Raw genomic sequence first — 61,636 nt, 5'->3', positions numbered from 1 at the left:
AGCAAAACTCTGCACTGTACTCCTCCTATAATACTGCTGGTCCCCAGAAGAAAGATATTTGCATCCCCCTGAAACAAAGTGAGAGGTCGCCAGCCACGTCCTCTCACTATCATTTCCAATGCACGAGTGAAAAATGGCGGCGACGCTCGGCTCCTTATATAGAATCCGAATCTCGCGAGAATCCGACAGCGGGATGATGACGTTCGGGCGCGCTTGGGTTAACCGAGCAAGGCGGGAAGATCCAAGTCGCTCGGCCCCGTGAAAAAAAAGGTGAAGTTCAGCGGGTTCGTATCCCGAGGATCCGAACCCGATCATCACTAGTTATTTTGTTTCTGTGCAGGGTGTCATGACTGAGGTTTTTGTGAACCCGGTGTAGTGAAGTCTGTGCGGGCGACTGGAGGATTATGTGAATACTACCACTGACCTGGTTCTGAAATGCTGTGGACTCAGGGTTTCCTCCGGTGACTGGGAAGAGGAACCGCAGCAGAGATGGCCGAATCTAGGTTCTCCTCATGCAGGATTAGGTCGGCAGACAGGAGGCATGCTGAAGGTCTCCTGAAAGACAGAACTGGAAAGGCACTGATGAATCAGTGAAGAATACCAGGTATAATTGTGCTAACGGGGTGCTTGGAGACACTGAGGTGCTTGCGGACACTGAGGTGCTTGCGGACACTGAGGTGCTTGCGGACACTGAGGTGCTTGCGGACACTGAGGTGCTTGGAGACACTGAGGTGCTTGGAGACACTGAGGTGCTTGGAGACACTGAGGTGCTTGGAGACACTGAGGTGCTTGGAGACACTGAGGTGCGTGGAGACACTGAGGTGCGTGGAGACACTGAGGTGCGTGGAGGCACGGAGGTACGTGGAGGCACGGAGGTACTGAAACACGGAGATGCTGGAAGCACGGAGATGCTGAGGCACGAGGTGCTGGAAGCACGGAGGTACTGAGGCACGGAGGTACTGAGGCACGGAGGTGCTGGAAGCACGGAGGTACTGAGGCACGGAAGTGCTGAGGCACGGAGGTGCTGGAAGCACGGAGGTACTGAGGTACTGAGGCACGAGGTGCTGGAAGCACGGAGGTACTGAGGCACGGAGATGCTGGAAGCACGGAGATGCTGAGGCACGAGGTGCTGGAAGCACGGAGGTACTGAGGCACGGAGGTGCTGGAAGCACGGAGGTACTGAGGTACTGAGGCACGAGGTGCTGGAAGCACGGAGGTACTGAGGCACGGAGGTACTGAGGCACGGAGGTGCTGGAAGCACGGAGGTACTGAGGCACGGAGGTACTGAGGCACGGAGGTGCTGAGGCACGGAGGTGCTGAGGCACGGAGGTACTGAGCTCTGGAGATCCCAACTACAACAGTAGTAAAACTGAAACACGACAACTGTGGTATTAGTGGAGAACACGGAATTCTGTACTGTGCCTTTAAGACAAAACACTGCAGCTGTGCCTTTACATTGAGACTCAGGGAAATGGTGAAATCAATGGCAACACAAAGGTAAACCATACGGTAACAAGGGAACAGAGTTTCCACAGGAACTTAGGTACAAAGGTTACCTTTAGGGAGCTCAGCTTTTCAGACTCACACAAGGCTGTATGTGACACAAGGAACTGGCCCAGATTGTAACTCAGCCTCCTGATTTATACTTCCTGGTCCTTGATGATTGGTGGGCAGGATTAGGTGATGTCACTGACATGTGACTACTCTAGCCAAGGCTGTAATGTAGAATGAGGCCTAGCAGGCCAAGAGAACACTGAAGCCTGGACTTCTGCAAAACACAGGATGCTTGCTTTTAGATTACTGAATTCAGCCTCACACAGGAGACCACCACAGGTGGAGCTGATTACCTCTCAGGCAGAGAACTCAGGAATACTCATAGTGCTGACAAGCTGTTTAACTCCGTGAGTGAAAAGACACAGGATCCAGGACAGATGGCAGGGGTAAGTCACCAAATATAAACCTACAGTCAGGATTGTGACAGTATCCCCCTCTTCAAGGGTGGACTCCGGACACCCATCTTGAATCTTAGAGGAACTTGATGAATAACTTGTACACAAAGCTTCTAAAAAGTGGAAACCAGAGGGTCCAGAACAAAACTTAAGCTGGATTCTTTAGAAGTCTTCCTGATCTTCATCTTCAGAACAGGTAGACCATCCATCATAGACAAGACTGGAATTTCCTTCATCCGAAAGGACTGAGGAATAAACTGTAGAAGGTTCCAAAGGTTTAGGACTAAATTCTTTAACTACAGCGTTACTAAAAGTCTGTAAGTCATGGAACACAGGATCATTACTCTCAAAGAGCATGTTGGCCCACTCCAAAGCTCTTCCTCTGAATGCCAGGAACAGATATCGAGTAACGTTGGAAGGAGTTATTGCACCTAAAGGATCAGACTCCATCCGAGAGAGAAATTGTTCAACCAGAGCGGCATATTGCAATAAATCTCCATCAAAGTAAATAGGTGGAAAACCATCAGACGAAAGCTTAGAGGATGAAACTGAAGAAAGCTTTGGCTGGACGAGTAGGACTGGATTGGATCCGAGGATACTTGGATTGGCTGGAGCCAAAGGAGACGGACCAGGCTGGTCCTGGAGTATTGCTGGACCGGCTGGAACCGGGACGGACTGACCAGGCGGAGCCTGGAGTATTGCTGGACCGGCTGGAACCGGGACGGACTGACCAGGCTGGGCCTGGAGTATTGCTGGACCGGCTGGAACCGGGACGGACTGACCAGGCAGGGCCTGGAGTATTGCTGGACCGGCTGGAACCGGGACGGACTGACCAGGCAGGGCCTGGAGTATTGCTGGACCGGCTGGAACCGGGACGGGCTGAGCCCTTTCTTCACAGGGCTGGGCTGAGGCAAGAGCCCCCACTTCACGGGGCTGGGCTGAGGCAAGAGCCCCCTCTTCACGGGGCTGGGCTGAGGCAAGAGCCCCCTCTTCACGGGGCTGGGCTGAGGCAAGAGCCCCCTCTTCACGGGGCTGGGCTGAGGCAAGAGCCCCCTCTTCACGGGGCTGGGCAGCACTCTGTAGAATCTCTGGCTGGGCAGCACTCTGTAGAATCTCTGGCTGGGCAGCACTCTGTAGAATCTCTGGCTGGGCAGCACTCTGTAGAATCTCTGGCTGGGCAGCACTCTGTAGAATCTCTGGCTGGGCAGCACTCTGTAGAATCTCTGGCTGGGCAGCACTCTGTAGACTCACTGGCTGGGCAGCACTCTGTAGACTCACTGGCTGGGCAGCACTCTGTAGACTCACTGGCTGGGCAGCACTCTGTAGACTCACTGGCTGGGCAGCACTCTGTAGACTCACTGGCTGGGCAGCACTCTGAAGACTCTCTGGGGCTGGACGCTCTGAAGACGCCCCTCCTGGGGCTGGACGCTCTGAAGACGCCCCTCCTGGGGCTGTGGACACGGACTCCTCTGTGACTGTAAATGGCTTGAACATTCTTCTCTGGACACCCAACTTGGGATAAGGTCTTTTAACCACCGGACCCCAGTCATAAATTTGAGTCTCTCTCAGAAGAGTAGCCTTCTTGATACCCCCGTCAGCAGCAGAAGAATCGGATACTGTGGATGACTTGTAGACATGAGCACTATGATACTGAGATTTGTCACTATTACCTGGCTTGCGAAGAATGCAGTCTTTAACAAAATGACCAGAATTTCCACAGTAAAGACAGAGATGTAGCTCCTTACGCCGCTGACGTTCAGCTTCAGAGAGCTTGGGCCGTGGATAGCTCTGATGAAAAACTTTCCCTTGCGCAGAGGAAGAGACTCTATTAACTGGATGGGACAAAACAGGATCAACAACGTTGGTAGTATTCCTGAAGAGATCAGGCATCACAGAGAGAATACTAGGCAAAAGTTCTTGTAACTGTAGTAACATCTGGTAGAAAATCTGCAGTTGGTCAGGAGTCTTAGAGCAGAAGGTCATAGAATCACTGGAGGACGAATTCCGCTGCAGACACTGTGCCAATCGATGCTGAGTCGACTCCAGACCTTCCAAGCGTCCTGCAATATTGCTTAGGAGGTCATGCGTCAGACTAACACTTTCGGCCGGGTCCATGTGGCCAGTTCCTACTGTCATGACTGAGGTTTTTGTGAACCCGGTGTAGTGAAGTCTGTGCGGGCGACTGGAGGATTATGTGAATACTACCACTGACCTGGTTCTGAAATGCTGTGGACTCAGGGTTTCCTCCGGTGACTGGGAAGAGGAACCGCAGCAGAGATGGCCGAATCTAGGTTCTCCTCATGCAGGATTAGGTCGGCAGACAGGAGGCATGCTGAAGGTCTCCTGAAAGACAGAACTGGAAAGGCACTGATGAATCAGTGAAGAATACCAGGTATAATTGTGCTAACGGGGTGCTTGGAGACACTGAGGTGCTTGCGGACACTGAGGTGCTTGCGGACACTGAGGTGCTTGCGGACACTGAGGTGCTTGCGGACACTGAGGTGCTTGGAGACACTGAGGTGCTTGGAGACACTGAGGTGCTTGGAGACACTGAGGTGCTTGGAGACACTGAGGTGCTTGGAGACACTGAGGTGCGTGGAGACACTGAGGTGCGTGGAGACACTGAGGTGCGTGGAGGCACGGAGGTACGTGGAGGCACGGAGGTACTGAAACACGGAGATGCTGGAAGCACGGAGATGCTGAGGCACGAGGTGCTGGAAGCACGGAGGTACTGAGGCACGGAGGTACTGAGGCACGGAGGTGCTGGAAGCACGGAGGTACTGAGGCACGGAAGTGCTGAGGCACGGAGGTGCTGGAAGCACGGAGGTACTGAGGTACTGAGGCACGAGGTGCTGGAAGCACGGAGGTACTGAGGCACGGAGATGCTGGAAGCACGGAGATGCTGAGGCACGAGGTGCTGGAAGCACGGAGGTACTGAGGCACGGAGGTGCTGGAAGCACGGAGGTACTGAGGTACTGAGGCACGAGGTGCTGGAAGCACGGAGGTACTGAGGCACGGAGGTACTGAGGCACGGAGGTGCTGGAAGCACGGAGGTACTGAGGCACGGAGGTACTGAGGCACGGAGGTGCTGAGGCACGGAGGTGCTGAGGCACGGAGGTACTGAGCTCTGGAGATCCCAACTACAACAGTAGTAAAACTGAAACACGACAACTGTGGTATTAGTGGAGAACACGGAATTCTGTACTGTGCCTTTAAGACAAAACACTGCAGCTGTGCCTTTACATTGAGACTCAGGGAAATGGTGAAATCAATGGCAACACAAAGGTAAACCATACGGTAACAAGGGAACAGAGTTTCCACAGGAACTTAGGTACAAAGGTTACCTTTAGGGAGCTCAGCTTTTCAGACTCACACAAGGCTGTATGTGACACAAGGAACTGGCCCAGATTGTAACTCAGCCTCCTGATTTATACTTCCTGGTCCTTGATGATTGGTGGGCAGGATTAGGTGATGTCACTGACATGTGACTACTCTAGCCAAGGCTGTAATGTAGAATGAGGCCTAGCAGGCCAAGAGAACACTGAAGCCTGGACTTCTGCAAAACACAGGATGCTTGCTTTTAGATTACTGAATTCAGCCTCACACAGGAGACCACCACAGGTGGAGCTGATTACCTCTCAGGCAGAGAACTCAGGAATACTCATAGTGCTGACAAGCTGTTTAACTCCGTGAGTGAAAAGACACAGGATCCAGGACAGATGGCAGGGGTAAGTCACCAAATATAAACCTACAGTCAGGATTGTGACACAGGGTAAATACTGGCTGCTTTATTTTTACACTGCTGTTTAAATTTCAGTTTGAATACACCCCACCCAAATCTAACTCTCTCTGCACATGTTATATCTGCCCCTCCCTGCAGTGCACATGGTTTTGCCCAACTGCTAACAAAATTGCTGCTACGATCAACTCGGAATGACCACCATAGTGACAGTAATATCTGGGAAACACTGAAAGTGAAACCATGCAGCAGATACAGGCACACAATCACATGCAATCAGGCCCGGCGCTGGCCGCTCAGCAAAGGGATGCGCTGCAGGGAGGCATGAGACTGGAGAGGTGCTCTCCCTGCTCTGCATCTCTAAGCTGAGCTAATGTCCCTGCTGCTGCCGGCTGCTGCGCCTGTCACACTCTATGACAGGTAGCAGCGCTGGCAGCATGAAGCCTCCTCTCCCCCTCCATCCTCTGACTACCATACCTAAAAGGGGGCGGGGTTACACGGGAAGAAGGGGCGAGGCTACATGGGATCAGGCTGCTACAGCTCCGGACACTGCAGCCAGACTTTCTAAGGTAAGTGTATAGAAAGAAAGAAAGAAAGAAAGAAAGAAAGAAAGGTAAGCTTTCTAAGGTAAGTGGAAAGAAAGAAAGAAAGAAAGAAAGAAAGAAAGAAAGAAAGAAAGAAAGAAAGAAAAAAAAAGTGCTGAGCAGTGACTTACTGTGTCAGTGATAGTCTGCAGAACATGTCCTCCAGCAGCGGCTCCAACTCCTCCTCAGAGGAACACTGCCTCGGCCTGTGGTGTTGCATGGTGTGGGTAGCACAGATGCTTGAGAATGCGGGTGTGAAAAGAGAGCGCGGGCCGGCCGTCCGGGAGGGCGCGCGGTGTGACATCTTCATGCGGAGCCGGGAGGTTTTTTACAGTGTGACATCAGTGCCCCTGTGCTGCCCCAGGCTACATACAGCATATACTGCGCTCCTGACCGGGCGGCGGCACAGTGACAGAAATGAGTGGCAGGCTGAGCTCAGCGGCATCCGATAACACACCAGCGGGCCGCGGCAATCATTACTGAGCTGCTGTAGCAGGCGTGGCATGTGGGGAGTGTCTATGAATGTATGTACAGTATGTATGTGTGTATGTATATGTGTATATGGTGTGTATCTGTGTGTACAGTAGTGGCACTGCTACGGTGGGCGTTACGTGTGTAAGCATCACTACTACAGGGGGCGTTACATGTAAGTGTCACTGCTACAGGGAGCATCACGTGTGTAAGCATCACTGCTACAGGGGGCGTTATGTGTGTAAGCGTCACTGCTACAGGGGGCGTCACTTGTGTAAGCGTCACTACTACAGGGGGCGTTACATGTGTAAGCGCCACTTCTACAGCAGGCATCACTACTACAGCGGGCATTACGTGTGTAAGCGTCACTACTACAGTGGGCGTTACATGTGTAAGCATCTCTGGTACAGGGGGCGTTACATGTGTAATCGTCACTAGTACAGGGGGCATCATGTGTGGAAGTGTCATTGGTACAGGGGACGTCACATGTGTAAGCGTCACTACTATAGAGGGCGTTACGTGTGAAGGCATCACTACTACAGCAGGCGTTACTTGTGTAAGTGTCACTGGTACATGGGGTGTTACGTGTGGAAGCGTCATTGGTACAGGGGGTGTCACGTGTGTAAGTGTCATTGGTACAGGGCGTCACGTGTGTAAGCGTGACTACAGGGGGTGTTACGTATGTAAGCGTCACTAATATAGTGGCGTTACGTGTATAAGCGTCACTGGTACAGGGGGCGTTACATGTGTAAGCGTCACTGGTACAGGGGGCATTATGTTTCTAAGCATCACTGGTACAGGTGGCGTTACGTGTCTAAGCGTCACTGGTACAGGGGGAGTTACATGTGTAAGCGTCACTGCTACAGGGGGCGTAACGCATTTAAGCGTAACTACTACAGGGGCGTTACGTGTGTAAGCGTAACTACAGGGAGCGTTACGTGTGTAAGCGTCACTACTACAGGGAGCGTTACATGTGTAAGCGTCACTACTGGTAGCGTTATGTGTGTAAGCGTCACTACTACAGGGATCATTATGTGTATAAGCGTCACTGCTACAGGGGGCATTATGGGACTAATTCAGACCTGATCGCTGCTGTGCAGCGATCGCTGCTGTGTAACGCTGCTGTGTAACGCATTTAAGCGTAACTACTACAGGGGCGTTACGTGTGTAAGCGTAACTACAGGGAGCGTTACGTGTGTAAGCGTCACTACTACAGGGAGCGTTACATGTGTAAGCGTCACTACTGGTAGCGTTATGTGTGTAAGCGTCACTACTACAGGGATCATTATGTGTATAAGCGTCACTGCTACAGGGGGCATTATGGGACTAATTCAGACCTGATCGCTGCTGTGCATTTTCACACAGCAGGCGATCAGGTCTGAACTGCACATGCGCCGCAGTACGCCGGTGCATGCCAGAGATGCGACTGGCATCTCTGCCCAGCGATCGCCTCTGCCTGATTGACAGGCAGAGGCGTTCGCTGGTGGGAGGGGTGGGCCAGCGGCATTGGCCTGCCGTTTTGGGGACGCAATCTGTGCGGGGGTGTGCGGGCAGAGCCAGACAGACATGCGGGCGGACTAGCCCTGTGCTGGGCGTCCCACTGCATGTCTGTGAAAGTGATCGTAGATGTGCTTTATTTAGCACATCTACGGTCTGAATTACCCCCTATGTGCACTGTCCCTTTGTAAAGTATGGGTGGGTGGGCGCAAATTTATAGTTTGCAGGGGGGCGCCGAACACCCTAGCACCGGCGCTGGCAATGCAATAATTATTATCACAATAAAGCTGCACTGGACTTGTAAATATATATCACAGCACGGCCTCAGTCCAGAGGATATAGCAGAATACTCGTACAGTATACTCAGCAATGTACACCTTTTCTCAACTAATGCTGTCTCCAAGACATGTAGGATACTCAAGTGAATGTAAAGACACAGCGCTGTACACAGGTGGCTTTATATGGGAGACCTTGCCCAGCAATCCCGGAGACCTGCTGCTGCTCTCTGTAAGATGGCGCCCAGAGTCTGTTAGGTGCGGCGGTCTTCGGCCGTGCCCTGACTGAGCAGCGGTCACGGCCGCCGCGCCTCTCTCCTTCCCTGTCCCCCGCACGGCGCCTAGCAACGCCAGGACGCCGTGCGTGCGATAGCCGCCGGGTCCCTGGCAACGCAGGACGCCGTGCGTGCAGGGCCGCCGGGTGCATAGCAACGGGGACGCCACAGGTGGACCGCGTTCCCCGTTGCTAAGAATAGTTAATTAGGTTGCTCGTGCAGCAGGGCAGCTGCACGGCAACTAGTAATTAGGGTCTGGGGGCTGGTCCTGCTGGCCCTCCTGTTATTGGCCAGCAGGGCCTTTTTATGTGAGCCAGCACGCTGCAGCCCCGCCGGTGATAGCTTCTTGTATGCTGTTCCTGCCTTGCAGAACTCTGTTCCTGTCAGCTGTGTTTGGTGGATCTTGCTCCCTGCCCTTTGGTACTTTGGAGGTCCGAAGCCGGTCCTGGGAATCCTTCTAGTCCTTTCGAACCTGTTTGTCATCTGGGGTTCTCGCCCGGTTTCGTGAGTAGCGGCTTCTGCCGCGTGTTGCGGCCTATGCCGCTTAGTGTTTACTTTACTGTGAATTGGTGCATTTGCGGAGGTTTCCGCTTTCACTGTCCTCTCCGGAACTCGGCGGTGCCGTGTAGGGGAGTGGACAGTGGTTTCTTTGTAGTTCTTTTCCTTTGGCGGCGTGCCGCACATACGTTTAGTTTTTAGGTAGTTTATAGCCCCTAGCGTGGTTGTTTCAGTTAGAGGTCCCCTTGTTATTACCCTGTCTCAGTTCACGCCTTGTCTCTCTTTAAGACCTGAGGGGGCATCGGAGTTGGGCAGACCTAATCCGCCCTTCAAACGCGGCTGCCATGGGCCCAAGAAACCATAGTCGTTCAGGCGTGAATCGATAACACGGTTAAGACAACGGAGGTAGGGTGCTAGGGGCTATTTCCTTCCCATTTCCCAATCCCAGCATTCCGTCTTGGTGCTCAGGACTCACTACATAAGATCTCCCCTGTCCTGAGCATCAGGATCGTAACAGAGTCTCTGTGAGGGAGTGAGGAAGAGTGAGGCAGCTCCAGAGCAGGAAATCTGCACATTAGTACCATGGGGTATAGACGGGTCCACCAGGAGCCATTGGCACTTTAAGAGTTTGAGAGTGTGGGCTGGCTCCTCCCTCTATGCCCCTCCTACCAGACTCAGTCTAGAAACTGTGCCCGAGGAGACAACATACTTCGAGAGAAGGATTATACACAGAGAGTGGTGAGATTCATACCAGCTCACACATACAAGGCACGTCAAGCCAACGTAGCTTGAACATTCTGCAACTGCTGAAACAATACTTACAGAGTAACAATGCAGTACTCAACTAAACAAAGTTGTACTGAACCAAATAACATTTGCAGGAAAACGAAGCGCTGGGTGGGCGCCCAGCATCCTCTACGGACTACGAGAAAAAGATTTACCGGTAGGTAACCAAAATCCTATTTTCTCTATCGTCCTAGAGGATGCTGGGGTTCACATTAGTACCATGGGGATGTACCAAAGCTCCCAGAACGGGAGGGAGAGCGCGGAGGCTCCTGTAGAACTGATTGACTGAACTTCAGGTCATCAGAGGCCAAAGTATTGAACTTGTAAAACTTTGCAAACGTGTTCGACCCAGACCAAGTTGCAGCTTGGCAAAGTTGCACTGCCGGGACACCCCGGGCAGCCGCCCAGGAAGATACCACCTTACGAGTAGCGTGAGCCTTAACAGATTTTGGAAATGGAAGTCCTGCCGTAGAATAAGCGTGCTGGATAGTGAACCTGATCCAGCGAGAGATCGTCTGCTTAGAAGCAGGACACCCAATTTTCTTGGGATCATATAGGACAAACAGAGAGTCCGACTTTCTGTGACGAGAAGTTCTCTTCACATATATCTTCAGAGCCCTTACGACATTCAAGGACTTTTATGTAATTGAGGAGTCAGTAGCCACTGGCACCACAATAAGTTGGTTGATATGAAATGCCGACACAATCTTCGGAAGAAACTGCTGGCATGTCCGGAGCTCAGCTCTATCTTCGTGGAAGATCAAGTAAGGGCTTTTACAGGATAAAGCCCCCAGCTCGGACACACGTCTAGCAGAAGCTAGGGCCAACAAAGTGACCGCCTTCCATGTAAGAAATTTGAGTGACCGCCTTCCATGTAAGAAATTTTACCTCTCCCTCCTGTAGAGGCTCAAACCAATCCGACTGGGGGAACTGCAACACCAACGTTAAGGTCCCAAGGCGCCGTAGGCGTTACAAAAGCTGGTTGGATATGCAGAACACCCTTCAAAAAGGTCTGAACCTCAGGGAGGGCAGCCAATTGTTTCTGAAAGAAAATGGATAGGGCTGAAATCTGGATCTTCACAGATCCCAACCTCAGACCCATATTCATTCCTGCTTGCAGGAAGAGGAGGAAACATCCCAGTTGAAACTCCACCGTAGGAAACTTCTTGGACTCACACCAAGAGACATATTTCTTCCAAATACAATGGTAATGTTTAGACGGTACCCCTTTTCTAGCCTGTATAAGGGTAGGAATAACCTTCTTCGGAATGCCCTTCCGAGCAAGAATCAGGTGCTCAACTTCCATGCCGTCAAACGTAGCCGCGGTAAGTCTTGATAGGAGAACGGCCCCTGCTGCAGCAGGTCCTCCCGAAGAGGAAGAGGCCTCGGCTCTTCTTGCAGTAGATTCAGAAGGTCCGCGTACCAAGCCCTTCTTGGCCAGTCTGGGGCAATGAGGATCGCTTGAACCCTTGTTCTCCTTATGAGCTTTAGGATTCTTGGGATGAGTGGGAGTGGTGGAAACACGTACACTGACTGGAAGACCCATAGAGACACCAGGGCATCCTCTGCCTGTGGGTCCCTCGACCTGGAACAACAACACCGAAGCTTCTTGTTGAGATGAGAGGCCATCATGTCTATTTGGGGTAAACCCCAAAGATCTGTTATTTCCATGAACACCTCCGGATGAAGTCCCCACTCTCCTGGATGGAGATCGTGTCTGCTGAGGAAGTCTGCTTCCCAGATGTCTACCCCCGGAATGAAGATGGCTGACAGCACTAACGCATGTTTTTCTGTCCAGAGGAGTATTCTTGTCACCTCTGACATTGCCGCTCTGCTCTTCGTTCCGCCTTGTCGGTTTATGTAAGCCACTGTTGTTACGTTGTCCGACTGTACTTGAATGGCCCGATTTCTCAGAAGAGGGGCCGCCTGAAGAATACCGTTGTAGACGGCTCTTAGTTCCAGGATGTTGATGGGCAGGCCGGCCTCCAGGCTTGACCACCGTCCTTGGAAGGTTACTCCTTGAGTGACTGCTCCCCAGCCCCAAAGGCTCGCATCCGTGGTTAGAAGGACCCAGTCCTGAACCCCGAACCTGCGTCCTTTCAGAAGGTGAGGTAATTGGAGCCACCAGAGGAGTGAAATCCTGGCCTTTGGTGACAGACAAATTCTCTGGTGCATGTGGAGGTGAGATCCCGACCACTTGTCAAGGAGATCCAGTTGGAAGGTCCGAGCGTGGAACCTCCCGTACTGGACAGCCTCGTAAGAGGCCACCATCTTTCCCAATAGGCGAATGCATTGATGAACCGACACCCGGGGTGGCTTCAGGACATCCCGGACCATAGCCTGTATCACCAACGCCTTTTCCTGTGGAAGAAACACCTTCTGCACTTCCGTATCCAGGATCATTCCCAGAAATGACAACCTCTGGGTTGGTTCCAAATGTGACTTTGGAAGGTTCAGAATCCAACCGTGACTCTGGAGCAGTCGTGTTGTGAGAACAATGGACTGCAGTAGCTACTCCTTGGACGATGCCTTTATCAGCAGATCATCCAGATATGGAATGATGGTCACACCTTGCTTGCGGAGGAGAATCATCATTTCCGCCATCACCTTGGTAAACACCCTTGGTGCTGTGGAGAGGCCGAATGGCAGGGCCTGGAACTGGAAATAACAGTCCATCAATGCAAAGCGGAGATAAGCCTGATGCGGCAGCCAGATCGGAATGTGGAGGTACTCATCCTTGATATCCAGTGATACCAGGAAACCCCTTCTTCCAGACCTGATATCACCGCCCTGAGAGACTCCATCTTGAACTTGAACTCCTTTAGAAAGGGGTTCAATGATTTTAGGTTCAGAATGGGCCTGACCGAACCATCCGGCTTCGGTACCACGAAAAGGTTCGAATAGTAACCTTTGGTCAGCATGTGAGGCAGCACTGGTACAATGACCTGTGCCTCCACCAGTTTTTGGACATCGTCCTGTAGTACAGTGCTGTCCTCCAACAGAGTTGGTAAGCCTGACTTGAAAAAGCGATGAGGAGGGAGACTTTGAAATTCCAGCCTGGATCCCTGAGACACAATATCTGTCACCCAGGGATCCAGGCCGGACGATACCCAGACATGACTGAAGTGTTTGAGTTTCGCTCCCACTGGCCCCACCACCGGGTTGTGCAGTCCACCGTCATGCGGAGGACTTTGGCGTACCCGAAGTAGGCCTTTGTTCCTGGGAACCTGCAGCGGCAGGTTTCTTGGACTTAACCCGACCTCCCCTAAAGAAGGTATTGGACGGTTTGGCCTTTTTAGGCTTGTTAGGCCGAAAGGACAACGTTGCAGCAGAAGAGAAGGATTTCTTCGGAGCATGTGCTGCAGGAGGGAAGAAACGGAGACTTACCCGCTGTAGCGGGGGATATCCACGCGTCTAGAGCTTCCCCAAAGAGAGCCTGACCTGTATAGGGTGGGGACTCCACACTTCTTCTGGATTCCGCGTCGGCTGACCACTGGCACAGCCACAGTTCCCGACGAACTGAAACAGACATGGAAGATATTCCCGGAGCCATGGAACCCAGGTCTTTCATGGATTCTACCATAAAACCTGCAGAATCATGTATGTTGCGTAAATACAAAGCAACGTCATCCCTATCCATCGTATCCAAATCCTCAAGTAAGGTAGCCGACCACTTTACTATTGCCTTTGCAATCCATGCAGTAGCAATAGTGGGACGTAATATGGCCCCAAAAGCAGTGTACATTGATTTAAGCGTGTTATCAATTTTCCTATCTGCCGGCTCCTTTAAGGTGGTAGATCCTGGAACAGGTAAAACCACCTTCTTTGAGAGTGTGGACACAGATGCGTCAACAATCGCCGCGTTTTCCCATTTTTTCCTATCCTCCTCAGGGAAAGGAAATGCCACCTGTACCCTTTTAGGGACCTGGATTTTTTTCTCAGGGTTTTCCCATACTTTTTCAAAGATATCATTCAATTCCTTTGACGAAGGGAAGTTTAGCAAGGCTTTTTTATTTTCAGTGAAAAAAGCTTCTTCAACCTGCTCAGGTGTGGTATCATTAACATTTAACACATCCCTGATAGCCTCTATCAATAATTGCACCCCCTTTGCAAGCGATGCGGACCCCCGCAACACATCCCCATCACCATCTGTAGTGTCAGAATCGGTATCCGTGTCGTCTTGTGTGACATGCACAAGTGCACGTTTGTGGGGGTGTATAGCGGGGCGTCCTGAGATACCAGAACCGGGCCACACTGCCATAGAGCTCTGTAATACCTGGGTTGTAGATTCATTACTTGCAATCCTGTCAGAAATCTGAGAAATCCAAGATTTGATAGAGGAAAACCACTCAGGTTCCCCTGCTGGTATCTGTGCTAAACCAGTGTTATCCTGATTACATGGAATGGGATCATCCTGGGAGGATAAATCCTCTGTAGCATATGACACAGTGTCCCTGGACATAGCTAAAGGAGACCACCAAACACTCCACACACACACACAGGTGGGGGCAGAGTTCCCCCCCCCCCCCCAAGAATGGCAAGAGAGTCACAGAGATCGGAGCCAACCCACACACAGCACTTTTAGTAAAGGGAGACCCCTTGTCAGCGCTGACTGTGTCCCTTAATAGGAGACACAGTCGTTTTACAGCCTCCCCTCCCTTCTACAACCCCCTGGTACCGTGTACTGATAGCTGGAGTTGCTGTGGAGGGACCTGTTCTTCCATCCAGCACTGTGCAGGCAGGAAATGGCGCTGGAACGCTGCTGGGTCCGCTCTGAGGAGAAGCTCCGTCCCCTTAATTACGCTGTCTTCCCGCTCTTCAAGAATTATACTGGCCTGAGGTAAAACGTGCTGGCTGAGATCCACGGTCCCCGACAGACTTGTGGACCAGTGTGGGGTAAGCGCTGGCCCAGTGCGCTCCTCACAGCGCCGCACTATGTGCCTTTGATCCTTCCTCCCTGCTAGGGGGGTTGGTGTCTCACTCACCACTCTTCAGCTCTGTAAGGGGTAGGCGGCATGCTGCTGGGGCGAGTGGTCCCCTGTGGAGGAGACCGATCCGACCCCTCGAGCTCAGTGTCCAGTCAGCGGAGACAGTGGCTCAGACCCCGCAGGGCAGACACTGCTCCCCCCCTTAGACCCACGCTACAGGCAGGCTGTTGCCATCAGCCTCCTGTAAAAAAATAAACTCTAAAAACAACTTTTACTAGAAAAGCTCAGGAGAGCTCCCCTAGCTGTGACCGGTTCCTCCGGGCACATTTTCTAAGCTGAGTCTGGTAGGAGGGGCATAGAGGGAGGAACCAGCCCACACTCTCAAACTCTTAAAGTGCCAATGGCTCCTGGTGGACCAGACTATACCCCATGGTACTAATGTGGACCCCAGCATCCTCTAGGACATAAGAGAAATATATTTTATAAAAATAAATATATTGGAGCCAGACAGAGCAGTAGAGAGGGGGCATATATCGATATAAGAGCATGAATGCTACACCTAATACATATATAAATATCTAACTATATAGATACACACAAACATATAGATATATAAATATATGGGATCCGGTCAGGATCCCAGCAGTCGAAATGCTGACGCTGAACGCCGACACTGCTCGGAATGTCGGCGCCAGCATCCTGACTAGGATCACAACCCCGACGCCAGAATCCCGAACTAGCATTTGCCGGGCCGCCGGAGAGGTAAGCCAGGGGGCGGGAGGTTAGGTTTTGGCTGCGGGTGGAGGGTCAGGGTTAGGCTGCGGTGGTGGCAAGTGTTAGCGAAGTAACCTGAGCACAGCTGTTACTCCGGTCCGGGTTTTTACTGTGTAGTGGTTACAGGCTCTGTGCACGGCAGGGAATCCGGCGCTGGTTTTGTGCTCACAGTCTGTGAGGTCTGAGTGGGGCGTGGACAGCACCTGCTATATAAACCATCCTCTCAGGCTAGGCAAATGCTGCTGAATCTTTGTTTGTTAGTCAGTTCCAGAGAGTTAGCTAGTACTGTGTGACTTTGTATTTACTTGTTGCTTACTGCGAATAGGCCTTGGGATTCGGTACTTCATTCTGCCAATCCGGACCTAGCAGTAAGACTGGAGTCAGTTGTTTGACCTGCTGGGGTTCTTTGGCTATTCTGTGAACCCAGCAGGTTTGCGGCTGTACTCTCAGACCTGCTTGCTTAATCCTCCCTCACTGTGCAGGGCGTCCAGGTGTCAGTTTAGTGGCAGTAAGCTGAACCTGTGCCCTGCAAGTGGGGGTTAGGATTGTGGATACTCTCCTTGTGTCTATATTTCTATCTCTGACCAAGGAGTTTATTCCCACACCCGTTGGTAACCCTTTGGGGTTTTTTCTGTTGCTCTTAGCAACATCATTTCAGGTGCTCCACATGTTAAATCACTACACTTCGCTTCATTGTCCGCTCTATTCCATCTGAGCATTCCTGACACTAGGGAGACACCCAATTCCTGAGCCTTTGGGCTTCTCCGTTCACTTTGTGTTTATTAGTTATTCCATCACCTCCTGTGTATGTTATGTTATACTGTCTGTGAGTTCGTTTGCTTCGTTTCCCTCTCTGTTCATACACCGGTATACTCCTGTTAGCACTAGTGTGCGTAACACCCACTTTAATACATGATGGGGACACAATGGGCAATGGCTCCTCGGTGGTCTCTTGAACTGGAGCAAAACTCCGCGAGAGCGCATCAGCCTTGATGTTTTTTGACCCAGGGCGATATGTTATCAAAAAATTAAAGCGAGCAAAAAACAAAGCCCATCGTGCCTGCCTGGCATTGAGCCGCTTCGCTGACTCTAAATATGCCAGATTCTTATGGTCGGTGAGAATTGAGACCACAAACTTAGCCCCCTCAAGCCAGTGTCTCCACTCCCCGAGTGCATCCTTTATAGCCAGCAATTCCCGGTTACCCACATCATAATTCATCTCAGCAGACGAAAATTTACGGGAAAAGTAAGCACAGGGATGAAGGCGATTATCAGACACCCCCATCTGAGAGAGCACTGCCCCAATACCTATCTCAGAGGCATCCACTTCTACCACAAAAGGACGCTCTGGATCTGGGTGTCGCAGCACCTTGGCCGAGACAAATGCCCTTTTGAGACGGGCAAAGGCCGCTTTGGCCTCACAAGACCAGTGAGCAACATCCGCCCCTTTCTTAGTGAGTGCCACCAAGGGGGCCACTATAGACGAAAATCCAGCGATAAACCGTCTATAAATATTCGCAAAGCCCAGAAAACGCTGAAGCGCCTTCAAACTAGTGGGCTGCACCCAATCCAGGACTGCCTGTACCTTAGAACCCTCCATTTGGAAACCTTCTGAGGAGATAATATACCCTAGAAATGCGATTTGCTGGACTTCAAACTCGCACTTCTCCAGCTTCGCCCCAAGCTGGTGGTCTCTGAGTTTCTGGAGGACTTGCTTCCGATGTTCCTCCAGGGAATGAGAGAAGATTAGGATGTCATCTAGATAAACAACTAAGAATCTATCCAAATATTCCCTGAGCACATCGTTCATGAATTCCTGGAAGACTGCCGGGGCATTAGAGAGCCCAAAAGGCATCACCAAATATTCATAATGCCCTGAGTGGGTATTAAAGGCAGTCTTCCATTCATCCCCCTCTCTTATTCGGATTAGATTGTAAGCACCGCGTAGGTCAATCTTAGAAAAAATGGTGGCAGTACGAAGCTGGTCAAACAAAACCGAAATGAGAGGCAGTGGGTACGAGTTTTTAATCGTGATACGGTTCAATTCCCTGAAGTCGATGCAGGGTCGCAACGAACCGTCCTTTTTACCCACGAAAAAGAACCCCGACCCAACTGGGGACTGTGAGGGTCTGATAAATCCCTTAGCCAAGTTCTCCTGTATGTACTCTGCCATAGCCTGAGTCTCAGGACGTGACAGGGAGTACAACCTGCTCTTGGGAAGCTTAGCATCCGGCAACAAATCAATGGCACAGTCATAGGGGCGATGGGGAGGTAGTACCTCCGCAACTTTTTTGGAGAACACATCCGCAAAATCTGCATAACATCCTGGCAATCCTGGCAAACTTAGCTGCGAGAGCCTGACTGGAAGGCTCAAGCAACTCCTGAAACAATCACTACCCCAACTAAGAATCTCCCCAGAGACCCAGTCAAATTGAGGGTTATGGGCCCTTAACCAGGGTAACCCCAAAACCAATGGGGCAAAAGAACAGACAGTCACATAAAAAGACAATTTTTCAGAGTGTGTGGCTCCAATAAACAAAGGAATTTGGCTGGTGCAGCAGGTAATTTTACCCTGGGACAATGGTTCCCCGTTTAACCCACAGATCTCAATCTCTGATGCCAAAGGTACTGAGGGAACAGAGTGTTCCAGGGCGAATTGACGGTCCATGAAAACCCCATCGGCCCCACTGTCAACAAAGGCCTCAGTCTTGACAGTTTGACCGAGGATCTCCAAAGTCACCGGAATGAGAAAAGTCTTTTTAGGAAATTCTGACTTCTGGCCTGACAGGATATTTCCCATCACCCTCAGGCCCTGAAGTTTTCCGTTTTTTCTAGGCATGATACTACAACATGACCTTTATTCCCACAGTATAAACACAAACCCTGCTGTCTCCTCCGCGTCTTCTCACGCGAGGAGAGGCGGGTAGCCCCAATCTGCATAGGCTCCTCGGAATATTCCCTAGAGTCTGAGGTTCCCTTGGGAAAAAAGGAAACTGCGGTCTCCCTTTCAAGCCTACGCTCTCTCAGCCGTCTATCCACCCGGATGGATAACTGCATGAGCTGATCTAAGCTATCAGGCGAGGGATATTGTACCAGTTGGTCCTTTATCTGGTCAGAAAGGCCCCTTCGGTACTGGTTTCTCAGGGCTGGGTCATTCCACTGGGTATCATGAGCCAACCTCCGAAACTCCGTACTATAAACCTCAACTGGCCGTCGCCCTTGCTTAAGAACCGTAATCTGAGCCTCGGCTGAAGCCATCTTGTCAGGGTCATCATACAAAATGCCCAGTGCCGTAAAAAAAGCATCAACACTTTTAAGCGACGGACAGTCAGGCTGTAACCCATATGCCCAGACCTGTGGATCTCCTTGTAGCAAGGAAATCACCATGCCCACCCGCTGAATCTCCGACCCAGAAGACTGGGGCCTAAGCCTGAAATATAGCTTACAGCTCTCCTTGAAACAAAAGAACTGCGAGCGATCTCCAGAAAAACGATCCGGGAGATTTACTTTTGGCTCCTTAACCCCTGAACTTGCCGCTGCTGCTGCGGGAGCTCCGCTAGCGGCCTGCGGGGTGTTCATTTTAATGGACATCTCATTAAATTGTCGAGTCAGGACCTGCACCTGATCGACCACCTGTTGCAAAGTATTTTGAGGGGTATGCTCCATATTCCCACAAAATTTCAACAGGAGTAAGGCTGCTGAATATGTTACGCACACCAGTGCTAACAGGAGTATACCGGTGTACGAACAGAGAGGGAAGCGAAGCAAACGAACTCACAGACAGTATAACATAACATACACAGGAGGTGATGGAATAACTAATAAACACAAAGTGAACGGAGAAGCCCAAAGGCTCAGGAATTGGGTGTCTCCCTAGTGTCAGGAATGCTCAGATGGAATAGAGCGGACAATGAAGCGATGTGTAGTGATTTAACATGTGGAGCACCTGAAATGATGTTGCTAAGAGCAACAGAAAAAACCCCAAAGGGTTACCAACGGGTGTGGGAATAAACTCCTTGGTCAGAGATAGGAATATAGACACAAGGAGAGTATCCACAATCCTAACCCCCACTTGCAGGGCACAGGTTCAGCTTACTGCCACTAAACTGACACCTGGACGCCCTGCACAGTGAGGGAGGATTAAGCAAGCAGGTCTGAGAGTACAGCCGCAAACCTGCTGGGTTCACAGAATAGCCAAAGAACCCCAGCAGGTCAAACAACTGACTCCAGTCTTACTGCTAGGTCCGGATTGGCAGAATGAAGTACCGAATCCCAAGGCCTATTCGCAGTAAGCAACAAGTAAATACAAAGTCACACAGTACTAGCTAACTCTCTGGAACTGACTAACAAACAAAGATTCAGCAGCATTTGCCTAGCCTGAGAGGATGGTTTATAAAGCAGGTGCTGTCCACGCCCCACTCAGACCTCACAGACTGTGAGCACAAAACCAGCGCCGGATTCCCTGCCGTGCACAGAGCCTGTAACCACTACACAGTAAAATCCCGGACCGGAGTATCAGCTGCGCTCAGGTTACTTCGCTAACACTTGCCTCCCGGTTGCCATGGCGACGTGGCAGCACAGAGCAGGAGATCCTAACACCGGAAGAGCTGACATTATAAGGAAAGGATTTTGGAATCCAGGATAAGACTCATACCAGCCACACCAATCACACCGTATAACTTGTGATAACTTACCCAGTCAACAGTATGAACAACAACAGAGCATCAACAATGGATGCCAACATAACGTAACCCTTTATTAAGCAATAACTATATACACGTATTGCAGAAAGTCCGCACTTGGGACGGGCGCCCAGCATCCACTACGGACTACGAGAAATAGATTTACCGGTGAGTAAAATCTTATTTTCTCTAACGTCCTAGTGGATGCTGGGGACTCCGTAAGGACCATGGGGATTATACCAAAGCTCCCAAACGGGCGGGAGAGTGCGGATGACTCTGCAGCACCGAATGGGCAAACACAAGGTCCTCCTCAGCCAGGGTATCAAACTTGCAAAACTTAGCAAATGTGTTTGAACCCGACCAAGTAGCTGCTCGGCAAAGCTGTAATGCCGAGACCCCTCGGGCAGCCGCCCAAGAAGAGCCCACTTTCCTTGTGAAATGGGCTTTCACTGATTTTGGATGCGGCAATCCAGCCGCAGAATGAGCCTGCTGAATCGTGCTACAGATCCAGCGAGCAATAGTTTGCTTTGAAGCAGGAGCACCCAGCTTGTTGGATGCATACAGGATAAACAGCGAGTCAGTCTTCCTGACTCCAGCCGTCCTGGCTACATAGATCTTCAAAGCCCTGACTACATCAAGCAACTTGGAATCCTCCAAGTCACGAGTAGCCGCAGGCACCACAATAGGTTGATTCAAATGAAAAGATGACACCACCTTCGGCAGAAATTGCGGACGAGTCCGTAATTCTGCCCTGTCCATATGGAAAACCAGATAGGGGCTTTTACATGACAAAGCCGCCAATTCTGACACACGCCTAGCCGAAGCTAAGGCCAATAGCATGTCCACCTTCCACGTGAGATACTTTAGCTCCACGGTCTTAAGTGGCTCAAACCAGTGAGATTTCAGGAAACCCAACACCACATTGAGATCCCAAGGTGCCACTGGTGGCACAAAAGGGGGCTGAATATGCAGCACTCCCTTAACAAACGTCTGAACTTCAGGAAGAGAAGCCAGTTCCTTTTGAAAGAAAATGGATAGGGCCGAAATCTGGACCTTTATGGACCCCAACTTCAGGCCCATAGTCACTCCAGACTGTAGGAAGTGCAGGAACCGGCCCAGCTGGAAGTCCTCTGTAGGGGCCTTCCTGGCCTCACACCAGGCAACATATTTTCGCCATATACGGTGATAGTGTTTTGCTGTCACGTCCTTTCTAGCCTTTATCAGCATAGGAATAACTTAATCCAGAATGCCTTTTTCCGCCAGGATCCTGCGTTCAACCGCCATGCCGTCAAACGCAGCCGCGGTAAGTCTTGGAACAGACAGGGTCCCTGTTGCAACAGGTCCTGTCTGAGAGGCAGAGGCCATGGGTCCTCTGTGAGCATTTCTTGCAGTTCCGGGTACCAAGTCCTTCTTGGCCAATCCGGAACAATGAGTATTGTTCTCACTCCTCTTTTTCTTACGATTCTCAGTACCTTGGGTATGAGAGGAAGAGGAGGAAACACATAGACCGACTGGAACACCCACGGTGTTACCAGGGCGTCCACAGCTATCGCCTGAGGGTCTCTTGACCTGGCGCAATACCTTTGTAGCTTTTTGTTGAGACGGGACGCCATCATGTCCACCTGTGGCAGTTCCCATCGATTTGTAATCTGAGTGAAGACTTCGTGATGAAGTCCCCACTCTCCCGGGTGGAGGTCGTGCCTGCTGAGGAAGTCTGCTTCCCAGTTGTCCACTCCCGGAAGGAACACTGCTGACAGTGCTTGCACGTGATTCTCCGCCCAACGCAGAATCCTGGTGGCTTCTGCCATCGCCACTCTGCTTCTTGTGCCGCCCTGGCGGTTTACATGAGCCACTGCGGTGATGTTGTCTGATTGAATCAGCACCGGTTGGTTGCGAAGCAGAGGCTCCGCTTGACTCAGGGCGTTGTATATGGCCCTTAGTTCCAGGATATTTATGTGCAGACAAGCCTCCTGACTTGTCCACAACCCTTGGAAGTTTCTTCCCTGAGTGACTGCCCCCCATCCTCGGAGGCTCGCATCCGTGGTCACCAGGACCCAGTCCTGTATGCCGAACCTGCGGCCCTCGAGAAGGTGAGCACTCTGCAGCCACCACAGAAGAGACACCCTGGCCCTCGGGGACAGGGTGATCAGCCGATGCATCTGAAGATGCGATCCGGACCACTTGTCCAACAGGTGTTGGATTTTAGGAAGGTTGATTTTGTAGGGATGGGAAAATGTGTAAGCGATTCTTTGGCAGAGTGGAGGAACTTGGAAGCAGTGCAGGAGAGGTGGGAAACATTAAAATGTGCAATATTGAAGGCAACAGACCTTTGTATCAAAACTGTTAGGAAAAACACAAGGAAAAGGAAGCCAGTGTGGTTTGCAAAAGAAGTAGCAAATATTGTGAGAGCAAAAAAGATGGCTTTTAGGAAATATAAGCAGACACAAAATAATGAAGACAAAGAGATATATCTTGTTAGACAGAAGGAGACTAAGAAGGTAATCAGATGGGCAAAGGCACAAGCTGAGGAGAAAATGGCCCAGTCAGTGGGTAAAGGAGGCAAAACTTTTTTTAGGTATATAAGCGAAAGGAGAAAAACAAAAGGCGGAATTATAAATCTAAAGACGGACACTGGGAGTTTTGTTGAAGGAGACAATTTAATAGCAGATCATCTTAATTATTATTTTTGCTCAGTATTTACTACTGAAAGAGAGGGGAAGGGGCCACAGTTAAGTTGCAGGGATATTCAGGAAAATGAAACAAGTACATTTACAGAGGAGAAGGTCCTAACAGAACTCTCAAAGCTGAAAGTGGACAAATCTATGGGGCCAGATGGGATACATCCAAGGATACTAAAAGAACTTAAAGAGGTGCTGGTAGCACCATTGACAGAATTATTCAACCAGTCATTAGCTACAGGAGTAATTCCAGAGGACTGGAAAAGAGCAAACGTAGTCCCACTGCACAAAAGTGGAAGCAAGAAAGAGGCAAACAACTACAGACCAGTGAGTCTTACATCAGTAGTAGGGAAATTGATGGAAACTCTCTTAAAAGAAAGAGTTGTAGATTATCTCAAATCCGGCAATTTACAGGATGCCAAACAGCATGGATTCACTGGGGGGAGATCATGTCAAACAAATCTTATTGACTTTTTTGATTGTGTGACTAAAGTGATGGATAAAGGTGGAGCCATGGATATAGCTTATCTAGACTTTAGTAAGGCTTTTGACACTGTTCCACATCGCAGACTGCTAAATAAACTTGAAAGTTTGGGATTGGATATTAGGATTATTGAATGGATAAGATCTTGGTTGAAGGATAGAAAACAGAGAGTTGTGGTAAATGGAGTGTATTCACAGGAGGGAAATGTTACCAGTGGAGTACACCAGGGATCTGTACTTGGACCAGTGCTTTTTAATATCTTTATTGGTGACATTGCAAATGGCATTAAAGGGAAAGCATGCCTTTTTGCAGATGACACAAAGGTATGCAACAGGGTAGACACACCAGGTGGGGTAAAACAAATGATTGAGGATCTAGGTAGACTAGAGGAATGGTCAAGAGTCTGACAATTACAGTTTAATGCCAAAAAATGCAAAATCATGCACTTGGGTCTCAAAAATCCTAAAGCTAAATATAGTATTAATGGCACTATACTGGAAACTACTGCGGAGGAAAGGGATCTAGGAGTCACTATTTCAGATGACTTAAAGGCAGGTAAGCAATGTAACAAGGCAATGAGGAAGGCTAGTCAGATGCTTGGCTGCATTGGGAGAGGAATCAGCAGCAGAAAGAAAGAAGTAATAATGCCACTGTATAGGTCATTGGTACCGCCTCATCTAGAATACTGTATTCAGTTCTGGAGGCCATATCTTCAAAAGGATATTAATACATTAGAAACTGTACAAAGGAGGGCAACTAAAATGGTGCATGGCCTACATCACAAAACATACCCAGAAAGACTAAGAAATCTCAATATGTATAGTTTGGAGCAGAGAAGGGAAAGGGGGGACATGATAGAAACTTTCAAATATATCAAGGGTTTTAACAAAGTCCAGGAGGGAAACATTCTCCAAATGAAGAGAAGCAATAGGACACGAGGACATGCACTGAGGCTGGAGGGGGGGGGGGGGGGGGGGGGGTTCAGGGGAGATTTGCGGAAAAATTATTTCACAAGAAGGGTAGTGGACAAGTGGAATAGCCTCCCATCAGAGGTGGTAGAGGCTAAGACAGTAGAGCAATTTAAACATGCATGGGATAGACATAAGGATATCCTTACAAAGAAATAAGGATCAAATAAGGTTAGAGATAAAAATAATGTAAAAAAAAAAAAAAAAGGGGCAGACTAGATGGGCCAAGTGGTTCTTATCGGCCGACAAATTCTATGTTTCTATGTAATATCCCTTACAGCTTCTTTTAAATATGCTGCAGCGTCCCTGATGTGACCCAGAGTCAAAAGTACACCATCCCTGTCTAGGGAATCTACCTCAGATGACAAGTTATCTGCCCACTTTTCAATAGCGCTACTCACCCATGCCGCAGCAACGGCAGGCCTGAGTAGCGACCCTGTAGTGACATAAATGGATTTTAGTGTATTTTCCTGCTTACGATCCGCAGGATCCTTTAGGGCTGCCGTGTCAGGGGACGGAAGCAGACCACCACCTTTTTGGATAGACGCGCTAAAGCTTTGTCTACCGTGGGGATTGACTCACACCTTTCCCTGTCCCCAGAGGGGAACGGATATGCCACTGGAATTCTTTTGGGAACCTGAACCTTTTTGTCCGGATTTTCCCAAGCATTTTCAAAAAGTGTGTTCAGTTCATGAGAGCGAGGAAATGTTACCTCAGGTTTCTTTCCTTTAAACATACAGACCCTTGTATCAGGGACAGCAGGGTCCTCAGTAATATGTAGTACGTCCTTTATCGCCACAATCATGTACCGAATACTCTTAGCCAGTTTTGGATGTAATCTGGCATCACTATAGTCGACACTGGAATCAGAGTCCGTGTCGGTATCTGTATCTACTAACTGGGCAAATGCACGTTTCTGCGACCCCGAAGGGGTCTGGGTCTGTGACAAAGCATCTTCCATGGATTTTCTCCATGTTTGGTTCTTAAACTCAGATTTTTTTTGTCCCATTTTCATTTAAAACACTCAACATATTCACCCAATCATCCGTCGGCGGTGCCGACACAGCCACTCTCACAGTATTTTCTGTCCCCACTCCAGCCTCCTCCTGGGAAGAGCACTCCGCCTCAGATATGTCGACACACATGTACCGACAGCCACAAGCACACTGGGGCTATAAGAGATAGACCCACAATAAAACCTGCAAGAGGGACACAGAGAGAGATCTGCCAGCCCACACCCAGCGCCTATCCCAGTACTGAGGCCATTAAGGTGACTACCCAGCCCTGTTAGCGCTTTTTATATAATCAATCAGCACCAAATTGCTGTGCCCCCCCCCCCCCCTTTTTAACCCTGTTACGTGTACAGCAGTGCGGAGGACGGGGTCAGCGTTTCTGCAGATTCTGAGGAGAAAGAAGATGGCGCTGGTCAGAGCTGTGAGGCTAAGTTACGCCCCCTACTTCAGTCCCGCTCAAAATACTGATTATACTGGCGGGGGTCCCTGAACTAGTGCCCGGAGCACTGTTACTATACATGCTAGTCTGATCTGAGGTCTCATGCTGCCCAGGGCGCCCCCCCTGCGCCCTGCACCCTGCAGTGCCGTGATAAGCGTGGGAGCATGGCGCGCAGCGCGCCTGCTGCGCGGTGCCTCTTTTGCCGTCACTGAAGTCTTCTGCCTTCTCATACTCACCGGGCTTCTATCTTCCGGCTTTTGTGAGGGGGCGACGGCGCGGCTCTGGGAACAAGCAGCTAGGCGTACCGTAGTGATCAAACCCTCTGAAGCTAATGGTGTCCAGTAGCCTAAGAGGCAGAGCCCTTGAACTCTTAAGAAGTAGGTCTGCTTCTCTCCCCTCACTCCCACGATGCAGGGAGCCTGTAGCCAGCAGGTCTCCCTGAAAATAACAAACCTAAATAAAGTATTTTTCTGAGAAACTCAGGAGCGCTCCTCAGTGTGCATCCAGTCTCACTGGGCACAGAATCTAACTGGAGTCTGGAGGAGGGGCATAGGGGGAGGAGCCAGTTCACACCCATTCAAAGTCTTATAGTGTGCCCATGTCTCCTGCGGATCCCGTCTATACACCATGTTTCTTGAAGCATCCCCAGCATCCTCTAGGACGTATGAGAAATATGGACGAGATCGTCCATATTGGCCTGCATGCACAGGCGACGGGGCACCAGCGATGAACGAGCGCATCGTTCATCGCTGGTGCCTCCACACTCAAAGATATGAACGGTATCTCGTTCATTAATGAACGAGATCGTTCATATCTTTGAGTATTATCGCCCAGTGTGTAGGGCCTATTAGATTTGGGCAGGGTGTGTTCAAACTGAAATCTAAATTGCAGCGTAAAAATAAGGCAGCCAGTATTTACTTTGCACAGAAACAAAACAACTCACCCAAATGTAACTCTCTCTGTGCATGTTAGATCTGACCCCCCCTTCCCCCAACACACAGACACCCTGCGGTGTATATGGTTTTGCCCATTAGAGAACAATTTTGCTGCTGCGATCAGGTCTGAATTAGGCCCTTGGTACGAAGTGCATACGATTATGACCAGAGGTTCTCAAACTCGGTCCTCGGGAGCCCACACAGTGCATGTTTTGCAGGTAACCCAGCAGGTGCACAGGTGTATTAATTACTCACTGACACATTTTAAAAGGTCCACAGGTGGAGCTAATTATGTCACTTGCGATTCTGTGAGGAGACCTGCAAAACATGCACTGTGTGGGCCCCCGAGGACCGAGTTTGAGAACCTCTGATTATGACGGATAATATGGGCTGCATGTATGATCAGAGGATGTGACATTCGACGCGCGGGACAGCGCATCACAATCACAACCAAAACATGCATGATGTGCACACGACGCAGCAATCGTGGTGTCGAAATTGTGTATTTTTACGTAAAAATTGTCCTAATGTATGGCCAGCTTATGGCTGTTTGTGCATTTGTTTTGTTGCTCCACCTTTTCAGCATTTTACAAACCTGGGTGGTTTAACTCAGTCACGGGACAATAATGAATCAGGTCAGAAGGAAAAGTGGCACCGGCTTTGAGAATGGGGATATGTCTGTATGTTGGACTGTGCATCAGCCTTTTATGGTGGTGGAAATGTGTGTACATACCTCCCAACATGACCCTCTCCAGGAGGAACACAATGCTCTGCCCCTGGACTTCCTGCTTAATTTATGATTGCCATCACCTGCGCTGAAACACCTTTGTTATCCATTAACCTTTTTAAAACATGTGCTGGCAATCATAAATTAGGAGAAAAGTCCAGAAGCCGAGCATTCTGTGCCTCCTGGAGAGTGTCATGTTAGGAGGTATGTGTGTATAATGGGGTTGGGTTTGGGATCCTGGTTGCCAGAATGCGGCAGTTGGGCGAGCGCCCTGAAACCCCTTGCGGGCTCGCTGCACTCGCCACTTGTTCTATTGCCACTCTATGGGTGTTGTGGACACCCACGAGTGGGAACAGCCCTCGGCCCCTTGCCAGTAGGCTGACTGCCGAGATCGTGACTACATCCCATATAATGTGCAGCTGCTTGTAATGCATTTCAATGATTTGTATCCTGTGTGAAATTGTATTACCATTTTAACTGTCTTTATGAATTGAACTTTTTTTTTACATTTTTTACATATATATATATTAGTGTAATATTTAATATGCTGTTTCATACAACAATTACGGCCTTAATACCAGCTTATTCGGTTTTATTTTTGCGAGGCTCAATTTAATGGTATCTACTTTAGTCGGTGGACTATGCATCTAGAATAACTAATGGCGTTATTCTGGATCTATAATCCATTTGCCACAAAGATAACACAATAAAGGCGCCGCACAGACAAACTGCGCATTTACACACAAAGGCCGGCCATGCTGTAGCGCTACCGTGTGTGTGTGTCACTAAGGCAACTGAGGCCGGGGACACACACAGAAACACACACACACCTTCCCCCGTAAATGGGGCGTGGCTAAAAATACGTCACGCACACACAGACTCCACCAATCGGCGCCTTCTACGACAGGCCCGGCCGTTGGTTGTGTTATAAGGACGGGGAGGCGCTGTCGCTCCAGCCCATCCATCTGTATAGCTGTTGGGGAGACGGTGTGAGGAAGCGCGTCGCTACTATGTCTCGGTACGGACGGTATAGCGGAGGTGAGTGTGAGTGTGGTGGATGCGGGAGACCAGCTGGAGCGGGTGTATGAGCTGGCGAGGGCGTCGCTCCCGTGCTGGTGCTAGTGGCGCGTTTTTGTCTCAGCCGCCATTTTGTAGAGCGCCCAGGTCACGTGTCTGGCGCTTTGTGTGGCTGTGGTGAGGGACGTGAGGTAATGGCGGCCGGTCGCTGGTGCCTGTAGCTCCCCTCCGCTTGGTGATGTGAGTATGAGTCGTAGCGCTATAACCACAGAATTCTCGGCATTATTAGCAGCCTGTGTACAGCTACCAGCCGGCCGGCTTTTCGGGGACCCTCGGTTCTTCTATGTGCTGCCGCCCTACACCCGGGCGTGCCCGCGCTTCCTCTTGGTGGCGCCCCGTGCCTCCCCACAGGCCGCATGGCTGCTGCTAGCTGTAGGCCGTGCCTGCCCTCACCAGGGTATAGACCATTTGTCTATTTCCACCGTTCTTCCTTGGTGCTGCTGTGTACGGCATGCTTCCATGGCGCCATTCAGCAGTTACTCCCTTTTTTTTTTTTTTTTTTTTTTTTTTTTTTTTATATTTGTGAACGTACATGTTCCAATATGAAAGGGTTTTGTTAATGTGCTTTATAGCTGTGGTAAAGAACGGACTTGCAGATCAGTGTGTATGTGTGCGTGGTTTAAAAAAAATTTTTTTTTTTTTTATGTTGCCAATGAGATTTGTAATTTAACACTTGCCTTATATTTCCTCTCAGAGGCAAAAGTCTATGTTGGTAATCTAGGCACTGGTGCTGGCAAAGGCGAGTTGGAGCGAGCTTTCAGCTATTACGGCCCTCTGCGTACAGTCTGGATCGCAAGAAACCCCCCAGGGTTTGCCTTTGTGGAGTTTGAAGACACTCGGGACGCTGAAGACGCTGTGCGTGGGCTGGACGGAAAGTATGTGGTCTGCTTCAGGCTACTTGTGCTCCAAGCTGAAAGTATTAATGGCATGTTTGAACCTCTCATGATGTGTACTTAGACTGCTGTGCAGCAGTTTTGCCATAGGACTTTCAGATTGTGTTGGGGGTGGGGGGAATCCAATCAGCAGGGGTAACTTCTGATAATGGAATCGCCAGGGGATATCCGATTAGCCCCAATATCTATTGGGGGTTTGGTAGGCAAAACTAAATCTGCAAAAAGTTCAGTGTGTGTCCTAAAGGGAACTACTATAATTGTGGGTCGTCCCCCACCGTTAACCATAAATGCCTACTTAAGAATTGCTAATATGGACCTCTGTTAAGACTTCCTGCTGCGGTTAGACTTATTGGGGTTTTGGCTTTAACAGGTAGGAGGTCTTTATTTAAAACATGGCTTGACCACCAACTGTGATCAGTGCTACAGTAAAGACCAGTGAGCTGGCTGACTGAACTCTGATGCAGTGAGTTTAGCCAGATCCTTATGGACATGCTCTAGTGACATTCTGCTATCATGTTTACATCTGCATGATATGGCCTTTCCTTTAAATGTACTATTGTTTGCCCTTTAATAGCACTTTGCTGCTTGAAACTAACTCGGCATGGCTTTTATTTTTTCAGGGTAATTTGTGGTTCAAGAGTACGAGTAGAGCTGTCCACCGGAATGCCGCGCCGTTCACGCTATGACAGGCCCCCGGCACGCCGTCCCTTTGACCCCAGTGATCGGTGTTATGAGTGTGGGGAAAAGGGACACTATGCCTATGATTGTCAAAGGTATAGCAGACGCAGGAGGAGCAGGTACATGATTACTTGTTTGCCTGTAACCAGAGGTTCATGACTTCATTTAGTGTAAAAGGGATGTGCCATTGTGTTAAAGCAGCAGTCCTTTTGTCAGTATGTAGCATTCACTTTAGTTCTTACAACTTTAACGTATATGGCTATAGAGATGTGTGTGTGTGTGTGTGGGGGGGGGGGTGTTATAGAATTTATTAAGTTGCAGAAATCCAGATGTGTCAAACATGTAGTTGGGCGGAAATGACATCCTAAAGAATATGGATGAATTAAGCCCCATAACGGTGAAATAGCGCTCTGGCTCCAAGGGTACAAGAATGGAGCTTTTAGGTTTCATGGGTAATTGCATTGAGCATTTAATGTCTTACATTAAAACTATAGGGATTTTTATGTATTAAAAAAAAAAAAAAAAGCTTAAATACTGAACTGTACAATAATTGTATAGTTGTCTTTTTAATCATGCTTTCTAAATAGTTCTATGTAGCCCTAACACTGTTTGACATGTCTTGGTTAAGCTTTTAGTAGAAATAGCAATTTCATGAGTCTGTATATTAAAGGAAGTTGAAAGTGAGCACCAGAATGATGTAGTGATATCTTGATAATTTCAGCAGCTGTGGTAGCCTGAATGACATTATTGGTGTAGCAGCAATAATTTAGAAATAATGGACTGCTGCTTTTCTGTTCTTGGTTTGTGTAATTACTTTGAATTGTTCAAGTATATTAATAATCAACCTGGTCAAAACCTTACAGGTTTCTTCGTTTGAGTCAGTCGCCTTGATTCAGAATGTCACGAGCCTTAAGATTTCATGCTGAGGCGCCTTGCAAATCCGACATTATGATTCTGCTAGACCTTGAGGTGATCAGCATAAGAGGCCAGATCCCCTCAAGCCTCCTACATCTAGATCCAACTTTAAGATTCTGTAGAGGCCATGAAATCTATGATCTACTGTGATCGCCGTAACAGAGTAATATTGGCATACAATTGGGGCTCCCCTCCGGTTTAGGAAAGAACTACAGATTGACCACATTACCACCTAGAAAAACCTTCATGCGTCAATCAAGCCTCATCTGGTTTATATGGCTGTCAGTTTGAACGTCGTTAGATTGAAGACCTACAGTAGATGAAGTGATCGGCTGGTAGATCCTTCTAGACCGTCTAGATCTTCTAGACCTTGGGCCAAAGAGGGTCGACCTGCAGACTTGCAAGGTTTATTTTAACTACAAATTCTAGTCTTATTTTTAGATAATTTTTAATGTAAAATGAAGATTCCTTTTTAACCAGTTTCTTCTAGGTAGAGCTATTCAAGGCACATAGGCTTCCTGATTTCAGAACTTGTCTGGTTATAGGTAACGTAGTGTCTGAACATGAAGTAACTTAATCTCAAAAATTCAGATCTAGGTCCCGCTCTCACTCGAGATCCCGTGGACGGCGATACACTCGCTCCCGTAGCAGAAGCCGTGACAGGAGGTGAGTTATATAAATACAGTAAAATATTTCTGCCCTGGCAACATTGAGTTGCTAATATATATGCACTTTCCCTCATGCCGTGGTCTGGCAAGAATGTTAGTGGGTTTACTTGGTAACTTAGGCTTTACTTCACTAATAAAGCAGTTGTGATGTTTGTATAAAAATGGCTGCATCTGTATTAGCAGATTATTGTAGGAGTACTAGAGAATCATTGGCCTCACAACAGGAGATGTCAGGTGTTATAGTTCTACTGTTGCATGCTGTTTGACCATAGATATTTTGTATAACCGTGGCTAGACCCTAGGCAGTTTCACTTCTATGGTAAAACACATTATTATTATTATTATTTTTTCCCCCCAAAGATGCTGCTTTGCACCTAACTATCTTTTCCTTTTCCCATATAGGTCCAGGTCTGCATCTCCCCGCAGGTCAAGATCTGCCTCACCTCGTAGGTCCAGGACTGCGACTCCACGCAGGTCCCGATCTCCTCCTGTCAGGGCCCGATCTCCTCCTGTTAAAAGATCTAGGTAAGTGGAGATGCTACACTAATTTGCTTTTTGTGAATTTTGTTTTGTCTGGTTGACTTTCTTAATGGACGGTAAACATCATTTCTCTAACGTCCTAGTGGATGCTGGGGACTCCGTCAGGACCATGGGGAATAGCGGGCTCCGCAGGAGACAGGGCACATCTAAAAAGCTTTTTAGGTCACATGGTGTGTACTGGCTCCTCCCCCCATGACCCTCCTCCAAGCCTCAGTTAGGTTTTTGTGCCCGTCCGAGAAGGGTGCAAACTGGATGGCTCTCTTAAGGAGCTGTTTAGTAAAGTTTTTTTTAGGTTTCTAATCAGTGATTCCTGCTGGCGACAGGATCACTGCAACGAGGGACTTAGGGGAGAGACTTGCAACTCACCTGCGTGCAGGAGGATTGAAGTTTTAGGCTACTGGACACTGAGCTCCAGAGGGAGTCGGAACACAGGTCAGCCTGGGGTTCGTCCCGGAGCCGCGCCGCCGATCCCCCTTACAGACGCTGAAGAAAGACGGCGGAACGGAGGTCCGGAAACAGGCGGCAGAAGACTTCACAGTCTTCAGAGAGGTAGCGCACAGCACTGCAGCTGTGCGCCATTGTTGCTACACGGCTCACTGACACGGTCACGGAGGGTGCAGGGCGCTGCTGGGGGCGCCCTGGGCAGCAATATAAATACCTATTTGGCAAATAAATACATCACATATAGCCATTAAGGCTATATGTATGTATTTAACCCAGGCCAGTTTTCCTAATAACCGGGAGAAAAGCCCGCCGTGAAAGGGGCGGAGCTTATTCTCCTCAGCACTCAGCGCCATTTTCCTGACCAGCTCCGCTGGTGAGGAAGGCTCCCACTCTCCCCTGCACTACAGAAACAGGGTTAAAGAGAAGGGGGGCATAAATTGGCGATATAATTATATATTAAGAGCCCATATATAGAAACAACACCTTCTAGGGTTGTTATATACATTATGGCGCTTTTGGTGTGTGCTGGCAAACTCTCCCTCTGTCTCCCCAAAGGGCTAGTGGGTCCTGTCCTCTATCAGAGCATTCCCTGTATGTGTGTGCTGTAGGTCGGTACGTGTGTGTCGACATGTATGAGGAAAATGTTGGTGAGGAGACGGAGAAAATTGCCTGTAATGGTGATGTCACTCTCTAGGGAGTCGACACCAGAATGGATGGCTTACTTATGGAATTACGTGATAATGTCAACACGCTGCAAGCCGGTTGACGACATGAGACAGCCGGCGGACAAATTAGTATCGGTCCAGGCGTCTCATACACCGTCAGGGGCTTGTAAAAACGCCCATTTACCTCAGTCGGTCGACAGACACTGACACGGACACTGACCCCAGTGTCGACGGTGAAGAAACAAACGTATTTTTCCTTTAGGGCCACAAGTTACATGTTAAGGGCAATGAAGGAGGTGTTACGTATTTCTGATACCACAAGTACCACAAATAAGGGTATTTTGTAGGGTGGGAATAAACTACTTGTAGTTTTGCCTGAATCAGATAAATTAAATGAAGTGTGTGATGATACGTGGGGTTCCTCCGACAGAAAGTTATGGGCGGTATACCCTTTTTTCCCGCCAGTAGTAAGGGCGAGTTGGAAAACACACCTTAGGGTGGACAAGGCGCTCACACGCTTATAAAAAAACATGGCGTTACCGTTTCCAGATACGGCCGCCCTCAAGGAGCCAGCTGATAGGAAGCTGGAAAATATCATAACAGTATATACACACATACTGGTGTTATACTACGACCAGCAATCGCCTCAGCCTGGATGTGCAGCGCTGAGGGGGCTTGGTCGGATTTCCTGACTGAAAATTTTGATAACCTTGACAGGGACAGGATTTTATTGTCTATAGAGCATTTTAAGGATGCATTTCTATATATGTGTGATGCGCAGAGGCATATTTGCATTCTGGCATCAAGAGTAAATGTGATGTACATATCTGCCAGACGAAGACACGACAGTGGTCAGGTGAGGCAGATTCCAGACGGCATATGGAAGTATTGCCGTATAAAGGGGCGGTCCATTGGACCTGGTGGCCATGGCAACAGCTGAAAAATCCACCTTTTGTTACCCCGAGTCACATATTGGCAGAAAAGGACACAGTCTTTTCAGTCTCAGTCCTTTCGTCCCCATACGGGCAGGCGGGCGAAGGCCAGTCATATCTGCCCAGGGGGAGAGGAAAGGGAAGAAGACTGCAGCAAGCAGCTCATTCCCAGGAACAGAAGCTCCTCACGGCTTCTGCCAAGTCCGCAGCATAACGCTGGGGCCGTACAAGCGGACTCAGGTGCGGTAGGGGGTCATCTCAAGAGTTTCAGCAACACTCGCAAGGGAACTCCGGGATCCTACATGTAATATCCCAGGTGTACATTGGAAATTCGAGACGTCTCCCCCTCACACAATTCACAGGCTGTATTCCCAGCAGGTGATAATCAAAGTACCCTTCTTACAACAAGGAAGGGGGTAGTATTCCACACTATATTGTGGTACTGAAGCCAACCGGCTCGGTGAGATCTGAAATATTTGAACACTTACATACAAGCGTTCAAATCAAGATGGAGTCACTCGGAGCAGTGATAGCGAACCAGGAAGAAGGGGACGATATGATGTCACTGGATATCAGGGACGTTTACCTACAGGTCCAAATTTGCCCTTCTCACCAAGGGTACTTCAGGTTCCTGGTACAGAACTGTCACTATCAGTTCAGACGCTGCCGTTTGGATTGTCCACGGCGCCCCGGGTCTTTACCAAGGTAATGGCCGGAATGAGGATTTTTCTTAAAAGAAACATGGACGCTTTCCTGATAAGGGCAAGGTCCAGAGAACAGTTGGAGGTCGGAGTAGCACTATCTTAAGTAGTTCTACGACAGCACGAGTGGATTCTAAATATTCCAAAATCGCAGCTTTTTCCGACGACACGTCTACTGTTCCTAGGGAAGATTCTGGACACAGTCCAGAAAAACGTGTTTCTCCCAGTGGAGAAAACCAGGGAGTTATCCGAGCTAATCGGGATCCTCCTAAAACCAGGAAAAGTGTCAGTGCATCATTGCACAAGAGTCCTGGTAAAAATGGTGGCTTATTACGAAGCAATTCCATTCGGCAGATTTCCCGCAAGAACTCTTCAGTGGGATCTGCTGGACAAATGGTCCGGATCGCATCCTCAGATGCATCAGCGGATAACCCTATATCCAAGGAAAAGGGTGTCTCTCCTGTGGTGATTACGGAGTGCTCATCTTCTAGAGGGCCGCAGATTCGGCATTCAGGATTGGATGCCGGTGACCACGGAGGCCAGCCTGAGAGGCTGGGGAACAGTCACACAGGGAAAAAATTTCCAGGGAAGTGTGATTAAGTCTGGAATTCTCTCCGCATAAATAAGCTTAGAGCAAATTTATAATGCTCTAAACTTAGCTAGACCTCTGCTTCAAGGTCAGCCGGTATTGATCCAGTGGGATAACATCACGGCAGTCGCCCACGTAAACAGAAGGGCGGCACAAGAAGCAGGAGGGCAGTGAAAACTGCAAGGATTTTTCGCTAGGCGGAAAATCATGTGATAGCACTGTCAGCAGTGTTCTTTCCGGGAGTGGACGACTGGGAAGCAGACTTCCTCAGCAGGCATGACCTCCACCCGGGAGAGTGGAAACTTCATAGGGAAGTTTTTCAACATGATTGTGGACCATTGGCAAAGACCAAAGGTGGACATGATGGCGTCCCGCCCGAACAAAAAACGGGACAGGTATTCCGCCAGGTCATGAGACCTTCAGGCGATAGCTGTGGATGTTCTGGTAACACCGTGGGTGTACCAGTCTGTGTATGTGTTCCCTCCTCTGTTTCTCATAACCAGGGTATTGAGAATTATAAGACATAGAGGAGTATGAACTATACTAGTGGCTCCGGATTGGCCAAGAGGGACTTGGTACCCGGAACTTCAAGAAATGCTCACAGAGGACTAAGGGCCTGGGGAGCTAAGAAGGGACTTGATTCAGCAAGTACCATGTCTATTCCAAGACTTACCGCGGCTGCGTTTGACGGCATGGCGGTTGAATGCCGGATCCTGAGGGGAAAAGGCATTCCATAAGAGGTCATACCTACATTGGTCAAAGCCAGGAAGGAGGTGACCGCACAACGTCATCACCACATGTGGTGAAAATATGTTGCGTGGGTGAGGCCAGGAAGGCTCCACGACGGAAATTCAACTAGGTCGATTTCTACACTTCCTGAAAACAGGAGTGTTTTGGACCTCAAATTGGGGTTCATTAACATTTAAATTTCGGCCCTGTAGATTTTCTTCCAGAAAGAATTGACTTCAGTTCCTGAAGTCCAGATTGTAAAGGATGTATTGCATATACAGCTTTTTTGTGCCCCTAGGGGCACCGTGAGATCTCAACATAGTGTTGGGATTTCTTAAAATCATATTGGTTTGAACCGCTCAAATCTGTGGATTTGAAATATCTCACATGGAAAGTGACCATGTTAGCCCTGGCCTCGGCCAGGCGATTGTCAGAATGGGCGGCTTTGTCTTACAAAAGCCCATATTAAAATTTTCCATTTGAACGGGACAGAACTGGGACTCGTCTCCAGTTTCTTCATAAAGGGGTGTCAGCGTTTTCACCTGAAACAACCTCTTGTGGTGCCTGCGGCTACTAGGGACTTGGAGGACTCCAAGTTACTAGACGTGGTCAGGGCCCTAAAAAATATATATATATATATATATATATATATATATATATATATATATATATATATATATATATATATATATATATATATATATATATATATATATATATATATATATATAATATAGTTAGGACGGCTGGAGTCAGAAAGTCTGACTTGCTGTTTATACTGTATACACCCAACAAGCTGGGTGCTCATGCTTCTAAGCAGTCTATTGCACGCTGGATTTGTAGTACAATTCAGCTTGCACATTCTGTGGCATGCCTGCCACAGACGAAATATGTAGATGCCCATTCCACAAGGAAGGTGGGCTCATCTTGGGCGGCTGCCCGAGGAGTCTCGGCATTACAACTTTGCCGAGCAGCTACGTGGTCAGGGGAGAACACGTTTGTAAAATTTTACAAATTTTGATACTCTGGCTAAGGAGGACCTGGAGTTCTCTCATTCGGTGCTGCAGAGTCATCCGCACTCTCCCGCCCGTTTGGGAGCTTTGGTATAATCCCCATGGTCCTGACGGAGTCCCCAGCATCCACTAGGACGTTAGAGAAAATAAGAATTTACTTACCGATAATTCTATTTCTCGTAGTCCGTAGTGGATGCTGGGCGCCCATCCCAAGTGCGGATTGTCTGCAATGCTTGTACATAGTTATTGTTACAAAAATCGGGTTATTACTATTGTTGTGAGCCATCTTTTCGGAGGCTACTTCGTTTTGTTATCATACTGTTAACTGGGTTCAGATCACAAGTTGTACGGTGTGATTGGTGTGGCTGGTATGAGTCTTACCCGGGATTCAAGATCCTTCCTTATTGTGTACGCTCGTCCGGGCACAGTACCTAACTGAGGCTTGGAGGAGGGTCATGGGGGGAGGAGCCAGTACACACCATGTGACCTAAAAAGCTTTTTAGATGTGCCCTGTCTCCTGCGGAGCCCGCTATTCCCCATGGTCCTGACGGAGTCCCCAGCATCCACTACGGACTACGAGAAATAGAATTATCGGTAAGTAAATTCTTCTTAAAACATAACTATGCATTTGTCAAAATTGAATATTTTATTTTAGATCTAGATCCCGTTCAAGATCCAGGTCCGTGTCACGTCCCAGAAGCAGGTAAGATTCTTGAGGCCAGCTAAATTTTTATGGCTTGTAGGTAGTTCTATCTTTACTTTCTCCCGGTTTGAAGTGTGCAGCCAGGAGCTTCTCAAAGCAGACTGGATACACTACTGCATTGTTAAGCTGGGTACATACTGGTCAATATATCTGCCTTTCAATGGGTGCATCAGCGAGCGTACCTGCGATATGTCTATGAATAATGCTGTTAAGACCTATTGCGTTGGCCCTGCAGCACAACTGATGGCCAGTATATCAGCACGTCGTGCAGAGGCAGCCGTTGACACATCACAACTGTGCAGGCACATGTAATACCCGTCCAGTTGTGATGTGAGGCAAGACGCATCTGGTCGACAGCTGGTAAGTGTATACACTTACCAATCATATAGGACAGCAGACCTGCCAGACCGTCATACTAGTGTGTACCCAGCTTTAGAAATGGTCTGTATTTGAGGAGTTTCGTAAAATGAAACCATTTATTTTGTTAACAACTAATTTAAACACATGTTCAGTGATCGCGCTGATCCCCCAAAAAAGTTGGTCCCGGGGACCCTTCACTTTTAAAAATTGGGGTCCTACCGGTCTTTTTCTGGGTCCCATCGGAATGAAGAACCTTATTTGGACACTACAAAAATGTTGCAAGGGGGTCTGATGGGGTGACAATGCTGCTGGGCTGTGTAGCATGCAGGACACCCTGCACCAGAGGTAACATAGTAACATAGTATCTGAGGTTGAAAAAAGACAATTGTCCATCGAGTTCAACCTATTTGTGGTGTCCTATGCATGATGATTTGACTAAAATTTCTGACTGATGCTGCTGTCAGCCATTGCATTTAATCCCTATTTCTTTATCATCCACTAGGGGTCACTGGAGTACTCTTGGGATATGGACGGGCGTAGCCGAACAAAGGCACTGAATATTCAAATTTAGGACTCTCCCCCCCCTCCATATCCCCGAGTACCTCAGTGTACGACCTCAGTGTTTTTTCGGTGCTCACAGCACGAACATCAAGGCTTGTGGGAAGAGCCCACATTTGAGATTTTATTTTTCTTTTTATTTTACACTTCCCTTCCCCAGTTTCTTGAAAAACAGGGGTCCGGGATGGTGCCGCTGCAAGGCAGCGTATGGCGTGTCGGTCCTCACAAAGAGCACCCTCACAGCCACAGGCGCTGCAAGGCAGCGCATGGCGTGTCGGTCCTCACAAAGAGCACCCTCACAGCCACAGGCAGCTGTCTCCTGCAGGCTGCACGGAGCTTACAGAAGAAGCTCCGTCACAGCCAGGATAGCACAGCCAAGATGATGATCTGAAAGCTGGACAGAGCTTAGAAGTCCGTCACAGCCAGCATCAGAAGCCCGTCTCAAGCTGGACGGAGCTTGCAGCACAAGGTATGGTGGGGTCAGGGCGGTCAGCTCACGCTGCCGCCCTGCAGTGTGGGGAAAGTGTTTATTTTTTCTGTTGCCCACAGCTGATTACAGCCGCCGCTCATGCCCCGCTGAATTATGTCCCTGCACCCGTTCCAAGCAGCAGAGCGGCCGCACGTCAATCACAGACGCCGGCCGCTCTCCCAGCGAGGACACAGCTCCGAGCGGCCGCACGTCAATCACAGACGGCGGCCGCTCTCCCATCGCTAAACTGGACACTGCAGTATAGCTAGGGGGTGGTAACTGAGATTACACAGCTCCGAGCGGCCGCACGTCAATCAGACGCCGGCCGCTCTCCCAACGCTGGTACCCGGCCACCGCTGTACAAAGCGCCGCCCGAGCCAGCTACTCTGCAGAGAGCCAGCGACGCCGCTCATATCCGGCGCCCCACGATCTTCCGGCCGGCTCCCGCTGTCCGCTATACAGCCAGCCGCGGACAGACAGGCTGCTGCCGCTGGCCTCCTACATCCGTCCCCCGCTGCTATCCGGCTCCCCGGCACCCCTCTGCTAGCTATTGCGGTGTAAGAGGGGACAGCACTACGGCTGAACAGGGGGAAATCGCGGGACACAAGGGGCTGATACGCTCTCCCTGCACCCGCTCCAATCCGCTGCAGGTAACATAGGATAGAAGTTACCTCACAAGCAGCGCAGCTGCAGGGGGGGTGAGGGGGGAGTAAATGCCCATAGCAGCAGAGGCAGCATGGGTTAACAAAAAGGCTGTTCAGTTTATTAAGCAGTGAATGGGTTAAGGCTGCAATATAATATATACACTGCAGGCTGGATTTAGAGTAACTGGAAGTTAACTATGTGTATGGGTTTACTGTATAATAGACCTGTAATAACATATACGCTATTAAGCATATATTACCTGTATAAAAGGCTATTAAGCCTATATTAACACTGCCTGTACTGTGATTTTCAGTCTTTCCAAAGGGCCAATTTTCCTTTGGGTACCAGAGTGTTTATTTCACTGGTCTTATAATTTAATGCACGATTCTATGTCAAATCTCACACCGATAACTACAAGTGAGAAGGGTACATTAGTCCAGCACGCAGATAGTGCGGGGTTTTGGACAACCATACATAATCGTTTCCAAAAGGACGCGATCCGCCATTGGTATATGTGTTTCTGTCAAACATTATAAAAACCACAGATACATGTGGGTCACTAGAATCTATGTATGAAACCATGCCGATCACTGTTAAAATAAGCTGCAGAGCATATCTGTAAAGCTTCTGCTAACGCCGGTTATTTTCATGGTCGCTAGTTAAGCGCGACAATGCCAGAGCTTGTTTGCTCATACATTTGATCTACTTGTAACGGCATTTTATCCCTTTAGGCTATTCAGCCATTAGCGCATACTTGTAACGGCGTTTTATCCCTTTATAAGAAACAGTCACGCTGACGTTGACGACATGACGTTACAGTCAGCAAGCCAGTGGTTTGATGACCTCTTTTACAATTGGGGAAGCGTGTCTTTACATGTTACATTTGCGAGGTTTCAGGACTTCAACTCATACATGTCTCAGCTATTTACAGCTTAAAGTACAAAACTGCCTCTGTCGAACGGTTGGCAGGTTGTCATTTAGTCTTTGCTGGTTTATAAACCAGGCAGTAGTACGCCAACAGAGTCAAAGTTACTTATTCCCTTCTGTTTGAGCAAAACCAAACAGCTCTGTCGCAATATCAGTCAGCAAGTCATTTACTACAGTTAGAAAATGGATTTTCTGCGGTTAGTATTTGCTTATTGGAGCCACAAAATTTGCATAATTGCATTTGATCTTCACAATGCGTATTTACCCAGTCCGGTTTGTTCATCACAGGTTCTAGCGTTTGCAAATCGCCACAACCATTAACCATTTCATGTCTACCGTTGCTTATCGCTTTGGGTATTTACCAAAGTGATGTTGGGATGATAGCTCATCTCACATAAGAACTCTGTCTCAACAAAGTTCCTCTAACTTGCGCTACTAAGGTATACTGCGGTAGCAGATCAAGTTCGAAAACAATCGCATCTAATTCCGTCTAAACGATGTCAATTCCTAGGTAAGATTATAAATACGGTAAATCAAAGACTTTTACCTACTACACCAGCAAGAACAAATGTACATCTAGTAATTAGTGCAAAACACGCACACTAGCGGTACATTGGTGTATTCACCTATTAAGAATAAAGATGTGTTTTCAATTTAGTTCGCCACCCTTCACTCGCGTTTCCCACAGAGGAACAAGGGTGCATATACTCTGGACTACAGTCGCAGAGGGTCAGGATTTGTAGTTAAAATCAGCGACAAAGGTTCTAAAACACGACAGATTGCGGTCGATAAATGTCCTAGAACTCTGTGCATTTTACAATGCAATACATGATTCGCTTTCAGTCTGACCAGGGATATACTCTGGTTTCTCTTCAGAACGAATAAATCTTTCGCCTTTTACTAAAGATTTCCGTGGAGGGGAACAACCGTGAGTTTCATGTAAATTTTTGATGCCTGCCTCACGCTGGCCTTAAGCAGTCAAACAAGGCAACGGCAGTTGCATACACAACAACCAGTGAGAACCAAGAAGCCGCATGGCAATGCGGCATGAGAACCAAGAAGCCGCATGGCAATGCGGCATGTGACTCAAATCCTCAATGGCTCAGAACACCATTATGTGAAAATGTCAAGAGATCATTCCGTGAGTGGACATCTGTTAGACAGAGGATCTCACCCGTCAGGATTTGGATCCTGAAAACTGGACATTAAATCCACAGGTGTGTCATATGTGAGTCCACAGAAGGGGGTTACCCTCAAGTATACAGGATGGCATCTCGCCACAATTAGAAAAGATCAGTATGGGTACAAAACAGATCACAAGGGCAGTGGCGGTGGAGTCTCTCACATTCGTGTGGTCATTCAGCATCGGGTATCTGGCTCTACCATTTTCCACTGCTCTCTCCGTTGCCAAAACGGATCATAAGACAGTTCGTCACAACATACTGGTGGTATCTCATGGGTTTCGGAGAAGTTTGCTTCTCGAATTTTAAAGGAATACTGGCACACGATCTTGGCCCGCTCATAATAAGTCCAACCTGTTACATCAGGGAACGTTCGTTTACCCATAGTTACCTAGGTACCTATTATCTATGTACCGCAGCTGCGGCTGACGGGGTGAGGGTTCAGACCGCCCTCTTAAGAAATAGAGCATTACAGTATCGGTTATACTAACCATGTTACGAGCTAGTAAGCCGCTTAAGGCAGCTCATTATTACGAAATAGAGCATTACAGTATCGGTTATACCAACCATGTTACGAGCTAGTAAGCCGCTTAAGGCAGCTCATTATTACAAAATTTCGTGTGCTTACATAGGTTGTAAACCTTGGAAGTTTCCAACATCATCCTTCAAGTTACCCGTATTCTGTTAAACGGGGTGGCATGGAAAACTGCGTTGATCTGCACTAAGAGTGCAGGTATCTGTGTGGTAAACTTATTTTCAAAGACGTTTGCCTCTATTTGCGTCTGTACACATCTTTCTACAAGGTGTCATCAAAGTTCAGACTCTATTTATCCCACCTACAGCGCCAGGCGACTTGAGGTTGGGTTCAGTTTTCTTACAGTTTTCATATTTTGAACCCTTTCAACAAATGGGAATTAAGTTTCTCACTTTGGAAAACAATTTTCTTATAGCCTTGGCTTCGGCAAGGGTTTTGTTTTCATATTTGGGTGCCTTGTATTCCAAGCCACCGTATTTGAGTTTTCTCATGACAAAGCAGATCTTCGGACGAATCACGCTTTCGTATTCTTCACATCAATATACCAATAGGGGTTCCTGTGTGGACAGCACATTTTAGAATTCTGAATGTGGTACACGCATTACGCGTTTATATATGTCCCGGACGTCAACAGTACGTGATATGAATACGTTGTTTGTTCTCTATGATACTGCCAACTGGGGTTAGCCAGTTTCTTAGCAGACATTATCCAGTTGGGTAATAATAATGACTACAAGTCAGGTTTACCTTAAGGCTAAGTTACAATCGCCTACGTCAGTAATAGCTCATCCCACAGGTTCTGTGGGAATGTCAGACCCAGTGGGTCGTGGAGTGTCTAAAACGCGGCTATATAGCCTTCATGTGCACCATGTTTGTGCACGTTTACACGTTATAAATGGTGGCGCCATCAGCATCTAGCTTTGGGCTGCCTACTGTTACAAGTATCAAACAGCTCTCCCGCCCACGAGGGAAGCTTTGGTACGTCCCAAGAGTACTCCAGTGACCCCTAGTGGATGATAAAGAAAATAGGATTTTGGTACTTACCAGGTAAATCCTTTTCTTTGAATCCATAGGGGGCACTGGACGCCCACCCAGAGCAGTTTTACCTGGGTTGTTTTAAGCTCAAGGGAGCTTAGGGTAACAAGTTTTACTTGATTGATATTAAGCTCAGAGGAGCTTATGGTAACACATTTTCACCGATTGGTTCAAATTATAAAGTTCTATCGGTTATGGTGTCAACTGTTTAGTTGTCAGTAAGGTTATGGGTCAACATTGTGTTGTCCGTTATGTTATAGGTATTCTCCATTGTCAACCTCTCTATATCGTTCCTGTTCGCTCAGTAAAAAACACTGAGGTCGTACACTGAGGTACTCGGGGATATGGAGGGGGGGGAGAGTCCTAAATTTGAATATTCAGTGCCTTTGTTCGGCTACGCCCGTCCATATCCCAAGAGTACTCCAGTGCCCCCTATGGATTCAAAGAAAAGGATTTACCTGGTAAGTACCAAAATCCTATTTTATAGTAACTATAATGCATGACTATGCACCATACCCCTGGATATCCTTTTCCAATAGGAATTTATCTAACCCATTCTTAAAGGTGTTGACAGATTCCGCCATTACAACTCCCTCGGGCAGGGAATTCCAAACACGTATTGTCCTTACCGTGAAAAAGCCTTTACGCCGTATTGTGCGGAATCTCCTCTCCTCTAACCTGAGCGAGTGTCCACGAGTCCTCTGTGTTGATCTAACCAAAAACAGGTCCCGCGCAAGCTCTGTGTATTGTCCCCTTATATATTTGTAGATGTTGATCATATCCCCTCTTAGTCTCCGCTTTTCCAATGTAAACATGCCTAGTCTTTCAAGCCTTTCCTTGTATTCCATCGTCTCCATGCCCTTAATTAGTTTGGTCGCCCTCCTCTGTACCTTTTCAAGCTCCAGGATATCCTTTTTGTAGTACGGTGCCCAGAACTGTACACAGTATTCAAGGTGTGGCCTCACTAGTGATTTATATAACGGGAGTATAATACTCTCGTCCCTAGCATCAATACCCCGTTTTATGCATGCTAATATCTTATTAGCCTTCTTTGCTGCAGTCCTACTTTGGATACTACTTCTTAGCTTGCTATCTATGAGGACACCTAAGTCCTTTTCCAGTACAAAATCCCCTAATTTTACCCCATTTAGTAGGTAGTTGTAATTTTTGTTCTTGTTACCACAGTGCATTACCTTACACTTGTCTGTGTTGAAGCGCATTCTCCATTTGGCTGCCCATGCTTCTAATTTAACTAAGTCGTTCTGAAGAGACTCAGCATCCTCCTCTGTATTTATAGCCTTACACAATTTGGTATCATCTGCAAAAATTGACACCATGCTCTCTAGACCTTCTGTTAGGTCGTTAATGAAACTATTGAACAATAGCGGTCCTAATACTGAGCCTTGCGGCACACCACTTAGCACTTCAGTCCAAGTTGAAAAAGATCCATTAACCACAACGCGCTGCTTCCTATTATCTAACCAGTTTTTGACCCAAGTGCATATTGTGCTTCCTAGCCCTGATTCTTGTAACTAGACATTAGATTGCAAAGTATAGGTAGTGCGTGCCAAAGGGCGCGTTGCAAAATTTTAGGGGCGTGGCTTCATAGGGAAGGGGCGTGACCACATAATAGTGTCAATTCACATTACACCACAGTAGTGCTGCTTATACACATTGCACCAGGTAGAACCTATGCACACTGCACCTGGTAGAGCACGCCATACCCTTTGCGCCGGGTAGAGCACGCCATACACATTGCAGTAACCACTTATGACCTCCAGTCACGCTGGGCTCTGACACACTGGATGGGGTGCAGTACAATGCAGATAGATGGGATCTGATCTCAGTAACTGTCAGGCTGCAGGGCTCTGCCCTGAAGCTCCAATACTGTCTGCAGTGCAGCCCCAGATGCTGGGAGGCCGACTGCATGAAGGGGCAGTTTGACACGTGGCTCCACCCCCAGCAGCGAGTCACTGACACTCACCATTTTTTCTGACAGCACAGTGCAGTGAGTGCCCTGGCAGAAGTAGCCAGCCGGTGCCTGTAGTGGCTGCAGCCTGGAGGAGCTCTATTGGAAATCACAAGCAGAGGCTGTTCTCTGGCAAGATGGAGCTCCTCCAATTGCTTCCCCTGGCTGGCTGGCCACTGCTAAATATACCGATAATCAGTTACAACTGTCACAGTAGTGGAGCCCCCAGGTGCAATGTGAAAGTCGGTGTCACACTGCACAGTTGTACTGATCACCGGTATATTTAGCAGTGGCCAGCCCGCCAGGGGAAGCGATTGGAGGTGCTCCATCTTGCCAGCCTCTGCTTGCGATTTTCACAGAGCTCCTTCAGGATACACTGTGCTGTCAGAAAAATGGTGGGGGTCAGTGACTCGCTGCTGGGGACAGAGCTACATGTGTCATACAGCCCCTTCGTGCAGTCAGCCTCCTGGGGAAGTTCCAGGTGACGTTTGCGCCCAATCCGGCCCTGCATACCGGTCATTATTCTATCTCCCTGTGTGCCCGGCTCCCGCCGCCCGAGGTCAGACCCTGACACTCTAGGCGGCCTCACGTTGCACACACGGAGCACGATGCGGAGCTTGCAGCCCCCGGACATCACCGCATTTGCAGCGGCTACTCCGGGTGAAGCGGGGCGCGGCCTACTGCTTACCTACAGCGGGAGCTGCGCAGCCTGGGTGGCTCCTACTGCTTACACTGCCCTCTTAGAACTGGACAGCGAATGTTAGGTCTCGGTGGGGCGTTGAGCGGGTCCCGGGGGGCGGGGGGGGGGGACAGATCCGGGGCGGTACTAACCGTCGCAGAGGAGGGTGCGGTGCGTGGCCAGTATCTTGGTGCTGGCGGCGGAGCGGGGAGGAGTCTGATGAGCGGGGTCAGCCCTGCAGCACAGATTCATGTGCTGGCGGTGGAGCCCAAGTCAGTGCGCAGAGGGGAGCAGGATTCAAAGCAGGCGGACTGGCGGGAGACACTGCAGGCTGTGATTGGCTGGAGACTACAGGAGGTGATTGGCTGAGGAAACAGCCAGTCACCTCCTGCGTTCCGTTGACTGGCTTATGACATGCAAACACATTCAGATGAGTGCGTTTTGTGGGACCCGCTCATCTACTAAATGTGAGTCCTGGGCAGCCGTTTCTGGGTAAAATACGCGCCATAGTGCATTTTTGCGATCACTGATGTTAAAAGCTTCTCTGTTCTCTTCATACAGATCAAAGTCCAGATCTGCTTCTCCAAAAAGAAGGTAGGTAGTTTATTTGCTGTGCTTTGTCAATTGACCATATCAGTTGCAGTGCTGTCTTAAGTTTTAAACCTGTTTTCAAGCTTGGCCTATATAGGCATTTGTAACATGGGCATGTCCCTTGTTGTAACTGTCAAGTATCTTAACAGAATATCCAGGGGTTTCTTGCTCTTGAATAGAGTAGGGTATCATTGCCCCCACCACATGCACACCCCATTTGTTTTTATTGTAAGATATTTCAAAAGTATGGGATACAGAATTTTAGGAGTTAACTTCTATAGAATTTTACAGGGGCTGAGCAGAAATGTCTGGCTGTTTGCAAATTTTTATAGTCTTGTCCAATAGTTTAGATGTTTTGCGTGGCTAAACCTGGTCTCTTTGGCCATGATCAGCGCAAAAAGTATTGGGTGCTTTAGTGCTGGAATAAGTAATTTGATATTCCCCCTTCTAAAGTGATAGGGTGCGGAGTAACACTTGAATCACCTCCCTCTAAGGCAGGGGTGGGGAACCTTTTTTTTTCTACCGAGGGCCATTTGGATATTTATAAAATCCTTCGGGGGGCCATACAAGTCTGCCCCCGCGCTCGCCAAAAAAATGGGTGTGGCCAGTTAAAATGGGACGTGATACACATATGCCACCAATAGTGCATTGCAGATCCACAATTGCCCTCACAGTGCCAGGTATGCAGATGCCCCTCACAGTGCCAGGTATGCAGATGCCCCCCGTCCCGCTTACCGCTCCTTTCGGCGGGGACACGGAGGAGAGCGCGGCTATGTTGGGCGGCGGCGGGTAAGACTTGAAACCAGCCGCCGGTTCGAGAGCCAATCGGAGCTCGCGGACCGGCAGCCACGGCTCCTGATTGGCTGCCGGTCCGCGAGCTCTGATTGGCTCACGAACCGGCGGCTGGTTTCAAGTCCTACAAGCCGCCGCCGCCCGATAATAGCCGCGCTCTCCTCCATGTGGTGACAGCTGAGACACGCTGCCGCCGGACTGTGCGGCGGCGTGTCTCACCGAGAGGAGCGGGTGGGCCGGACAAACTGGCTTCGCGGGCCGGAGGTTCCCCACCCCTGCTCTAAGGGATAAAGTGTTAACTACTTTTCTCTATCGTCCTAGTGGATGCTGGGGTTCCTGAAAGGACCATGGGGAATAGCGGCTCCGCAGGAGACAGGGCACAAAAGTAAAGCTTTCCGATCAGGTGGTGTGCACTGGCTCCTCCCCCTATGACCCTCCTCCAAGCCAGTTAGATTTGTGCCCGGCCGAGAAGGGTGCAATCTAGGTGGCTCTCCTAAAGAGCTGCTTAGAAAAGTTTAGCTTAGGTTTTTTATTTTACAGTGAGTCCTGCTGGCAACAGGATCACTGCAACGAGGGACTTAGGGGAGAAGAAGTGAACTCACCTGCGTGCAGGATGGATTGGCTTCTTGGCTACTGGACATCCGCTCCAGAGGGACGATCACAGGTACAGCCTGGATGGTCACCGGAGCCTTGCCGCCGGCCCCCTTGCAGATGCTGAAGTAAGAAGAGGTCCAGAATCGGCGGCAGAAGACTCCTCAGTCTTCTAAAGGTAGCGCACAGCACTGCAGCTGTGCGCCAATTTCCTCTCGGCACACTTCACACGGCAGTCACTGAGGGTGCAGGGCGCTGGGAGGGGGGCGCCCTGGGAGGCAAATGAATACCTATTTTGGCTAAAAATACCTCACATATAGCCTCCGGAGGCTATATGGAGATATTTAACCCCTGCCAGAATCCGTTAAGAGCGGGAGACAAGGCCGCCGAAAAAGGGGCGGGGCCTATCTCCTCAGCACACAGCGCCATTTTCCCTCACAGAAAGGCTGGAGGGAAGGCTCCCAGGCTCTCCCCTGCACTGCACTACAGAAACAGGGTTAAAACAGAGAGGGGGGGCACTAAATTGGCGTTAGAAATATATAAAAAAGATGCTATAAGGGAAAACGCTTATATAAGGTTGTCCCTATATAATTATAGCGTTTTTGGTGTGTGCTGGTAAACTCTCCCTCTGTCTCTCCAAAGGGCTAGTGGGTCCTGTCCTCTATCAGAGCATTCCCTGTGTGTGTGCTGTGTGTCGGTACGTGTGTGTCGACATGTATGAGGACGATGTTGGTGAGGAGGCGGAGCAATTGCCTGTAATGGTGATGTCACTCTCTAGGGAGTCGACACCGGAATGGATGGCTTATTTAGGAAATTACGTGATAATGTCAACACGCTGCAAGGTCGGTTGACGACATGAGACGGCCGACAAACAATTAGTACCGGTCCAGACGTCTCAAAAACACCGTCAGGGGTTTTAAAACGCCAGTTTACTTTAGTCGGTCGACACAGACAGGGACACCTGAATCCAGTGTCGACGGTGAATAAACAAACGTATTCCTTATTAGGGCCACACGTTAAAGGCAATGAAGGAGGTGTTACATATTTCTGATACTACAAGTACCACAAAAGAGGGTATTATGTGGGATGTGAAAAAACTACCGTAGTTTTTCCTGAATCAGATAAATTAAATAAAGTGTGTGATGATGCGTGGGTTCCCCCCGATAGAAAATTATGGGCGGTATACCCTTTCCCGCCAGAAGTTGGGGCGCGTTGGGAAACACCCCTTAGGGTGGATAAGGCGCTCACACACGCTTATCAAAACAAGTGGCGGTACCGTCTATAGATAGGGCCGTCCTCAAGGACCAGCTGACAGGAGGCTGGAAAATATCATAAAAAGTATATACACACATACTGGTGTTATACTGCGACCAGCGATCTCCTCAGCCTGGATGTGCAGAGCTGGGGTGGCTTGGTCGGATTCCCTGACTAAAAATATTGATACCCTTGACAGGGACAGTACTCTATTGACTATAGAGCATTTAAAGGATGCATTTCTATATATGCGAGATGCACAGAGGGATATTTGCACTCTGGCATCAAGAGTAAATGCGATGTCCATATCTGCCAGAAGATGTTATGGACACGACAGTGGTCAGGTGATGCAGATTCCAAACGGCACAAAGGTGTATTGCCGTATAAAGGAAGAGGAGTTATTTGGGGTCGGTCCATCGGACCTGGTGGCCACGGCAACTGCTGGAAAATCCGCCGTTTTTACCCTAAGTCACATCTCTGCAGAAAAAGACACCGTCTTTTCAGCCTCAGTCCTTTCGTCCCTATAAGATCATATCTGCCCAGGGATAGAGGAAAGGGAAGAAGACTGCAGCAGGCAGCCCATTCCCAGGAACAGAAGCGTTCCACCGCTTCTGACAAGTTCTCAGCATGGCGCTGAGACCGTACAGGACCCCTGGATCCTACAAGTAGTATCCCAGGGGTACAGATTGGAATGTCGAGACGTTTCCCCTTCGCAGGCTCCTGAAGTCTGCTTTACCAAGGTCTCCCTCCGACAAGGAGGCAGTATGGGAAAAAATTCACAAGCTGTATTCCCAGCAGGTGATAATTAAATTACCCCTCCTACTACAAGAAAAGGGGTATTATTCCACACTATATTGTGGTACTGAAGCCAGAAGGCTAGGTGAGACTTATTCTAAAAAATTTTTTGAACACTTACAAAGGTTCAAATCAAGATGGAGTCACTCAGAGCAGTGATAACGAACCAGGAAGAAGGGGACTATATAGTGTCCCGGGACATCAGGGATGCTTACCTCTATGTCCCAAATTTGCCCTTCTCACTAAGGGTACCTCAGGTTCGTGGTGCAGAACTGTCACTATCAGTTTCAGACGCTGCCGTTTGGATTGTCCACGGCACCCCGGGTCTTTACCAAGGTAATGGCCGAAATGATGATTCTTCTTCGAAGAAAAGGCGTCTTAATTATCCCTTACTTGGACGATCTCCTGATAAGGGCATAGTCCAGGGAACAGTTGGAGGTCGGAGTAGCACTATCTCGGATACTGCTACAACAGCACGGGTGGATTCTAAATATTCCAAAATCGCAGCTGATCCCGACGACACGTCTGCTGTGCCTAGGGATGATTCTGGACACAGTCCAGAAAAAGGTGTTTCTCCCGGAAGAGAAAGCCAGGGAGTTATCCGAGCTAGTCAGGAACCTCCTAAAAACAGTGCATCATTGCACAAGGGTCCTGGTAAAAATGGTGGCTTCCTACGAAGCAATTCCATTCGGCAGATTTCACGCAAGAACTTTTCAGTGGGATCTGCTGGACAAATGGTCCGGATCGCATCTTCAGATGCATCAGCGGATAACCCTATATCCAAGGACAAGGGTCTCTCTCCTGTGGTGGTTATAGAGTGCTCATCTTCTAGAGGGCCGCAGATTCGGCATTCAGGATTGGATGCTGGTGACCACGGAGCCCAGCCCGAGAGGCTGGGGAGCAGTCACACAAGGAAAAAATTTCCAGGGAGTGTGATCAAGTCTGGAGACTTTTCTCCACATAAATATACTGGAGCTAAGGGTAAATTTATAATGCTCTAAGCTTAGCAAGACCTCTGCTTCAAGGTCAGCCGGTATTGATCCAGTGGGAAAAACATCACGGCAGTCGCCCACGTAAACAGACAGGGCGGCACAAGAAGCAGGAGGGCAATGGCAAAAACTGCAAGGACTTTTCGCTGGGCGGAAAATCATGTGATAGCACCGTCAGCAGTGTTTCATCCCGGGAATGGAAACTGGGAAGCAGACTTCCTCAGCAGGCACGACCTCCACCCGGGAGAGTGGAAACTTCATCGGGAAGTTTTTTCCACATGATTGTAAACCGTTGGGAAATACCAAAGGTGGACATGATGGCGTCCCGTCTGAACAAAAAACGGGACAGGTATTGCGCCAGGTCAAGAGACCCTCAGGCAATAGCTGTGGACGTTCTGGTAACACCGTGGGTGTACCAGTCGGTGTATGTGTTCCCTCCTCTGCTTCTCATACCTTAGGTGCTGAGAATTATAAGACGTAGAGGAGTAAGAACTATACTCATGGCTCCGGATTGGCCAAGAAGGACTTGGTACCTGGAACTTCAAGAGATGCTTACAGAGGTCTTAGGGCCTCTGCCGCTAAGAAGGGACTTGCTTCAGCAAGTACCATGTCTGTTCCAAGACTTACCGCAGCTGCGTTTGTCGGCATGGCGGTGGAAAGCCGGATCCTAAGGGAAAAAGGCATTCCGGAAGAGGTCATTCCTACCCTGGTCAAAGCCAGAAAGGAGGTGACCGCACAACATTATCACCACATGTGGCGAAAATATGTTGCGTGGTGTGAGGCCAGGAAGGCCCCACAAAGAAATTTCAACTCTGTCGTTTCCTGCATTTCCTGCAAACAGGAGTGTCTATGGGCCTCAAATTGGGGTCCATTAAGGTTCAAATTTCGGCCCTGTCGATTTTCTTCCAGAAAGAATTGGCTTCAGTTCCTGAAGTCCAGAAGTTTGTCAAGGGAGTATTGCATATACAACCCCCTTTTGTGCCTCCAGTGGCACTGTGGGATCTCAACGTAGTTCTGGGATTCCTCAAATCACATTGGTTTAAAACCAGTCAAATCTGTGGATTTGAAGCATCTCACATGAAAAGTGACCATGCTCTTGGCCCTGGCCTGGACCAGGCGAGTGTCAAATTGGTGGTTTTTTTCTCAAAAAAGCCCATATGTTTGTCCATTCGGACAGGGCAGAGCTGCGGACTCGTCCCCAGTTCTCTCCCTAAGGTGGTGTCAGTGTTTCACCTGAACCAGCTTATTGTGGTGCCTTGCACCTACTAGGGACTTGGAGGACTCCAAGTTGCTAGATGTTGTCAGGGCCCTGAAAATATGTTCCAGGACGGCTGGAGTCAGGAAAACTGACTTGCTGTTATCCTGTATGCACCCAACAAACTGGGTGCTCTTGCTTCTAAGCAGACTATTGCTAGTTGGATGTGTAATACAATTCAGCTTGCACATTCTGTGGCAGGCCTGCCACAGCCAAAATATGTAAATGCCCATTCCACAAGGAAGGTGGGCTCATCTTGGGCGGCTGCCCGAGGGGTCTCGGCTTTACAACTTTGCCGAGCAGCTACTTGGTCAGGGGCAAACACGTTTGCTAAATTCTACAAATTTGATACCCTGGCTAAGGAGGACCTGGAGTTCTCTCATTCGGTGCTGCAGAGTCATCCGCACTCTCCCGCCCGTTTGGGAGCTTTGGTATAATCCCCATGGTCCTTTCAGGAACCCCAGCATCCACTAGGACGATAGAGAAAATAAGAATTTACTTACCGATAATTCTATTTCTCGGAGTCCGTAGTGGATGCTGGGCGCCCATCCCAAGTGCGGATTATCTGCAATACTTGTACATAGTTACAAAAATCGGGTTATTATTGTTGTGAGCCATCTTTTCAGAGGCTCCGCTGTTATCATATTGTTAACTGGGTTTAGATCACAAGTTGTACGGTGTGATTGGTGTGGCTGGTATGAGTCTTACCCGGGATTCAAAATTCCTCCCTTATTGTGTACGCTCGTCCGGGCACAGTACCTAACTGGCTTGGAGGAGGGTCATAGGGGGAGGAGCCAGTGCACACCACCTGATCGGAAAGCTTTACTTTTGTGCCCTGTCTCCTGCGGAGCCGCTATTCCCCATGGTCCTTTCAGGAACCCCAGCATCCACTACGGACTCCGAGAAATAGAATTATCGGTAAGTAAATTCTTATTTTCTCTGACGTCCTAGTGGATGCTGGGAACTCCGTAAGGACCATGGGGAATAGCGGCTCCGCAGGAGACTGGGCACAAAAAGTAAAAGCTTTAGACTAGCTGGTGTGCACTGGCTCCTCCCCCTATGACCCTCCTCCAAGCCTCAGTTAGATTTTTGTGCCCGAACGAGAAGGGTGCAAGCTAGGTGGCTCTCCTGAGCTGCTTAGAAGTAAAAGTTTAAATGGGTTTTTTATTTTCAGTGAGTCCTGCTGGCAACAGGCTCACTGCATCGTGGGACTAAGGGGAGAAGTAGCGAACTCACCTGACTGCAGAGTGGATTGGGCTTCTTGGCTACTGGACATTAGCTCCAGAGGGACAATCACAGGTTCAGCCTGGATGGGTCCCGGAGCCGCGCCGCCGGCCCCCTTACAGAGCCAGAAGAGCGAAGAGGTCCGGAGAAAGCGGCGGCAGATGACGTTCCTGTCTTCAAATAAGGTAGCGCACAGCACTGCAGCTGTGCGCCATTGCTCTCAGCACACTTCAGTCTCCGGTCACTGAGGGTGCAGGGCGCTGGGGGGGAGCGTCCTGAGACGCAATAAAAATGATATAAAAACCTTATATGGCTAAATAAAATGTATCACATATAGCTCCTGGGCTATATGGATGCATTTATCCCCTGCCAGTTTCCTGAAAAAAGCTGGAGAAAAGGCCGCCGTGAAGGGGGCGGAGCCTTTCTCCTCGGCACACAAGCGCCATTTTCTTTTACAGCTCCGCTGGAAGGACGGCTCCCTGACTCTCCCCTGCTGTCCTGCACTACAGAAACAGGGTAAAACAGAGAGGGGGGCACTATTGGCAGCTAATATATAAATACAGCAGCTATAACAGGGAGTAACACTTATATAAGGTTATCCCTGTGTGTATATGTATATGTGTGTATATATATATATATATATATATATATATATATATATATATATATATATATATATATATATATATATAGCGCTCTGGTGTGTGCTGGCAAACTCTTCCTCTGTCTCCCCAAAGGGCTAGTGGGGTCCTGTCCTCTATCAGAGCATTCCCTGTGTGTGTGCTGGGTGTCGGTACAATTGTGTCGACATGTATGAGGAGGAAAATGATGTGGAAGCAAAGCAATTGCCTGTGTTAGTGATGTCACCCCCTAAGGAGTCGACACCTGACTGGATGGTAGTAATTAAAGAATTACGTGACAATGTCAGCACTTTGCAAAAAACTGTTGACATGAGACAGCCGACAAATCAATTAGTGCCTGTTCAGGCGTCTCAGACACCGTCAGGGGCGCTAAAACGCCCGTTACCTCAGATGGTCGACACAGACCCTGACACGGATACTGAATCCAGTGTCGACGGTGACGAGACAAACGTAATGTCCAGTAGGGCCACACGTTACATGATCACGGCAATGAAGGAGGCATTGCACATTTCTGACACTACAAGTACCACAAAAAAGGGTATTATGTGGGGTGTGAAAAAACTACCAGTGGTTTTTCCTGAGTCAGATGAATTAAATGAGGTGTGTGATAAAGCGTGGGTTTCCCCCGATAAACTGCTGATTTCTAATAAATTATTGGCACTATACCCTTTCCCGCCAGAGGTTAGGGCACGTTGGGAAACACCCCCTAGGGTAGATAAGGCGCTCACACGCTTATCAAAACAAGTGGCGTTTACCGTCTCCTGACACGGCCGCTCTCAAGGAACCAGCTGATAGAAGGCTGGAAAATATCTTAAAAGGTATATACACACATACCGGTGTTATACTGCGACCAGCGATCGCCTCAGCCTGGATGTGCAGCGCTGGAGTGGCTTGGTCGGATTCCCTGACTGAAAATATTGATACCCTGGATAGGGACAGTATATTGTTAACTATAGAGCATTTAAAGGATGCATTACTATATATGCGAGATGCACAGAGGGATATTTGCACCCTGGCATCTAGAGTAAGTGCGATGTCCATTTCTGCCAGAAGAACGTTATGGACGCGACAGTGGTCAGGTGATGCAGATTCCAAACGACATATGGAAGTATTGCCGTATAAAGGGGAGGAGTTTTTTGGGTCGGTCTATCGGACCTGGTGGCCACAGCAACGGCTGGAAAATCCACCTTTTTACCCCAGGTCACCTCTCAGCAGAAAAAGACACCGTCTTTTCAAACCCAGTCCTTTCGTCCCTATAAGGGCAAGAGGGAAAAAGGCCGCTCGTTCCTGCCCCGGGGCAGAGGAAGGGGAAAAAGACTGCACCATGCAGCCTCTTCCCAGGAGCAGAAGCCCTCCCCCGCTTCTGCCAAGTCCTCAGCATGACGTTGGGGCTCTGCAAGCAGACTCGGGCACGGTGGGGGGCCGTCTCAAGAATTTCAGTGCGCAGTGGGCTCACTCGCAAGTGGACCCCTGGATCCTGTAGGTATCACAGGGGTACAAATTGGAATTCGAGACGTCTCCCCCTCGCCGGTTCCTGAAGTCTGCTCTACCAACGTCTCCCTCCGACAGGGAGGCAGTATTGGAAGCTATTCACAAGCTGTATTCCCAGCAGGTGATAATCAAGGTACCCCTCCTACAACAGGGAAAGGGGTATTATTCCACGCTGTTTGTGGTACCGAAGCCGGACGGCTCGGTGAGACCAATTTTAAATCTAAAATCTTTGAACACTTACATAAAAAGGTTCAAATTCAAGATGGAGTCACTCAGAGCAGTGATAGCGAACCTGGAAGAAGGGGACTATATGGTATCTCTAGACATCAAGGATGCTTATCTCCATGTCCCAATCTACCCTTCTCACCAAGGGTACCTCAGGTTTGTGATACAAAACTGTCATTATCAGTTTCAGACGCTGCCGTTTGGATTGTCCACGGCACCACGGGTCTTTACCAAGGTAATGGCCGCAATGATGATTCTTCTTCGAAGAAAAGGCGTATTAATTATCCCTTACTTGGACGATCTCCTGATAAGGGCAAGGTCCAGGGAACAGTTAGAGGTCGGAGTAGCACTATCTCAGGTAGTGCTACGTCAGCACGGGTGGATTCTAAATATCCCAAAATCACAGCTGATTCCAACAACACGTCTACTGTTCCTAGGGATGATTCTGGACACAGTCCAGAAAAAGGTGTTTCTCCCGGAGGAGAAGGCCAGGGAGTTATCCGAGCTAGTCAGGAACCTCCTAAAACCAGGACAAGTGTCAGTGCATCAGTGCACGAGAGTCCTGGGAAAAATGGTGGCTTCTTACGAAGCGATTCCATTCGGAAGATTCCATGCAAGAACTTTTCAGTGGGATCTGCTGGACAAATGGTCCGGATCGCATCTTCAGATGCATCAGCGGATAACCCTATCTCCAAGGACAAGGGTATCTCTCCTGTGGTGGTTACAGAAGGCTCATCTTCTAGAGGGCCGCAGATTCGGCATTCAGGATTGGATGCTGGTAACCACGGATGCCAGCCTGAGAGGCTGGGGAGCAGTCACACAGGGAAGAAATTTCCAGGGCTTGTGGTCAAGCATGGAAACGTCTCTTCACATAAATATCCTAGAGCTAAGGGCCATTTACAATGCCCTAAGTCAAGCAAGGCCTCTGCTTCAGGGTCAACCGGTATTGATCCAGTCGGACAACATCACGGCTGTCGCCCACGTAAACAGACAGGGCGGCACAAGAAGCAGGAGGGCAATGGCAGAAGCTGCAAGGATTCTCCGCTGGGCGGAAAATCATATGATAGCACTGTCAGCAGTGTTCATTCCGGGAGTGGACAACTGGGAAGCAGACTTCCTCAGCAGACACGACCTCCACCCGGGGGAGTGGGGACTTCATCCAGAAGTCTTCCAAGTGATTGTAAACCGTTGGGAAAAACCAAAGGTGGACATGATGGCGTCCCGTCTCAACAAGAAACTGGACAGATATTGCGCCAGGTCAAGGGACCCTCAGGCAATAGCGGTGGACGCTCTGGTAACTCCGTGGGTGTTCCAGTCGGTATATGTGTTCCCTCCTCTTCCTCTCATACCAAAAGTACTGAGAATCATAAGGAGAGGAGTAAGAACGATACTCGTGGCTCCGGATTGGCCAAGAAGAACTTGGTACCCGGAGCTGCAAGAGATGCTCACGGAGGACCCGTGGCCTCTACCTCTAAGGAAGGACCTGCTCCAGCAGGGACCTTGTCTGTTCCAAGACTTACCGCGGCTGCGTTTGACGGCATGGCGGTTGAACGCCGGATCCTGAAGGAAAAAGGCATTCCAGATGAAGTCATCCCTACCCTGATCAAGGCCAGGAAGGATGTAACTGCAAAACATTATCATCGCATTTGGCGAAAATATGTTGCGTGGTGTGAGGCCAAGAAGGCCCCTACAAAGGAATTTCAACTGGGTCGTTTCCTACATTTCCTGCAAGCAGGATTGTCTATGGGCCTAAAATTAGGATCCATTAAGGTTCAAATTTCGACCCTGTCGATCTTCTTCCAGAAAGAACTGGCTTCAGTGCCTGAAGTTCAGACGTTTGTCAAAGGGGTACTGCATATACAGCCTCCTTTTGTGCCTCCAGTGGCACCTTGGGAGCTCAATGTAGTTTTGAGGTTCCTAAAATCACATTGGTTTGAACCACTTGCCACAGTGGATTTGAAATATCTCACATGGAAAGTGGTAATGCTGTTGGCCCTGGCTTCAGCCAGGCGCGTATCAGAATTGGCGGCTTTATCTTATAAAAGCCCTTACCTGATATTTCATTCGGATAGGGTGGAATTGAGGACTCGTCCTCAATTTCTCCCTAAGGTGGTTTCAGCGTTTCACATGAATCAACCTATTGTGGAACCTGTGGCTACTAGGGACTTGGAGGACTCCAAGTTGCTGGACGTAGTCAGGGCCCTGAAAATATGTTTCCAGGACGGCTGGAGTCAGAAAATCTGACTCGCTGTTTATCCTGTATGCACCCAACAAGCTGGGTGCTCCTGCTTCTAAGCAGACGATTGCTCGTTGGATTTGTAGTACAATTCAACTTGCACATTCTGTGGCAGGCCTGCCACAGCCAAAATCTGTAAAAGCCCATTCCACACGGAAGGTGGGCTCATCTTGGGCGGCTGGCCGGAGGGTCTCGGCTTTACAACTTTGCCGAGCAGCTACTTGGTCAGGGAAAAACACGTTTGCTAAATTCTACAAATTTGATACCCTGGCTGAGGAGGACCTGGAGTTCTCTCATTCGGTGCTGCAGAGTCATCCGCACTCTCCCGCCCGTTTGGGAGCTTTGGTGTAATCCCCATGGTTCTTACGGAGTTCCCAGCATCCACTAGGACGTCGGAGAAAATAAGAATTTACTTACCGATAATTCTATTTCTCATAGTCCGTAGTGGATGCTGGGCGCCCATCCCAAGTGCGGATTGTCTGCAATACTTGTATATAGTTATTGTTACAAACAAATCGGGTTGTTTATTGTTGGAAGCCATCTTTACAGAGGCTCCTACGGTTATCATACTGTTAACTGGGTTCAGATCACAAGTTGTACGGTGTGATTGGTGTGGCTGGTATGAGTCTTACCCGGGATTCAAGATCCTTCCTTATTATGTACGCTCGTCCGGGCACAGTATCTTAACTGAGGCTTGGAGGAGGGTCATAGGGGGAGGAGCCAGTGCACACCAGCTAGTCTAAAGCTTTTACTTTTTGTGCCCAGTCTCCTGCGGAGCCGCTATTCCCCATGGTCCTTACGGAGTTCCCAGCATCCACTACGGACTATGAGAAATAGAATTATCGGTAAGTAAATTCTTATTATTGAATTGCCTACTATTTCTGACATTGTGTTTCTGTCTACAGTCGCTCAACATCCCGAAGCCCAAGAAGGAGCATAAGCCCAGAGCGGAACGGCTAGCCTGTTGGTTTTTTGTACAGACTTATGGCCGTATATTGCCACAGACTATATATTTTTTTTTTTTTTTCACCTTGGAATTCTTTGTTTTAAACAGTCACTTTGGTAGGCTAGCGTACAATGTATGTTATATCCTGTCAACTAAGTGAAACTTCTTTTGTATCTTAATTAAAAGTACTTGTTCAGTGAATTGTCATAACTAGGAATTCTGCTATTCAAGCTTTGCAGGAATCGCTGGCATGGGGTGTGGCAAGATCTGTATCTTTAGGCAGTTTAATGTAAAGCATGCTTGATGCACATGTCCACATGGTTGAAATAGTTTAGTGGGTACCCAACTAGCATATCTCTGGCTGGCTAAGAATGACTTCGACAGTGGGATGAAATGGTCTTTACCTAGAATTGTTTTACTTCCTCTTGTTTTTTTTTTTTAAATTTAAGGACACACGTTGACTAAACATGTTGCACAGCTTGTGGTACCTTGTGAAACAAGCGGCATGTATAAAATCTGTTCTGAGGCAGTGTGTAAAGCTTTACAATGATTGCAGACTTCACAACTTCAGCATATGTGACCTAAATAAATGTTTGCTTTTTTTCCAAACAGTGTCTTACTATTTTTTTTTTATTTTTTTATTTGACACTCACTATATCTACCTGTCCCGAGTGGTGTGTATGTGATGTGTGGCAAAGCTTCACTGTCTTTATTCTGCAACAAATGTTGCAGGAAGCAGGTGATGAAGTGATGATAAATGTTGGGGGGTGGATTGGATTATGCCTTGTAGTGTAACTTCTGACTATTCTATAGAATTATCTACAACAAAAAATCTAAATGGGAATGTAATTCATCTGGTTGAGTATGTGGTTCCAAGATGTGAGACACAGAACGGCTCATAGTGTCAGTGGTTTAATTTACAGTTAACCTTTAATAGCATAATTCTGTAATTGCTCTCAGGAATCCTACAGAAGGAAAGGGTAACAGTGCTGTGTATTGGATGACTGGAATCATGTTTTCTCATACGTCCTAGAGGATGCTGGGGATGACATCAAGACCAATGGGGTATAGACCGGATCTGCAGGAGACATGGGCACTCTAAAGACTTTTCATTGGATGTGAGCTGGCTACTCCCTCGATGCCCCTCCTCCAGACCTCAGTTTTAGAAATGTGCCCAGGTCGACTGGATGCACTCTGAGGAGCTTTACGGAGTTTCTCTGAAAAGACTTGTTAGGTATTTTATTTTCAGGGAGATCTGCTGGCAACAGTCTCCCTGCTTTGTGGGACTGAGGGGGCAGAAGTAGGAACCAACTTCCTGAAGAGTTTCATGGCTCTGCTTCTGGCTGACAGGACACCATTAGCTCCTGAAGGGACCTGAACGCTAGCTGTGCTTAGATGCTCACTCCCACAGCACGCTGTCACCCCCTCACAGAGCCAGAAGACAGGTGAGTGTTAGACAGATCTTCAATCAAAAAAGTGACTGCTAAAGGTACAGCGCAGCTGGCGGGAGCGCAGCGCTCCATATTGCCCACAAATTACACAGGCACTGCAGGGCACGAGGGGGGGCACACACTGCGCAGCATGAAACCTATGGAAACTGGCATAAATAAGGGGCATAAGTTGCTGAGGCACAGTCCTACCCCCACCAGTATAAAAAATTACCTCATAAAAGCTGAGGAGAAACACACCACTGAAGAGTGGAGCTTCCTCCTCAGTCAGCCAGCACACTGCTCAGCGCCATTTTCTCTCCTCATGCTGCAGAGATAACGCTGGTCCTCCTCCGCTACTGAACAAGTATCAGGGTGCAAAATGGGGGCCACAGTGAATTTGGTGCTATATAATTGTGTTTAATATTATAAAAGCGCTGGGGGGCTTGGCTGGCAAGTGGAGTGGACGTGCTGTGCTCCAGCTCTCCCCAAACGGCACACATAAGGCCCGCTAACCCTTTACTCCCACACCCCTAACCAGCCAGAAGATATTCTGAGGGTCTCCCTTACCC

At 48.8% G+C, this 61,636-nt stretch overlaps 1 protein-coding gene and 1 non-coding gene across 4 annotated transcripts; both read left to right on the top strand.

Moving 5' to 3' along the window:
- Positions 1-27,824: 27,824 nt before the first annotated feature.
- SRSF7 (serine and arginine rich splicing factor 7) lies at positions 27,825-60,246 on the top strand. 3 transcript variants are annotated; one of them, XM_063918006.1, is made up of 8 exons: positions 27,825-27,906; positions 29,474-29,654; positions 30,293-30,469; positions 31,857-31,931; positions 32,336-32,458; positions 38,202-38,249; positions 47,169-47,201; positions 59,597-60,246. In XM_063918006.1, exons 1-8 carry the CDS (start codon positions 27,897-27,899, stop codon positions 59,649-59,651), a joined length of 702 nt encoding a protein of 233 aa, XP_063774076.1. In that variant the 5' UTR covers positions 27,825-27,896; the 3' UTR covers positions 59,652-60,246. The 3 variants fall into 3 exon arrangements, with proteins under 3 accessions (XP_063774076.1, XP_063774077.1, XP_063774075.1); XM_063918007.1 differs by lacking the exon at positions 27,825-27,906 and adding an exon at positions 28,599-28,740 and having other exon boundaries at positions 30,293-30,445; XM_063918005.1 differs by lacking the exon at positions 27,825-27,906 and adding an exon at positions 28,599-28,740.
- On the top strand, positions 42,065-42,178 carry LOC134913395 (U5 spliceosomal RNA). Its single transcript, XR_010177161.1, has one exon. It is a non-coding gene; the product is annotated as a U5 spliceosomal RNA (small nuclear RNA).
- Positions 60,247-61,636: the final 1,390 nt, after the last annotated feature.

Source organism: Pseudophryne corroboree, chromosome 4, assembly GCF_028390025.1.
Source record: "Pseudophryne corroboree isolate aPseCor3 chromosome 4, aPseCor3.hap2, whole genome shotgun sequence".
Classification (NCBI taxonomy): domain Eukaryota; kingdom Metazoa; phylum Chordata; class Amphibia; order Anura; family Myobatrachidae; genus Pseudophryne; species Pseudophryne corroboree.
Note: the sequence above shows the minus strand (reverse complement) of the source record. Positions and strands in the feature narration are given on the sequence as shown.

Coding starts and splice junctions, on each gene's coding strand:
- SRSF7 (XM_063918005.1), top strand. CDS start 28,713: ATGTCTCGGTACGGACGGTATAGCGGAG. Junction 30,470..31,856: donor AGCAGACGCAGGAGGAGCAG/GTACATGATTAC, acceptor TCAAAAATTCAG/ATCTAGGTCCCGCTCTCACT. Junction 38,250..47,168: donor GTGTCACGTCCCAGAAGCAG/GTAAGATTCTTG, acceptor CTCTTCATACAG/ATCAAAGTCCAGATCTGCTT.